The 72,089-nt window shown below is 46.1% G+C and overlaps 1 protein-coding gene across 2 annotated transcripts; it reads right to left on the bottom strand.

Moving 5' to 3' along the window:
* Window positions 1-10,751: 10,751 nt before the first annotated feature.
* Window positions 10,752-46,633, bottom strand: LOC119453778 (allatostatin-A receptor). Of its 2 annotated transcripts, XM_049668502.1 has the most exons (3): window positions 46,623-46,633; window positions 45,367-45,879; window positions 10,752-14,860 (listed from the first exon to the last, which is right to left on the bottom strand). In XM_049668502.1, exon 3 carries the CDS (start codon window positions 14,792-14,794, stop codon window positions 13,475-13,477), a length of 1,320 nt encoding a protein of 439 aa, XP_049524459.1. In that variant the 5' UTR covers window positions 14,795-14,860; window positions 45,367-45,879; window positions 46,623-46,633; the 3' UTR covers window positions 10,752-13,474. The 2 variants fall into 2 exon arrangements, with proteins under 2 accessions (XP_049524459.1, XP_037571761.1); XM_037715833.2 differs by lacking the exon at window positions 46,623-46,633 and having other exon boundaries at window positions 45,367-46,569.
* Between the last annotated feature and the right edge of the window lie 25,456 nt (window positions 46,634-72,089).

Below are 72,089 nucleotides of genomic sequence, written 5' to 3' on the forward strand. Positions count from 1 at the left end.
CCAGCTTCTTACACGGGCCGTAACGCGCTAGCACAAACGCGTTAGAAACGCTCTAGAAACGCGGCCTTTCGTTAATGTTGGGTATTTATTGCCATCGTGGTGCTTGTGTCTACGTGTGCTTCGTGGCGTAGTGGGCTAACGCCGCGCGCTCGGAAGTGAGGGGGCCCTGGTTCGATTCCGCGCTACGGACACAACTTCGGATTTTTTTTCTCATTTTTCTCAGACTGGTTACACACTACTACTACGACGAGGGACGAACGGGTGCCGCCTTAAGAAGCTTCACCCCTAAAAATCCTACGCTATAGATCAGGTGTCAGTTTTTCCTCTCCCGCGAGAGCCCGCCACTTTACCGGTCTACGTGGTTGCTCGGTGCCACAGTTTGGTGACCCGGACGTGATACTGCCATACGCTCCTGTGGTAGTGACGACCATGAACCAGACAAACGCAACAGAGCCCCCCCCCCCCCCCCCCCCTTTGGTGCCGTTGGTTCCGTTCTGCAGCAATTGATCGACAGTGCGTGGCATCCACTCGCCTTTTTTTCCAAGAAACTGAAGCCTGCGCAGTCCCGCTACAGCGTTTTCGGCCGTGAATTACTCGCCGTTCACCTGGCTATCAGACATTTTCGCCATTTCCTTGAAGGCAGTGCATTTACTGTCTTGACAGACCATAAGCCCCTTCTGCACACTATGAACCGCTCGGCGTCCTATTACTCGGTCCTCGAGAGTCGACACCTTTCCTACATCTCCGACTTTATAACAACGTTCCGCCACATCAAGGGCACCGACAACGTTCCAGCCGACCTTCTGAGTCGCGTTAATGCCGTTTCCACATTGACATCGGAACCTTTCATCATCGACGTCGACTTACTCGCCAGACTACAGCGGGACGAAACCGAATTTCGTACACTCCGGAATTCGTCAACGTCCCTGAAATTGGAGGACGTCGTTGTGACTCCACATGGTACGTCCGTCGTCTGCGACACTTCTACCGACACACCTAGACCATACATTCCGGCATCCCTTCGCAGACGTCTATTCGAAACCGCGCACAACCTGTCGCATCCTGGCATACGCGCGACACAGAAGCTTCTTTCCAGTCGTTTCGTTTGGCCTCGGCTGAACGCGCAAGTTCGCGATTGGGCTCGCTGCTGTTTGTCGTGTCAACGCTCTAAGATCCAGCGTCATACCATTCCGCCGGCCAGGTCTTTTCTTCCACCGGAAGCTCGATTTTACACTGTACACCTGGACATCGTCGGTCCTTTCGCAAGTTCGATAGGTTACTGCTACTTGCTGACATGCATCGACCGCTATACACGGTGGCCAGAAGCTACACCTATATCTTACATCTCAGCGCCCACTGTTGAAGCAGCTTTCGTGTCTACATGGATTGCAAGGTTCGACTACCCATCCACAATAGTCAAAAATCGCGGTTGGCAGTTTGATTCAGCACTCTTCAACGAGCTACTCAAACTACTCGGAAAGACACGTTTTCGCACAACTGCTTACCACCCACAGTCCAATGGGCTTGTTGAACTTTTTCATAGGCATCTCCAGGCATCCCTTATGGCGCATGAATCGCCTAAGTGGGTTCTATATTTGCCTCTCGTGTCACTTGGCATGAGAGCCGCACTAAAGAGCGACCTAGGCTGCTCCTGTGGTGAGCTAGTCTACGGCACTCACCTATGCCTTCCATGCGATGTCTTTGTCGCCACCAGCAAAATACATATGCCATCACCTCCCGACTACGTTGCCGAACTGCAAGATTTTTTCAGTCAGATACGCCCCGTGCCTACACGTTCACAAGAAGCAAGGTCTCCGTACGTTTCTCCCGCACTCACCTCAGCTACCCACGTTTTCGTTCGTAACTGTGCCATGCGGAAGCCTTTGCAGCTACACTACTCCGGGCCATATTGTGTTCTCGAGCGTCGTCCGACGACTTTTGTGGTGAAGTCAACGGCCGATAAGACACAATTGCCCTGGAACGTCTTAAACTCGCCTACATTGAAGCGTCCACGCCATCGGCCCCACCAATGTGCGACGTAACCCTGCTGCATCCATGGACGCCGCCTCCGTCCGTGACACCAAATACCAACGCCAAGACACGCCGCGTCACGTGGAAGTTTCATCGTTCGTCGAACTTTTCTCCTCTTTGGGGGAGGGGGGAGGGGGCATCTGTAGCGGCAGCAGCATCAGCGTCGCATGAGGATTACGTAGAGGCTCGCGTCTACAGGAGGCACGAGCGGCTGGCACGCACCGGCGCAGGCTTGCGTTCCGAAGGAGAATAAAAATGCTACGCAACGAGATCGGGTGTCGGTTTTTCCTCTTCCGCGAGAGCCCGCGACTTAACCGGTCTACGTGGTCGCTCGTCGCCACAAACTTATTGGCAGTCAAGAAAGATGAAGCGCACAGGGCAGCGCGGGCAACAAAATGGGCAACTGAGGAGAAGACGGTGGACAGACTGTCGTAAGGACGGCCCCTTGTCTGCTTTTCACTATGAAAATGGTGCAGTCTTGGAAAACCCTGCTTTAAGTGTACCAGCCCAAAGTGCGTCCACGTGTGTCTACTTCCTTGATGCCAAAATAAAAAAAAAAGATGGCTGACTAATGGAGTAGCACACGAGGAATAAGGATTATAAACAGGGATAAGGTGCCTCAGAAAGGCTGGCCAACGTTTCGATAGCAGGACCTATCTTCGTCAAGGATAACAAGGGGCACTTACCCTGTTCCGTCATTGTCAGCTGGTCTGGAAATCCAAAATAAAAAAAAAAAGATGGCTGACTAATGGAGTAGCACACGAGGAATAAGGATTATAAACAGGGATAAGGTGCCTCAGAAAGGCTGGCCAACGTGGCCTTTGACGAAGATAGGTCCTCCTATCGAAACGTTGGCCAGCCTTTCTGAGGCACCTTATCCCTGTTTATAATCCTTACTTCCTTGATGCGTTCTTTATGCCCTGAGACACCATCCACGTCGTCCAGTGTGCTATCGTACCCAACCCTACCGCAAGGACGGCTTACAGGCTTCCGGGACTACACCAGTGATATTTCTCGGGCCAACTGCATGCTATCACAACAGCTTCACGATGTGAACAGCATCTTCTGTTCCCCTCATCGGCTGTCTCGTTTTTCACCTCACACCAAGACAGCGCTTGGGTCCAACCATCTTTTTCCCCCTTCCTATCTGGGAACGCCGTCCATCCTTCCCTTGTCATGAACAATCTTCTAGGGACTACTGCAACCTCTGAGGCATCAAGGGACGCCGCCCACAGTTTATTTGTGGTATATGCCGTTGTCGTCAGTACCAAGACCACTGCACTGACTGCGCATGCAACCCCTGGTTCCAAGGGCAGCTGGACAGATACGCTGGCGGAAATCACGGACTGCGGCTTCCGGCTTTCACGGAAGTACCTGAGTGTCACGGCTTTTGGGTTGGACCTACGTTTTGGGGGCGAACAGTCAATATATTGGGTGACAGCCATTCCTGGCAATACCATAAAAGAATGATGGATTGCAGCAAAGCGACTTCGAAGTGCCGCGAAGCCATAGGACGACTACGAAGGAGCCGTTCACCGGGAATGGGCAGACTTGAATGCAGCTTTGAAAGCTGCTTTCGGCCGGATTTTCTATGCCAGCGACGAGTTTGACCAGCACTCTACCACGCACAGGGATCGTGAGAGGCTTCACCGTGACGCTCCAACTGTGCCCTGTCGCCCCTCGACTGACAGGTGCACGCGCAGACTATCTCGCCGTAGCGAACAGCCGCACGCTGTTTCTTCTGATGCAAGTCTCAAACTTGGCTTCGGTATCCGATACTTTATCACCACTTTAAGAGGCCGAGACCACTTCTCATCCACAGCTGCAGGCTAAGCGACCGCCAAGCTTTCCATAGCTTGGGCACATTGAGGACCTTGAGGTTCCAGCTCACCGAATGATGCCGTCGGCTCCACCACAGCCAGTGAGAAGTGCAAAATGGACCCACGCCTCGACCTACCACTGTTCAGCCTCCGTTTTCATACTTTCCAAAGCTTTGTTCATACAATGTCTCAGCCATACCAGTCGGTGATGCGGCCTTCACGCTCGTCATTGCTTGTGCGCATGAATACGCCGGCTCCTCTTTTGACGAGCTACTCGTCCACGAACACGACGTGTCCATGGATCCCAAAAACGAGGTGCTTCTGATTTGTCGGAGCCTCTTCCTCGGATTTCAGCAGTCATAGGTCGAATGCGCAGACATTCACTTATCGCTTAGCAACATCTCGCTGAAAAAAGCCGAGGTCATTATTATCAAGAACCTGCCCCCACTACCCAAGTCTTTTTGTCAGTCGCTTAAGAAAACGTAGGTTTTGGAGCAGACGTAGCTTTGCCTTGTTTCAAGTACTAAAAAGCTCACACCTCCGCTTCTCATTCAGTACCTCACAGAACAGTCATGTGCTAGTGGTGGCTCGGCTTCTGAGTAGGATGACTCGGATTAACCTGCAGTACTGTCAAGGTCTGCTGGTTGGAGCATTTAGTCCGACCTAAGTCCGACAGCACCTAAGTCCGACAGCGGCAGCGCTGGAAAACCATAAATATTGTCATACACCAGCGCGGAAGCTCGCCTCCTCGTCGTCGCAGGCAAAACGTAGACGCCCCCGACGCACTGAGACCAACCGCGAAAAGTGGGACCTACCCTGTTCAGTGTGACAGATCGCAGTTCTGTGTTCAGTATGTTAAGGCCGCCTTTTCCCAACTACGGCAGTAAAACCGCGTGCGAGTCCTACGTCTGTCTTGGGATACCCAATGTCGCCCTGCTCAACGATATTCGGCAATTCACCATGCCGAGTTGCTGTGTGGCCGAGCGTAATGAAGACGAATAGGAATACTTGCGCTCAGGCAGTCGCAGGGAGAGAAGACGAGGCAGAGAAAAGACGGCTTTACGAGGAACAGGTGTCGCTTCCTATTGTCTCCTTATTGATATATATATTGCCCGCGCCACAACTCTAGTGGTGGCGCTGGGTAACACTCCCATGGTTAGTTATAGCATATAACCATAAATACCACAGAAAGGAAAACGGCGCCGCGGTAGCTCAGTTGGGACGAGCATCGCATACGTAAGGCGAAGACGTGTATTTGTATTACACCTGCAGCCAGTTGTTTTTAGGCATGAAATACTTTTAGCTCCCATTTTCGGCGACATTCATGTTGAGCAGAAAGCCAGAGTCGTTTTCCGGGCACTCAAACGAGAACACCCGGGAATCGTTGCGAGAACAAAACAAGACCATCCGGGCAACCAGTCAGAAGTTAAGAAAATGCGGTCCTTCGCCCCAAACCCTTTGTACAAGACAGCATTACATAGGCTAGTTACTGCCCAAACAAGTTACAATAAATATTGCTTCCGTGTTCTTCCTAATGCTTGTTCACAATATCACTCAAGCTGTAACTTCTAGTAAGCTGAAGCTTTGTTCGTCATTTGCAATAGCGATGTCCAATTATCAATGGGCAGATACAGGGCACCATACACTTAAATATCATCTTTTGGCTCTGGAACAAGGTTGTCTGTGCTCTTTTGAACGCCAGCGGTCAGTGAGTTCCGCGCATGGGTTTTGCGTCCCCTCAAGAGATGGCGCCACGCTGCGTGGCGCCTCAATCAGGAGCTTTTCTTCTGTTAGCTGGGCAGTGTGCTCTGTCTCCCTGCATTGGTCTCCAGAAGGAAAGCTACAAAAAGGAATCATTGCCTGGGCGGAAGAGGTCGCCGCAGACAAGCGGCCATCAACAACGCGATGAAATTTCTCTTATTAAAGTCGTTTCCTCCTCCTCCCTGGCGTCTTTCGCTGCCTGTCGTAACGCCTTCAGACGGTTTTCTTCTTCTAGCTGGGCAGCATCCATATGAACCACTGCACAGTATCGCGTGCTGCGGTGTGGTGTACTGGGGTATGCCGTTGCGAACATGCACTACACTCATTTTAAGATTTAAGTCCCGCACCTGCCACATCGCCTGAAGACGTTTTCAGTCACGTCATCGACAGTGCCTTAAACCCCAAGCAACGCCATGACCTTCTCCGTCTCCTCGACAAACTTCGCCCTGCTTTTGACAGCCATAGCACTTCCCTGGGTCGAACGACGACTGTATGTCACCGGATTGACACTGGTGCTCACTCACCGCTACGGCAGCGACCATACCGCGTATCGTCAACAGAACGACGCGTCATTGATGAGCAAGTAGGTGAAATGCTACAGCGTGGTGTCATTGAACCGTCCGACAGTCCATGGGCATCGCCAGTTGTTTTGGTTAAAAAGAAGGATGGCTCGATCCGCTTTTGCGTGGATTACCGTCGCCTAAACAAAATAACTCGAAAGGATGTTTATCCATTGCCGCGGATCGATGACGCCTTAGACTGCTTACAAGGCGCAGAGTTCTTTTCCTCCCTCGATCTACGCTCTGGTTATTGGCAAGTGCCTATGGCTGCAGACGATAAGCCTAAAACTGCTTTTATCACACCAGATGGCTTATACGAATTTCGTGTGATGCCATTCGGCCTTTGCAACGCCCCCGCCACTTTTGAGCGGATGATAGATACTATTCTTCGAGGCCTCAAATGGAACACGTGCTTGTGTTATTTGGAAGATGTAGTAGTGTTTGCACCAGATTTTCCTACTCACCTTCATCGCTTGGAGCAGGTTTTACGCTGTCTCAGTGACGCTGGCCTCCAACTCAATCTGAAAAAATGTCACTTTGGGGCACTAAAGCTGACCATTCTCGGACATGTCGTGTCGAAGGATGGCGTTCTCCCCGATGCCACAAAGCTCCGTGCTGTTAAAGAATTCCCAAGGCCGACGACTCTAAAAGACTTGCGTAGTTTCATTGGCCTCTGCTCGTACTTCCGCCGCTTCATTCGAAATTTCGCTTCGATTATGGCACCGCTGACAGAGCTTCATCGGGGAGACCCCAATCTTTCCGCATGGTCACCGCCTTGCGACGAGGCCTTCGCGACGCTACGGCGCCTGCTTACGACACCACCGATACTGCGCCATTTCGATCCCACTGCTCCCACGGAAATCCATACGGATGCTAGCGGCGTTGGTCTTGGCGCTGTGCTCGCCCAGCGAAAGCCCGGCTACCAGGAATATGTTGTTGCTTACGCGAGCCGCACTCTCACCAAAGCTGAGGCGAATTATTCAGTCACTGAAAAAGAATGCCTAGCGATCATCTGGGCCATTACAAAGTTTCGCCCATACCTGTACGGCCGGTCCTTCGATGTCGTTACCAATCACCACGCACTTTGCTGGTTATCGTCCCTCAAGGATCCCTGCGGCCGCCTTGCCCGGTGGGCACTGAGGCTCCAAGAGTACATCCGTGTTGTCTACCGCTCCGGCAAGAAGCACGCCGATGCCGATGCTCTTTCGCGCTCGCCTGTCCACGCCGAAATTGTCAGTGTCTCCGTCCTAGACGACCCAGTTCCCCCATTCGCTTCTGTCGACATGGCTTTGGAGCAGCGCAAGGACTCCTGGATTTCATCTTTGATAGATTACATCTCTGATTCACCTGCACGCCCACCATCCCGAGCGCTCCACCCACAAGCTTCGCACTTCGCCATCCGCGACGGAATCGTCTATCGCCGTAACTACAGTTCCGACGGCCGCCAATGGCTGCTTGTCATACCCCGGCAGCTCCGCACTGATGTATGCGCCGCTTTCCACGCCGACCCTCAGTGTGCACACGCTGGTCTCTTCAAGACCTACACCAGACTACGTCATAGGTTTTATTGGCGCGGTATGTACACATTTGTGCAAAAGTACATTCGCTCTTGCACATAATGTCAACGCCGCAAGTCTGATCCTTGCCGCTCTTGTGGACCAATGCAACCTTTACCGTGCCCTTCGCGATCCTTTGACGGCGTTGGAATAGACCTATACGGGCCTCTGCCATACACAGCTGCTGGCAATCGCTGGGTCATTGTAGCCATAGACCACCTCACGAGGTATGCAGAAACGGCCGCTATACCAGCCGCGACAGTTCGTGACGTTGCCTCCTTCCTGCTTCAACGCTTCCTTCTCCGTCACGGCGCCCCCCGCGAATCCCGAGCGACCGAGGTCGCGTCTTTCTCGCCGATGTCATTCAAGAACTTCCCACTGAATGCCGCATTATTCATCGCTGTACCACCGCATATCACCCGCAAACAAATGAATTGACAGAGCGGTTTAACCGAACTCTTGGCGACATGCTTTTGATGTATGTCGCCTCCAACCACACCAACTGGGACCTCATCCTTCCCTATGTCACGTACGCCTACAATACGGCAACCCAGGCAACGACGGGCTTTTCTCTCTTCTTTCTTCTATACGGCCGAGAACCATCATTTCCGATTGACACTATTCTTCCTTACCGTCCCGACTTATCAGAGGGTACACTGGTTTCCGAAGCCGCCCGGTATGCAGAAGAATGTCGGCAACTAGCTCGCTCTCTAACAACGCAAGAACAAGCGCTACAGAAATTTCGTCATGACGACGGGCGCCCCCACAACCAGTTTTCGCCTGACGCTCTCGTTTGGTTGTGGGTGCCTCCTACTTCGACACCAGGTGTCTCCTCCAAGTTTTTATCCCGATACCATGGACCCTACCGGGTTCCACAGTAAACGTCTCCGGTGAACTACGTCATCGAACCTCTGACGCCCCCTACGGACCTGCGTCGCCGAAGCCGCAAAACTGTCCATGTCGATCGGCTCAAGCTGTATCACGAGCCCTTCGTCCTTACGACGCCTTAGGCCTCCTGTGCGGCTCCGTCTTCAGCGAGAGGGGAAGATGTAAGGAAGAAGAAGTACGCCGTGCAGAGCTCCGCAGCCGGATTGCCAGCTCTACTGAAGTGGGGCTCGGGCTCGACGCTTTTCCTGGTGCGCCTGGCTAAGCCTACGCAGTTGTGTCTTCCTGTCGGCGTCCTTCGTGTCGTCCACAGCCGTGCCAGACTTCTTTGTCATACTAGTATCATCTCCAGCCAATCCCGTTTGTCGGTAGCCATTTCATGTTTCACCAGACGACCATGACAGCACGAAGATGTAGGCGGCTCTTTCATGACCAACATGACACGCATGTCATGACATTCATGTCATGAGTCCTCAAGAGTCCCTTTAGCTACAACTAAGAGACCTTAAGGCGACAGCCTTAGTGATGCTCAAGATGTTGATTTCGACCATGAACCTTTTGCCTTTTCCTTCACTTAGCACCACATCCGAACCCATTCTAGTGTTTTTTTTACTGTTAATTGTTATTTGCGTAGTCATTGTCATTTTTGCTCAGTCATGTTTATCAATATAACTTCTACCACCATCATTTAGTGTTTCCTTCATTTATGCACAAGTCGGAACCCATTCCAGTGGTTTTCGAGCGTTAACCTTTTTTCGCAGAGTCACGGTCATTTTTGATTAGTCATGGTCATGACTATGACTTTTACCATCCTTCTTTAGTGTTTCCTTCACTTAGTACCCACGTCAGAACCAATTTCAGTGGTTTGTGAGTGTTAATCTTTTTCGCCGAGTCATTGTCATTTTTGCTGAGTCATGCTCATGAGAATGTCTTGTACCAGCATACTTTTGTAATTCCTTCACTTAGTACCCACGTACGAAGCCATTCCAGTAGTTTTTGAGTGTTAATATTTTTCGCTGGGTCATTGTCATGACCTACATGACACGCATGCTTATGTAATGACCTACCATTTTTGTTCGTCATACACTCCTGTCATACTATGTCAATTTTGGTACCTACCAAATTAATCAAACGACCATGAGAGCACAAAGACGTAGGCGGCTAGATGGATACTGCCAAAGTAGCAAATGTTCGCCAAGAAATGCTTCCCATTTAAAAGAGCAACAAGTCAAACGCAGGTGCCAAACGCAGGTGCCAAAGGTGCCAAACGCAGACATTGAAAAGACGGGTAAGCTTAGGAAGAAAAGGTCGCCAAAATCACGCGAGCAGGTGGCGTTTGTTTTCCACTTTCTGATTAGACTAGAACTTCATTACGTCACCTAAGTGCCACTTTCTTTCTTTGCATGTGCTGCTTAAACTGTTTCAATATTTTCCTAGAACTTAAGCACCGCCATTTCCCGCGCCACGTGCTCTATTTTGACGCCCCAAATGCACAATGTACGAGAAAAAAGCAAAGAAAATAAACGTTCATATATTAACGCCACCAGTAAGCTTTAAGGTCTTATCGTTTTATTTTCAGTATAGTTTGTTTGAAATAGGAGATAGAGAAACAAGGCTGAAATTGTAAATCACAGCCTTCATGAGAAAATGCACAGGATAGCGATATAGTGCATCACTTCGTGTGTGGATGAATGGCCAGTTTAGATGGGTGTAATGGCTATATATTAGGAAACCAAATAATAAATATCAAAGCCGGAAGCAGGTTCACACTTTGAAGGGATAAAATAACAACGGGTGGGACGAAGGTATGTCTTTTTGTTGCCGTCCATTTTGCAGTAATACCGCGATAGATGAGATGTAAAAACAACATATCCAATGCCTACTCACAGGAGTCTGCACAAGTTTAAATGATGAAATTAGGTAAAAAAATTCCGAACTTGTCAATATGCTCTTCAGTTGAACACAAGCTTCACTTAAGATGGACATGCCCACACGTACGTTGTGGCCTAACAAATTTGTAATGCCTTGTTTAGAACTCCGCTTGTGTATTCTCTTGTGTTTGGTATGCAGTAGCCACCGGTTAGGAGAGGTACAATAAGTTATTTGAAGGGAAACCTGGCTTGAAACTGAGGAGACGTCACGTGAACAAACCCTGTGCGTCTCTTGTGGAGGCAGAGGGCGACTTTATTCACACTTTTCAACAGAGTCAATGAGGCAATGAGTTCAATCATTTGGAATACGGCGAAACAATAAACATGCTTTCTTATAGATAACTCCGTGTTAGACAGCAGATAAGACTTCTTTATAGTGTGTGAGTACCTCAAATAGAGTAGCACACAATGCCATTAAACTCTGAACAGTGTGTTAGCAATGACGCAGTTGGGTCAGTGCATGCTGTCATAATACATGAGAAGAGTGGGTCCGTTACTGAGTGCTCATGCATGATTGATTGGACAGATATACACTTGAAGGCATAACATCAATGTGATATATTTACAATACCACCAAACATCTAGCTGAAGGGCAATACATTATGTAGTGAACACTGAACAACACAGCATATCTTAATTGTTGTAGAAGCAATAACCAACCCCTCTACCTGCAAATAACGATTCCCAACGGCATGATGGTTCACGCTTGACAATAAATAAGAAAGACAGTCACACTACAATAGCACATTCGCTTCCATATTATCAGATTAAGATGAGAGAAACACGGCAATCAAGCATCAAACAACACATTTTGTCTTCGATCTCATTATAACATCTCATTATAAACATCATTATTATAAACATCTCATTTGTATACGTCAATAAATTCACACATACATAAAATAAAGGAGCTGTCACCTGCCGTGAAGGGCTTGCCGCGCGAAAGTATACTTTCACAAATTTTTGCTGTCACGTGCTGAATTATTGTTGCACCAAGCGCAATAAACAAATAAAGTGAGACATCTATGGGGTGACAGCACTGTCACTGGAATGAAAATAGTACAGTATATTGGTAAAAAGAAATAACGGAAAGTCATTAGGTCTAACATTTCATAACACTCGCGACCACAACGCATCCTGCAATCAGCTCAGGAACTAGAAATTCCCTATGCGGCACTACAACATGAACACAGCTGCCAACAGTAACTCTCTTACTCAGCCGAAACTTCCGGTGAACGAAAATAATCTATGATACATAGAAGTGCAGGTACCGTTGTGCGCGAAAAACAGTAAGGGTTGGCGTGGTCATATTTCTATGAACTTCGCAGTACGCAAACAATACGTGTCCTGACCACTTCATCGCCTGCCCAATCCGTCATGATACTGGAGACATTGATAGACCAAAAGGAGCATCGCAAAATCTCACGGGCGCGAGAACACATTCTAGTGAGTGATTGAGTCAGGTACCACGCAGGTCGCAGAGTGAGCGACACGTAAGAAGAAAAGAAGTGAAATATAGTGATTGTAATTTTCGACATAAGTAGTAATCATGGTAGCTTTTCGTCGAAAGTCGTCAAGACGAATACATATCGGTAGTGCGACTTCTAATAAACCTCGTCACAAAACATCAATCCTGAACAACAGCACGGTGCCCTGTACGTGACTAGTCGGCTAAACGGGGACAAGCTATGTTTCAGGGGCAGCATATTCAGAAACCCCCAATCAATGGAACAGGGCACAAGATTAAGGTTAAGTAAAAATACACTACGATTTCACTAAATCGTTCACTTGGCTGAAGATATGGTTTAAGTGTTCTTTAAAAAATCGAAAATTCGGAACAGTGTAATATAACGAGACTGCATGAGGTAGGGTGAAGCAAATAAAACCCTTACAGCAACGCCAACCATGTTACGTTACAGTATCAGTTACCCAATCCTGCGATAATGATGAAGGCAACGGTATACGGCGAGCACATAGTTCGTCCACAATTTATGTACACAGGAAATGCCACAATGGTCATAATATTCAGACAGTATAAACTCTGTATTCGCAACCGTGTTTCCAACAACGCACACAGGAGTATTGTTCAGCCTACGGTTTGGACATTTCTACATTAAGCTCCTCCTTCGCGCTTCCTAAACAACGCCCAATTTTCTCGAATGCCACTGTAATAATCATCGGTCTTCATGACAAGCCATCTGCTTAAACGGTTGTACTCACGCGCTTCGTTTTTTAGATTCGCTGAAGCACCTCCTGTCATAACGGAGACTTAGCACAGCACAGACACACTAGCGATGCTGGGTGCCTCAATATCGCAGGCGTACAGGCTGACGCAGCTGAAGTGGTGACGTGTTAGGAGAATGCGCGACCAAAGCACGTTGTACTCTTATTAGAAAGGCGAAATCTATGCCACTCATCGCTTGGCGCAAAACTAAGCATATCAACACGACCTTAGTGAAGTATATTTCTGTACTTACTTTTTGTTCGGGCGCCATTCAATACTGTTACGTTCATGGCGGCTTACAATAGCTGGCAGCGTGACAAGCTTTCGGTGTCCCCGAATTCCCATAGTGGATCCACGGCTGATAGTCCAGCTGATGGTCCCGGTACAAAGGAACAAGCAGAACGTTTATGCACACGTAGTATAAAATTGTCTGGGCTGCACAGAGAAGTCTCCAGGCTTGCCCGTCCGCTCGCCACGACCACCTGTTCCAGCAGCTCCAGAGAGTCGGGCGATGAGACATACACGACCATTCGCTATAGTGCCGCCAACGGCAGGTACGTCTACGTTAGCAAAGTTTGTGCGATGCTGTACCGATATCTTGTAATGATCGTCCATCTCACAGTGGTACAAAGTCTAATGGGAGATTTTATTTCTTACGGCTGTCATGTGCTTTGCTGTCTCGTGGAAATACAATCAGGTGCTGCCACTACAAAATATCATTTGATTGGTTGGACGCCTTCGTGATGCACGTAGCTGTCGTCTCCCGCTCTGTCCGTTCTGTGTCGTCTGGCGTCCGTGTGCGCGCGGTACACGATCCGGTCCCACCGACGCTTCTGCCGGAAGCCTTCCTGTAGCAGAAGATGGCCTTGCGGAAGCTCCGGCGGAAGTTGTCCGACAGGAAAGCGTACAAAAACGGGTTCACGCACGAGTTCGTGTAAGCGAGCACCTGCGACGCAATCTGCACGACAATGCGGGGAGGATTCATCGGTCTGCCGTAGAGGTCCAAACTCTTAAGCACCAGCACGACGTGCACGGGACACCAGCACACAGCAAACACCAGCACAACCACCACGACTAGTCGGGTGACACGCTTCTTGGAGCGAACGCTTTCCGCACTCACCCGTCCACCGGTAGCGACTCCAAGCCATAGACGCTTGAGCATGAGGACGTAGAGTATGAAGATAAGAGCCAATGGAACGACGAAGGAAGACATAAAGAAGGATATCTGGAAGGCGGCTATGTTGTAGCCCTTGTCGACGCGGAAAGTGCACGACGAGTAGGCCTCCTCGATGATCATGCCGTGAGAGTAGAGCGCCGGTATGCAGGCCAGGAGAATCAGGATCCATGTGAATAGAATGGCCAGATACGCATTCCTCTCCGTTCGTATGGTCATGGACGTTATCGGATGAACTACAGCGAGGAACCTGTCCAGGGACATCAGGACAAGCGTGTAAATGCTCGCGTACGCACAGACGATCACGAGGTACTGCACGATCCTACACCAGGTGTCGCCGAACGGCCAGTAGTTGAGCGTGTAATCCCAACCCGTAAATGGCACGCAGAAGACGATGAACAGAAGGTCGGCCATAGCGAGATTGATAATAAGAATGTTGGTGGTTGATCTCATCTGGGGGTTACACAGCACCACAAGGACCACGAGGGCGTTGCCGAAAAATCCTATGACGGCGATCACACCGAAGAGTATCGGCACAGCAATGGCAAGCACCTCTTCCACTACCTTGATCTCACCGTAGTCATCGTAATCGCTCCGATCTTGTTCCAGGAACGACGACCTGGAAGCGTTGGCCGCTTCATGTTCCATACAAAGTTGACTGCTGGTGTTACAGGCTGAACCGGAGCGAACTGCAGTTAGAGTCTTTTGCATTAGTACCGCGACTGTGGTCGTCAAAGCTACACTTGGGTCTGATGTAGGCATTGTGGAAATATTTGTAAGATACTCCGAAGTACTTTTGTTCCCAGAATGTGCTGCAGCTGATGATATTAGACTCACAGCCGTGGGCGTCATCACTTAAGGAGGGATAGACCGTCTTGTTTCTCGTCTCCTAAGTTGAAACACTCTTCACAACACCATCTGCAAACAAATAATCAAGGAATGTATTATCACTGTTAAAAAACAACCCAAGTTTTTGTTCAGTTTAGTATTCTTGCGTAGTATTTCTTTTTGTATTTAAAAATGGCAGCATGTGACGCCAAGGATGTTTTTTTCGCTAAAACTTTCCCATCATTACCCATTGAATATCCTAAAAAGTTTTGGAACATAATTTGTGGTTCTGAACACAATACAATCTCATTAAACAATAATGACAGTGTCCCTATTCCACTTGCTCAATGTTGTTTTATGTTAAACGAAACGTTCGCGATGTCATTTTCCCAAGTGTCACCTGTTTCCCAAGTGTCATCTTCGTATTGTAGAATGGATTACCCACCGATGGATCCTGTGCTCATAGATTCTTTTGGTGTGTTGCACTTAATGAAAAGCTTGAAATTGTCTTTGTCGCGGATCGGACAGTATCAACTAAAAATTTTTGAAGAACACTGCAATGTACACCTCTACTATATTAACAGGACTTTTCTCACAGTACATCGCTTCTGCCCAGTTACCTAGTGATTAGAAGGTGGGCGAGGTGGTACCACTTTTGAAGTCTGGTGACGTCAATTCACCATTTAATTACAGACATATCATTAGATAGCATTCCTTGCAAACAATCAGAGCCTATTATTTACTCTTCTTTAATTAATTTCCTCGAGTGTAATGCATTCTTTGCGACGAAACAGTATGCGTGTCGTAAATAATTTTCGTGTGAGACGCAAGTAACTTGCTTGACCAGTGAAATGTTCGCTGCTCTTGAAAATATGTGTTTTGTAGACTGTATATTCTTGGTTTTTCAGAACGCGTTTGACCTTGTCTCTCACCGTCTACTTCGTTTAAAGTTAAGCAAATTAAACAATGATTTTACATTTTAGCATGGACTGAAAATTTTCTTTCTAATAGAACGCAATTTGTGACAGCTAACAATTTTGATTCTTCGTTCTGTTCAGTTACTTCTGGTATGCCGCAGGGTTTTGTCTATTGGCCCACTTCTATATTTAGTCTACATTAACAACCTGGCAAATGTATTTCAATCAGCCATCAGTTTATATGCTGATGACTCCGCAATTTATCGCATAATATCATCTCACACTGTTCTTGCGGCACTTCAATTTGACCTACCTGGTGCAACGCATGGCAAATGCATTTCAACGTAAAAAGTGTAAAGTAACAAGAATCTCCCGAAAACGTTCTACTTTAAAACCTCCTCTTTATCACACTGATGGCTTGGTACGTGATACGTGATAACCTGTACTAGACGAGGTAACCACGTATAAGTATTTAGGTGTTCACCGGACTGCTAACCTTTCTTGGCAAACCCATGTCAACTACGTCGTGAACAATGATAATCCCACGTTACGTTTCTTACGCCGCCACTTTTCAAAGACACCATCTTCTCTTAAATTAACATTATACAAAACACTTGTAAGGTCTAAGCTTCAATATGCATGCGCTTTGTGGGATCCCAGTAAAGAATTTCTTAATAGCCAATTCGGGTCAGCGCAACGCCGTAGTGCGCGTTTCATTCTGTCAAATCATTCCCCGCTTTTTAACTGCATCGTCCATAAAACATATTTTGAAACTGGCTAACCTTTCTCTGCACAGAAAATTGTTTTGTTTATCCTTATTTCATGACATTTTTTCATAATCCCCATATGAAAAATGAACTTCTTAACAAGCCATCTTATTTGTCTTGTACTAATCGCCGTCATAAAGTTGGAATCACTTTTTGCCATACTAACTTATTTTCTGATTCATTTTTGCCAAATACATTGAAGGAATGGAACCACCTGCCCACCTCCATTGTCACCATTCCAAGCATTTCTGCATTTAAATCCGCTCTCGACAATTAATATCGTATATACTAGCCGCTAACCTCACAAAAATTATGTTTTTTCCCACTACCTTCCGTAACGCCTCTGGGCATTGAATGTAAATAAATAAATAAATAAATAAATAAATAAATAAATAAATAAATAAATAAATAAATAAATAAATTAATTAATTAATAAAGCGTATTTTCGTCTATTCGAGGCTTGAATATATAGTTCCATAAGAATTACTTTTCATGTGATTGGTAAAAAAGCTATGTAATATGGCACAGAATGCAGTATCAAGAAAGCAATAATCACTCCACAGTCCAGCATGTGACTGACGCTTTTTGAATGTTAGAGACTCATTATAGAAGCCTGTCAGTGTCCAGTGTCTCATTCAGGACAATTCAGCTGCATGCATATTTCGGCACGCGAATTCTTTTGGTCAGTCGGTAAAAGGCTGAAAAAAAGAAGATGCTGTGACATTGTTGCGTGGAACCTTGCATATATAATGTGGCTACATTTCAGTTCAACCTGTTGAGTATTTCTACGCGTGGACATTTTCGTGAACGCATTAAAATGTTTGAAAGGATGTTCGATGTCCTGCACCTTGTTCGCGAGAATGAAAAAAATTATTTTCTGTTTTCGTAGTGCTTCCAGCCAATGAGTCGGTTGTTGATTTCTTTTAGGCGGCAGACCGTCTCTCTATAACAAAAATATGAGGCATGTGTGATAGTACAATAAATTTATATTTATGTTCGTTGTGACTATGCGTACTAAATAAAAATGTATAAAACATCATCCTACTGTGTTCATTGGAGTCTACAACACCTTGAGTTAAATTTGTATAACCTTAACAAACTTGTTGGCTGTTCACTATCATTCATGATTGAACCAGTCAGATGTGTGGAAAATAATGGGGCACGTTTTTAAGATGGAGCCGTTCATCAATGATTGGAAGCAATGTAATGGGACGTGTCAGTTGCCAACATCCGAAAAAATATTCTGCAATTGAATAGATAAGGTCAACAGCCTACGGCGTCATTTATCCGTTTATGGGCAAAATTATGTTTCATAAAACAATGCACCATCCCCCTTGGGCAGCCTGAATTATTCTGGACCGTTTTCCAGTAAACTGGATCGTCCCAGAGATCAAATTTATATATTTTTTTATTGCTTCGTAAATCACAGGCTCACACAGCTAGCAACGTTTCTTTTTTTTTTTTGGCAACAAGTCAATTTTTCTCCCTTCACTCGAGTTCAAATGTGCTGGTCCCGCTTTGTTCTGCAGCCCTGCGTTTAGGCAGAAAGCGCGATAAAACTATTCTGCGGCTCATTCTTCAACGCTTCTTTTTTCCTTCATTTTTTCGAGGCCTGTAAGTAATTTTTTCGTTACACAGAACCAAATCCGATTACAATCACGGCGGTTAGGCGTAAAACTCAAAGGGTGGTAATTGAAACATCTGATCGCCCGCAGAGCGAGCCTGAAAGCAATGTTTCTTCGGGCCTGCAATAGAACTCTTGCTGTGGATCGCCACAAATCCCAGGGTGACGATTCGTTGACCTGGCGCCAACCCTAATTGGAAGTTGCCAGGGATAATTGGCTTCGCGATCTGGTCCCAGCCACTGATCTTGCTACATGGGACTTATCAATCCGGGCAAATCGCATATACGATGCCGAGCGAGACCTTTGTGTCCAGTAATGAAGTGTAACCGACATAAGGCGTTTCCCCCATTTTTTCTCCTGCTTGCTCATCATTTTTGTTAGATTGGGAGCGTAGCTCGCAACGCTGGCTTATGTTAGGGTGTATATAAGCGCCAAAGCTAGACATCTCTGACGCAGACACTGAGAAGCTTTCTATTACTCCTGTGTAGCAGCCTCTGTGAGATACGGTAATGAAAACGTTGAGACGAAAAAGAACTCAGAAGACTAAAGCTTACAATGAGTGATCTGCTCCTGGTTTGGCGTCGAAAGATTTCAAAAGTGCTTTATTACACTGCTCCTTTAAGAATAATGCTCGTTAAACAATACATTGTCTGTAAAATAAACAACTTGTCAAGAAACTGAGGAACAGTTAAGCGCATAGATGACGAGGACGTGAAAGAAGAAACACACGAGCGCTACTAGCGCTTGTGTGTGTCTTGTTTGATGTTCACATCATATAATGCGCTTAACCTGTTTTAAGTATGTAATACCTGCAAAGCCGAATATCCATGCTAGTCAACAAAGTTCATTTAGTATCCATGTTTGCAAAGGTGGCTGAATCAGTGGAACGTCGCACTGGTTCTTAAATATTCCTGCATGGATCTATATTTCGCGCACTTCTTATCCTGACATATCTCTGGATATATTCAAACACTGCTGTATGCAGTGCGCTAGTAACCTTTCTCCAAATGCACAGCCTTGCACAGTTTTCTAAAGTTATTAAAATTCCATATGCCTCCTTCGTTCAAAATGCTTCATTCTGCTATGTCGAAAAATTACTAGCTCTTCTTTTATAGAACAACGCTCTGCAATTCTCGACAAGTCGTACGTTTAATTTCTGGCACCATGGTACAAGCACATTAGGAAAAATAAAACGCTATCCACGCTCAGCCAAAAACAAAGAAAGAGCTTATGAAAAAGCATGATAGCTTTGCTTCGCCAGCCGAGTGCACACTGTTATACGAGATATTTCTTGCAATATTATATGAAGTACAATAAATTTGCTATTGTAAGCATCATTGACAGCCTCTATAAGCACAAGCATCACGAATACACGTCTGCTTGATGAGCGCAAACAGAAATACACAAGCGTTCCATCTAATCTTAGAGTAATAGTGCAAATCTCTTTCTCTGAAACACAGAACGCATACCCTTCAACGCAAGAGGGGCGCACGCATTCGTTGCCAGTTTTTAATTGGAACCTCGACGATGAATCCATCCGAGCTCTCACAGACTACATGAATAAGTGCTGGGAGCAAGGTGGCATTCCAAGTCAATCGAAAGCAGCCCAAATTATCTTTATACCGAAGCGTGGAAAGAAACCAAAACTTAAAGCCGATATCGCTGACTTCCTGCATCGGTAAACTCATGGAACACTTGCTTCTGACACGTCTTACGAGATAGATGGATGATGGAGGACTTTACCCACATAGCATGGCTGTATTTCGACCAAAGTTATCGACGCTGGATATTGTGCTCAAACTGAAACATCACATTATAGATGCGGGTGCGAAAACTCTAGATACCAAGGCGATACTAGGGCTCGATCTAACAAAGGCCTTTGACACTATCACGCACAAGGCAGTACTACAAAATCTCCAAGAGCTGGATTTAGGACGTAAGACATACGCGCACATCAAAGACTTCTGACGGATCGTACGGCAATGATTACAATTGGAGGAAGCAAATCGGAGGAGATCAAAATAGGTAATAGGGGTACTCTGCTTTGATCGGTACTATCCCCCTTTCTAATCTAACTTGGCAATCATCACTCTCCCTGCAAGACTCGAAAATATAGGACTCGGACACAGCCTATATGCGGACGACATCACCCTCTGGGTGGCGGCTGGAAGCGATGGGCATATGCAAGAGATCCTCCAAACAGCAGTCAACATGGTCGAAGACTGCATCAGAGACAAGAGACTGCGATGTTACTCTCAAAAATCACAACTTCTGCTCAACACACCCATATGCAGGGGTCGAAAAAGTATTAAGGAAAGGCCGGGACGTTGTGGTCACAGTAGAAGGTACCAGGATACCGGTAGCGGAGAGCCTAAGAATATTGGGACTCCGCATATACGAAAATGGTCGTATTGCAGAAACCATTAGACTACTGGATAATAGTGTGTGTTCACCAAACAATCAGCCTAATAAAGGAGATATCGAACAGGAAATATGGCATGAAAGAGCTGAATCTTATTCAATTATTCCAAACATCCGTAATCAGTCGTATCGTATATGTGGTGCCATACCTTAAGCTCTACGCTGCGGAGAAAGCCCAGATAGAATGCACCATAAGAAGCGCGTATAAGCAAGCCTTGGGACTTCCAGCAAATACGTTAAACGAGAGGTTCCCAGCGCTCGGCTGCACAACACTTTAGACGAAGTTATTGGGGCCATTTGAGTGGCGCAGTATGAAAGACTAACGCAGAGGTTGACGGGTAGACACATCTTAGACGACATCGGAATAACCTACGAAACACAGCACGGACTGCGGGGAGACATCCCAAGGAAAATAAGGGAACATCTCTCAGTACCCCCATTCCCCAGAAACATGCACCCGGAGTTTCGCGAAGATAGACGAATCGCAAGAGCGAGAGCTCTCCACAAAAGATTCAGTAGTGCCAAGGACGTAGTCTGTGTGGGCGCGGCGGAGTACACAAATAGACAGAGTATGTCGATAGTTGCTACGAGTCTCGAGGGTGACTCCAAACTTATTGAGACTGTAGCAACAGGGAAGGCGGAGGTGGCGGAGGAGGTTGCCTTTGCACTGGCCATAGCCTCCACGGAGGCCAACATCTTGGAGTCAGTGACACCAAGACCACCTTCTCGCCGGAAGAATCTCGCCGGAAATGCTAATAATTTTAGCCAACGTTCGTGAACTTCGAGATGTTTACATTATAAGGGTACCCACACACTCCTCTCTTCCGGGGAACGAAATAGCGCACAACCTGGCTCGAGAACTGACGGACCGAGCAGGTGACACGCAAATAATGGGAACGGAGATAGACTGGATGATCAGCTTTACCGAAATAACCAAACACTATAAATTGGGCAGGGCCCGTTTCCCCCCGGCACACTCCTCGCTAAGTAAACGGCAAACGACGGCATGGCGCTTGTTACAAACAGATACATATCCGAACCCTGTGGCCTACCACCGTTTTTATCCAGAACATTACACCAATAGATGCAGATTGTGTCAAGAAAGGGCTTATTTGCAACATATGGTTTGGGTTTGTCCTGGGACGACCACACAAAATAAAACACACAAAACGAGAGAGCAGTGGGAGACCGCGCTGCTCAGCTCTGCACCGGAAGACCAACTTAAGGCAATCCAGCAGGCCGAAGATGCCGCAAGAGCCCAAGGGCTTGAGGCCGTCATCTAGGTAGAGAGGCCTAGGTCTCACAAATCTGCTGCAAAAAATAAAGTATATTCCTCCTCCTTCTCCTTCGTAACAAAGTTTTTGTTAACCTTGCATCGGGATGTCCAAAGAGATCTGCTTCGGCTTGAGCAGGTTTATGCGAAAATAAACTAATTTTCGGGTTTTAGTTTACAACCCAATTAAGATTATGCGGCCGGCCGTATTAGGATCTGCGTAATAAATTTGACGATCTGGGGATCTATAACGTGCAAAACATGCACTCCACACACATTTCTGGCCTTCCATCTCAGTAAAAAGGCAGCCGCCGTGTCCGGGACTGAACCCGCGACTTTCCCGCTAATCAGCGAATGCCTTAGAAAATGAGCTTCTTGACTGGTCAGGATTCTTCTATTGTACCTAATTTAGGTAAACAAAACACCGTCATTCATAGACCCCACTGCACGAATCCCGATGGGTAATTTTAGTGCCATTAGCGAAGAAATAAATGAAGCACGAGTTCGCAAGACCTAACTGTGTTTTGTTACAAGATTGTGTCCTTATGTTTTCAGTTGCATAAACATATGGTAATTGCACGCGCAATCACACGATTGTTCCGTAAATATTGACCTCGTTTTTCTTTTTATGCAAATGAAGCCTGCTTCAAGAGTTTTCCATCGTACTGACTGCTGCCGTTCCCTTGTGTCAGAGTACAGTTATATATTTTGTAAATATAACCTATCAGTATAACAGATGTTGCATAAACAGCTATATCGACAGAAAGCTGAGCGTGTTGGGAAATGTTCATGTTAAAAATTTTGCCTTTGAAAACACGGATGAAGAGGAATTAACGTTTGTGTGGTCGTGTGTTCGGTGTTCTCTACGACCAAGGTTTGAAACCATTTCGCGACCCTTTATAAAAAACAAAATGAAATATATTTTTTTTTTCATTGCAATAAACACCTGAAATAGGACTCCGAGGAACTTTGCCCCCTCCGAGATAAGCCCACAAGGGCGTGGCCCTAAGAGGCATGGACGACACCCTGGGGTTTCTGATACGCAAAGAAAACGCTACTCTAATTGTGGAAGATGGCTTGCGTAAAGGGCGCGACAAAGAGGATCACAATATGGCCACACTACGCCACCCACACCCAAATAACCCCACTTTCTAATTAGACCACAGACCAGTCCTCTTTGAAGATAAAAACCTGATTCATTCATTTCGTTCGTTTGTTTCGCAACAATTAAAAAAAAGAGTTCGCATGTCTCAATTACCGTCTTTTTTTTCATTCACTTATTGCATATATTTCTTTGCTGATGAAAACATGAATAATTGAGTTTTATTTTCATTTGGGATGTATTAGAATACACAGATATTTCAGAAGTGTAAAGAAAAAACATAGCCACAATTGTGGGAATCCTCGGGTCCCATAACAGCCGCACGGGCAGCGAACGTCGCGTCAAGCGCATGCGTGCCAGGGAGAGGGGAAACTTTCCTTCCGCGGGCGGCGCGCGGGAAACGCAAGCGCTATCAGCGCCACCGGGTGGGTCACGTGAGATCCCGCTGATATCGCCCGGGTCTTTTGGTCTCCAGCAAGCGGCGACAGCGGAAGTCTCCGCCGTCGCTCCCGTATTCCCGCACGTGGTTATTCAACCGCGTTCTGGCCGCGGCGAACGCCGCCCCCCCCCCCCCCCCCCCCCCTCGTGTTCCCCAGCTGGTAAGTCGGAAGCCCTTCTTTACCTAGTGTATTATTCTCTTCGAGGGAACCCTCAGCGATGTCAACTATAGCTAGCTGGCCTGGTCGAAGTGTTAGTTGCAGTCGTAATAAATGCTTTCCGAGTGTACACGTGGTTGTCGTCTACTGTTTCCTCGAGCTTGTACCGGACCGCGGTTGATGCGCAGGCATGCGCCAACCGCGGGGCTCGGTGTGTCGAGACAGAGGGCCGTTGGCATCACCCCCATATCGCGACATTTTGGCGCCCAATGTGGGGCAAGCTCTTGGAAAACGGGACGACGATCGGTTCGGATGCGAGGAAGCCTGAAGGCTTTGTCCGGACCAGCGTTAGGCCTCAACCGAAGGCGTGATTTCTAGCTAGATTGGGCATGTGCTTTCTTGAGTGCGAGTTAACGCTGCACTAGTGTCACCGAACTCGTGTAGACGCTGAGATTTGCAGCAAGTTTTCTCCTAAGAGTACGTCCGAGGCGAGTGAGTGCAGCAGCCGACGCAGTGGTCGATTTTCCCTGTACATATGTAAATAGCCTCCTTGCTGTATCGTTGGCTCTGGGAGCTGGGCGCCGGAAACGCTGGCTAGGACGTCAGCGGGGCGCAGTCCCAGGAGTCTGCTCGGAAGCTGCGTGTTGAGCAGCGAGCGGGGACCACTTAGCTAGGCCTGCATCTCCTCGCGGCGACTCATTGGAACCCTTTATGGGTCTTTTGTGGAATTGGTATCCGTCATGGACGCGATTAGGCCTAAGGCTCTGCGGAGCTGCCGGTCGCATGTTCGAAGATGATCATGCCGTGACATTTAGCGGGTTCAACCGGATTCGCTAGTTCTACTATACTCGCCGAGCGGAGAAACCTCGTTCGAAATAGAAAGCTTATTTTGTTCAGATGAACTCAATATTTTGCGGGCGGAATAACCGAAATTTCGGGGGACCGGAGAGCGCTTTGTTCATACGAGCATCGCCCACTTTCGCGCTGTATCAGACCGGAAACATTCGGTCGAAGCGAATAACTTCATTCAAACGATCTGGGTTGTTTTTTTTTTCTCGTTGCCGCATAAAGCTATGCGGTAGACGGGTGGTTCAGCATCGTGTCAGACGGCCGACGCTGCGGCGGCCTCTACTGTCTTAATTCTAAGTGTTTGTGGAGTGCATTTGAGCGACTTTGCAGAACGAGTGAAGCCGCCTCGACTTGCTATTGGTGCCATGGTCCACGTCCCTGCCTGCTGTCTCGGCCCCTCCCTGTTCGCGGCCCGATGCAGCAGCACATGGCCGCCACAATGAGGTAGGCCCACCATCATACACTCCCACGAGGGTGCGTCGGTGCGAGGTTCATCGAGCCGGCACGCGCGCCGCTTCGAGAAAGTCCTGACCCGCTGTTCCCGGGTGGACTATGCGGCGCGCATCTTGAGAGCAAGCCATCTTCAGCCCCCGTCATCGTCAACCACTGACGGCTGCCACATGTGGGCGGCCGCAACACAGGACTGTGCTGCCTATCAACGTGGATTGCCGTGGATTGCCGGAGTTTACCATCGCATCTGCCCGGATACTTTGCCAATGCCGTCGTTCCAGCGATTTCTCCGCCGTAGGGCAATATTTAAGGGTGGAGGGATGTGGGAATCCTCGGGTCCCATAACAGCCGCACGGGCAGCGAACATCGCGTCAAGCGCATGCGTGCCAGGGAGAGGGGAAACTTTCCTTCCGCGGGCGGAGCGCGGGAATCGCAAGCACTATCAGCGCCACCGGGTGGGTCACGTGAGATCCCGCTGATATCGCCCGGGTCTCTTTGGTCTCCAGCAAGCGGCGATGGCGGAAGTCTCCGCCGCCGCTCCCGTATTCCCGCACGTGGTTAGTCAACCGCGTTCTTGCCGCGGCAAACGCCGCGGCCCCCCTGTATTCCCCAGTTGGTAAGTCGGAAGCCCTTCTTTACCTAGTGTATTATTCTCTTCGAGGGAACCCTCAGCAATATCAACTATAGCTAGCTGGCCTGCTCGAAGTGTTAGTTGCAGTCGTAATAAATGCTGTCCGAGTGTACACGTGGTTGTCGTCTATTGTTTCCTCGAGCTTGTACCGGACCGCGGTTGATGCGCAGGCTGCGCCAACCGCGGGGCTCGGTGTGTTGAGGCAGAGGGCCAGTGGGCATCGCCCCATATCCCGACACAATAAGTTTCGCATATTTTCAATTGCTTGGGCGTCCTACAACTTTCACTATGCTTGTAACTGACAAACTGGTTAACGGAGAGTTGCTACTGCATATAAATATGCAATGTTTTAGGGTAGCTGACATAATATAATTCCTCGAAGCATTTATGAAGAACTCACCCACCTATTTATGGAGACTGCATTCGGGATGTCGTGTTGGTGTGCTTGTTTGTGGCACTAGGTCGTGATACGTGTTATGGAAGGCGCTCCCTTTACCAGCGTGGCATACCCGTACCCAAGAGCCAACCGGGGTATTTCGAGCGCCACTTCCTCAAGGATCAGTTTAGAACCCGATGCACCGTGATCGCTTGACTGCAAACGGTTTGCCGCTGTGACCAGAGGCGCAGCGTCTTAATGACATTGTCTGCGTCTTCGACTGTGGGCACCAAGTCTCAACGACCGCTTATAGAAGCACTAACTGTCGAAAGGGAAGAATGGTAGAACGCTCCCCTTACCGCTGGTGCAACTGGTGCTACCGCATGGCGGCGGTACTATCGCTACCAGTACCACCTGTACCACTGGTAGCATCGCACTGGTACCGTACTACTGTGAGGTTTTTTTACCGCTGTGTTCGACTGCACTATCTCCAGGATCGTCTTATGACATTGGTTATACAGTCACAAAATTTTATGATTAATTCCTAAAGAAAGCTAAACCCCTGAATACTTCTTTAGTTTAAATTCAATCGGCAGGAAATCTATCGAGTATATTGAAGAGGTTAAATGAATCTCATAGGCATATGTCTATCTCAATACATTTCGCTCATCTCTACTGTGAACTGCAAGAAAAATAGTGAGATCTTCTAGTGGAAAGATCTAGAGGAACGCCTGAGAGAATGCCTCTAACATATGCTACATGATGACGGAAAGGGAAAAAATGACTGAAAGAAGGTACGAACCATGATGGAAGGAACAAGTTTTTCACTACACTATACTATACGTCAAATAACCGAAAATTCATTTTGCTCTGCAGTCGGTATTCCTTCTAAAAAGACAAAAAAAACACAGAGAGAGATTTCTCTGCATCGTGCATTGTTGTTTACCACAAAATGGTGCTAACAAAATTACAACACACGGACAGATGCTTCAGAGTCCCTTTGATGTCAAGCACACTTTGATAAAACTTAGGAAAATATTAGCTGCTAGAAAGAATAAACAATGCGTTACCACCAGAAAATGTTCCACCGCCAAAGCGGTTAACCTTGAAAGGCTGATCATGACGGTTGTGTTGCGCCTTTTTTATAATGAACTTATCCTTGCTCCCGATACCACATTACAACGTTGTGACGGCATTGCAGTGACTGCGTTCCGCAGTATTTTCTGAGTCTCGAAGCAGCTCATTCGTTATTCTTAATTGTGCTTGGAGGCTTCTTAGCGCAGCAGCTGTGCGAAATATACTAGCACAACGCAAAGCTTACTTTTTACTGCGCATATGCTTCTTTGAGCCATGTATCGGTACTTTTAGAAATTTAGCACAGCTCACCTGAGATGATTTTTTAATGAAAGCTACGGGGACCTCACTCAGGTTAATGTGATCGTATCTGGGCGCCGGAGCCACCAACCATTCATCTGCGCTATTGTGACATATTCGGCAACAACAGCGTTTACAAAAATACAGTCATAATGCAAGCTGGCGGTTGTTTATAGACTGTGTGGCTTTCGGCGGTCGGCTGCAGCTTTTTGTTTAGCATTCACCAAATGCTCCTAGCACGTTTTTGCTGCTTTCCTGCAAATTATGAAAAGTGTATTGCGATTTAAGGATTTCTTTGAATATGTAGACGAGAAAATGTGACTGTTGGAGTTTGCTTATAACAAAGGCGCAAGCGATGCAGGATCCACTCGCTGCATCTTCAACCCTATGATATTCGCACAAGGGGCTCCTAGCAACGTGGGCCAAGCTAATAAAAAACAAAAAAAAAACCATCGTACATTGGTAATACCATTGAAAACAAAAGTGATATTATTTGCGTTTTCCAAGGAATGAAACAGTGCATTTTGTTAAGAAAAGTAAGCATGTATTTTTTTTTTGTTTTCTGTGAGCCTGTGCTTCAGAACATGTGCATGCACTCTCACTAATGCTGGTTGTGCACTTTTGTTGCATTCGGTCATTTTTATATTAAATCCTCTATTTGTGTGGAAAATAGAAAGTAACAAAAAGCAAAGCAACCGGGCAGGAAAGAAGGATTCCGTACATGGCCTTGCGTCTTTTATATTTTAATGATCAACCAACTAGCCAAGCAACAACTAGTAATACTGCGTCTATCGTTTGTTTGGCGATGGTATGAAGTGTAAATGTGTTTGGTTATTTTTTATAGCTGTACAAATCTGTGTATCCAGAGCTTCTTTGTTGACTCAGCTTGTCTGAAGTTTGCATCCTTATACAGACAGTACGCTATCCACTGTTTGTTTCTCTTCCAATATGCTGAGTCTTCTTCTGTTAAAATCCATCAGGCACATTTAGGCAGTTTGTAACCGCTTTTCCGCATTATAGACTCCTGATAAACTGTTGGAAATAAGTTTGTAAAGGTATTCTAAAACGATCATTAGCATATCGGGAAAATGAGTGCAATAGAGAGTCGAGATGTGCCTATTTCGATGCCTTCGCTCCAATCTTTGAACACTTTCTTTAGGTGCAAGCGTTGCCAAATGCGCGCGCCCAATACCACATATGTGTAGATCTAGGATCTAGCAAGTTTCTTGCCGAATAGCAATTGTTCAACGCTATGTGTTTCGTGAGGTGAGGTCATTGAGTGGATCGAAAAGTAGGGTAGCCAGAGGCTTTAGTAAATGGACCTTGACTAAAGGCATAGCAAAAAAAAAAACATAAAAACATCGTGTAGTGTTTGCAATGACGCACATATAAATGTGGTTAGGTATGAGCTTAGGTAAATGAGTTTACTGCAAAGAAAGCTTAAGCTATTTTTCCGGCCGGTAAAACAGCATCCAAGAAGCGGCAGACGACTTTAGAAACTCCGAATGCCAGAATAGTCGCAAAAGAGTTTTCATCTTTATCGGCGGACACGTAAAGAGAATATACACATTTACATGAACTCTCAGAACCTAACGGCATCACGAATATATGTGGTAGTTATTATATTATTAGTGTTTATTATTATATGCGGATAGACACCCGCGCCAATATGTTCATGTGCTTAGGTTAACGGGCCCGATCAAGAATGCATGTACGTCATTCGGATTCCCGCCCTATACTGCCCGCCGCTGCTCCATATCATATGGTGTTTTCGACACGTAAAACTCGAGAATTTATGAATTCTTTATTTAAGATTCGTGACTCAAAAAGAGTGATGCCGTACGTCGTATACAATATTTGAGGGTCGTGAGACACGGAATTACCATTCTTATTTTCAACAAGATTCCACGTACGCAATTTTGTTTACGCTTCACTCTAATGACATCTTCCAAAATATCCTGCGCGGTCGCCTGGGACAGGAGATAGCATGCGCATATGCTGATTACCTTGCAGCCTCCACAGAAGTGGATATATTTGCGAACTACGCGTAGCGCACGCCATGGTCGAAGCAGATACCGTCTAGAAATGATGCTGTTGCACTAGCGTTGCCGAAACGCCGGGACCGCTTCGAGATGGCTCGCATTACATTTGTATCTGAGACCGACGCCTCGTTTGCTGGTTCCAATGAAGCAACAGAAAAAAAAAACAACTTCGCAAGGAAACTGTTAAAAAATTGACGAAGAATATGGTGGCTCTAGCTATTTCTTCCTTCACGCACCATTAACGAGAGTCGTTTCTGTGGTTGCCTGCAGACGTGGGTCATCTTTTTTTTGTGCGTGTCTGATTACGCAAATAAGCGTGGAGGGAGGGGGTATGCAAGGATTGCTGCCCCATGTGGCTATAACTAATAAAAACACTCGTTTTTCTATATTGTGGCTCGGAGTGAAGAAACAAATTAACCCCAAAGAACGTTCTGCTTTCTGGCCAGTCCGTTGTCTTTCTGTGCTGTCGCGCGTATCGGTCAAGGCGAAGTAGGCGAAACCAAAAGCGCTTGATAAAACTGCGTGGCCGCCAAATTGTGCGGAATGTCGCTCTCGGTGTAGGGTAACGAAACGTTTTTTTTTTCTAATATTTGTGTGGGCACGCGTGAACAGACTAACGCACCCGCTTCATTATACGCAGTCGTTATTTTGATGTCTTCTTGTGATAACGCTCCCGCCTACGCTCATAATGAAGGTCATTAGCGGCTTGTTTGCTGACTGGGCAGTTATCGCACTTTGCCGGGTTCCTGCTTTCATGCGGCCCGAAAGCGAAATATCATTATTATGCAACGCGGGTCCATCACGTTCCCCCCGAAACACGCAATGTAGTGCTCGGTGGTTTCATCCCAGAAAGTTTGACGAACTTTTCGATGCCGCTGCGAGAGAGATAGAATCAAAATGTTCAAGAAACCGTCGTTAAATATAGCGAAATATTGTTATGTGAACTTATGGAGCTAACGCACAGAGGAGCCTGATAAATTAGAGAATGCCAGCGCTTTTGCAATGTAACGACTGCAGTGCAATAACCGCTGTGTAAAGGTTACAGCGTAGTGTGAAGGCACTCATCACAGTGGTTGATATCACAACCAATGTGGACTGCCAAGGCAGAAAATTAAAAGCAAATGCAGACGGTATACATTAAAAGACAAGGGTATACACTTAAAGGCAGACTTAAAGCAAAGTTACACATTCTGGCTGAATTAACTGTACAGAAATTCGCGTGCATCATTTAAAGATTCCTTGCCTCACAAAAGTCATATTGAAGTCACGTTCACACGCGGCTATAATAATTCGAGTGCTGGTGCGTGATGGCACAAACTCCATGTGGCGCGCACGAAGTTTTCAAAACAACCGACGCCTGGACTCTTCGCTCCGCCTTTGCATCACGCCAGGACTTCGCCGATGGGATGCTACCCTACTTCATCGGCTTTGACAGGAATACAGCCTTTACAAATCCTATTGCCTTCAGTATTGAAATGGCTGACAACGCAGCCAGTGATGACATCAGTCTCGAGGAGATGCATAAACACTTTTTGTGTGACCGTCCTCGATACAGTGTTTAGAGGGAAATGCTTGTTACTGCGCTAGCTCCCACTCACGATTCACTGGTGTCAGAGCAAATAATGTTATAACGCCTACCTCACGAGCCGTCGCAGCAGAGGGCTACGATTGCATTGTTGCAATCACGTACAGGCAAGAAGCCTGCACGAGCGACTCCAGCACTGAAAAAATGTTAGATGCTAGTGTGTGCTTTCAACAGTAATGATTGTTTGCCTGTGCTGTTCCTCCCTCTTACTATTTCTCTCTCTCTCTCTCTCTCTATATATATATATATATATATATATATATATATATGTATATATGTATATATATGTGTCCTTCGAATCTCTCTACAGCTTCCTCCCCCACCCCTCTGTATGGGGTTGTAGCAACCAAAATTTCTTTCGTTCGAATCTCTGCCTATCCCTTCTTTCATCGCTCTTTCTCTCTTTACACATTACCGTTAACATTTAACTGGTACGCTGCAACGCTGATACGCTTAGACTCTTGCGCAATAATTGATAGAAACAAATGCAGAGCAACCTTGTACGGGTGTGTCAGGGAGTTCACAGTCGAATTTTGAGCTACATTAGGCAGACGACGTCATATCGCCATGCTGTTTTAAGAAAGGATGTGGCTAAAGGTACCTTCCACGTCACGACTGAAATTTTTGCACAAGCACGTTAGACGAATTGTACAGTGTTTTTTGTGAAAGTACGTCTCACGTATTTAGTCGAAGTTGCATGTCGTTAAGATACGTCGGGCTTAAGCACGCTGAACAGCCTAATACATGCTTTCCTCGCGTCATCACTTATTGTTTGTGTACTGCGAAGAAGCGTGCCTGAATTTGCGCTGCCCAGGCAGATGGGCGTGCTTATCGCTGCTGCAACTGTCGTATCTGCTTGACTGCGCGATGCGTCCTTTAAAAAAAAGGAAACGCATTTCGTTTACTGCCCCTTGATCAAGAAGCACGGAAGAAAATGATCGATGAAATAGATAAAATCAAATAGATGAATGATGCAATTAGGCTTCGCTACCGATCTATTAAACGCATCGGTGCAAATGCATCCATGTCACGCCATTTCGTAATTACGAACATCTAAGAGTCGGAACTGTCATCCACAAATTAACACATACGTTAAGTGAAGCGGAGAAGCACAGAAATTCTTCGAACACTTCGTTACACTGAGAGCTCTTCAAGTCGCCTTGCGTTTTCTTTCGCAAGCAGGCGCGAGTGACCTTCTTCACAACGTTCGCTTTGTCGCTGAAAACAGTTTGTTTTTCACGCTTCCTTATGGAGACTGCTTTATTCATACCAATTTGCAGAACGCTAACAAAAAAAATGAAAGATTGGTAGCGCGAGTTACGTCGTCTTATCAGATCTCGTAGTTCTGCATACGTTTAAAAAAACTTGCAGCGCTGTGCGTACAGACTACTACATTGATGTTGTTTCGTCTATTTAGAGGAGCGAGTGCTGTATAGATGGGGTTCTGTGCAAACAGGAAGGAGGGTATAGGTTCAGTAGCTCACTTCGACGGTAATCAGTGCTGACGTGGCTGAGGGCTTGCTTTTCTAACGAAACATGCAGTGTGGCTGTTTGTGTCTAATACTTTATAGATAAAAGGTTAGAGTATAACGTAGGTAGCGCACGCAAGAATTGCTTTTTATAAACCCCCAAGTCAACATATATCTAGGAGCAGAAACCTAGACAGTTTGCAGCCAGCGCTTTATATTAGAAATACAGAAACCATCGTAACTCGGCAATTTTGTTGGTGATGTGGTAATACCACCGATATCTGCACTGGATACGTTGGTTGGGTACTAATTCAATCAATTTTCTTTTGGTTCCTTTTTTGCGGCAGTTTACTTGATCCGGCGAGAACCTTTTTCGTTACTTATCTCACAAAGCGAAACGACAGGAAGCAGTGCTTCCTCACTGCTGCCGGACAGCCGCACACATCGGACTGTCGGATCAGGCATTTTAGTTTATTGCGCCTTGCTTAGAAGCACTAGAGGAAATGTAGTAACAGTGGAACAAACGTCGTGCAGAAACAGCGCAACAAACGCACTTACACGCATGACCCGGCAGTACAATAGTCCAGGTTGTCTAGCGAGAGTCAGGACGCGCTGCCTGACGCGATTACTAATATGAGATCGAAGTGGGGAAAAGGTCTTCGCCACGTCAGGGAAACCGACACAACAAAGAGCAAACAAATAGAAGGTGCCACGGAAAATCAGACCCGGACTACAACGTGGCAATTTGCGTTACTACCTTAAAGCCACCGCTGAAGCTTGCGAGAATGATTCTTTTATTGTTATACTGGCCACTGCTTCACAATTGTTTGAGCCAATGCCACATTGTTTTTGTGATTTCGGTATTTCGAAGGCCGCTTCTTTTAAATTGGACGTACATTGAGCTCTAACCTTCTTGTGCTAAAACTGTTTCGTTACTATAGCGGGCCCTCCACCGCGCTAGCACCGACTGCAGTCTAACTATACTACGGCTCGTAGAATATTCCGCTTGGTTGCGCAGGATTCTACATAGCACGTTTCATGACGGAAAGGTATGCGTGTATGATAAGCAGCTCTTTAAGTATTCTAACCACTGTGCTCTGAAGGTTGCGTTAAGATTCGCGAACGCGGTTGGGTAAAGCATTTCTCGTTATGCATCCACCGTATCTTTAAGATGAGCGACTGGATTGTTCACGCGTACATCCTACGTGGTTTAAGACACTTGCTTTAAAGAAAGCCTGGAGAAACTGATACTGTGTAGAAAGGCTTGTTTACCGCTAAGCGTAACCTTCGTAGAGTGGCGCAAACTTCTTATGCATAACTTCCTTACTTTACTATAAACTGTCCTACACAGAAGTTTATTCTCGAAAGAATAATTGTCGAGCCACGTTGGATTCCTTAACATGCACCTTCGGCATGGTACATGATTGCTTCTGTGTTTTTAGCCAACACAGCGGTCGATGTTGTACATGCGACATCCAGCTCAGCACCCTAACGCCATAGCCATATTGCTGCAGCGGCAGGTCCAGATTATATTTCCGGCAGTTAAGCTATAGCACACTGAAACACGGAGGCATTCATCCAGACTTCACTGAAAGCTTAGCGCAGGTAACAGATGCAACATCGCCTGCAATTTATCGTTAATGCGCAATATTGTCCAGTAGTCTTCGTTAAGAACGGCATCAGCATGCTCCTTTTCCTTGGGAAAGGGGGGAGGAAGAGAAGGGTTCCATAAGTGTCGACCTCGTGGACCGTCCATTTCGGTTGCCGATGATTGGTTGGAACTGAGCCAGTGAAGAGGAGACTAGCTGGGGACGCCTGTTTCGATCTGACTGGTACCCCAGCCCAACCAATCAGCACTTCTGCAGCAGCTGAAATGGATATGTTCACTAGATGGACACTTACCGCATATCCCCCCCCCCTCCCCTGGAGATCTCTTTTGCCAAACGGACTTTGATAATTGCCGCACATGTTTATAAGATGAAAAAAAGCGGCGAACTGGCTACTGCATGGCGGGCTCTTTTTTACATGTCTTCTTCAACTTCATCGCATGATATAATATACAACAGTCCATCTTTTAACGTGCCCCTAAATCAACGCAAACGTGCGTCTTTGCATTTTTCGGCCATCAAAATGGCACCGCCTCGACCGAGATGGAAAACGACGACCCGCCATCTCCGGAGAAACTGTAATGGCGCTGAACGGGCATAGACGAGATTGCGGCCGAGCCTCGAATGACAACTATTGCACAAGTGTAATCGCACTTGCCTCTAAGTCTTCCTTGTCGGCGGGTTGAGATTGGCAGAAATATACTTTTGTTATGAACCATAATATTTCACTTTCGCTTCGTCAGAATTTGAAACTCACATTTTCCAGGCACAGGCACTGATGCCAACACTGACCTCATTTTTAACGCGAAGTGTGCATGTTCACTTGACCTAAGCTATAGTTCTTTTGATTTGCAGCAATATATAAAGTTGAGGCAAGTGAGATAATAGAAGCAAACAAACTTTTATACAAGGACAGAGCAAAAAAATGTAATGTTCTTTCCGAGGAAATCAACTGTAGCCACAATTTCGCCAAATGTATGCAAAGTTATAGACAATCATGAACAGTCGTCTGCAGAAATTTTATCTCATGAAAAAATATAGGGGCGCATCTTGTTTGTTCCTGTCGGCAGTTTTCCAGGAATTTTTTTTATTTCTGCCATAAAACTTCTTAGTGAAGTGGTACATGCATTAAACACCATCAACGAAGAACTGCTCCAGCAGTGACAGAATATATTTTGGTACAGCTAATTCTCCACCCTCAGAATTTCGGATAATAGTGGACGTTGGCGCTTAGGTTATTACTGTTGCGTCACTAAAGATTAAGGATTAGCCTCACCTGTATATCGACCACGAGTAACGAGATCCAATGTAGCCACTACGTGGCCCTACGAGGCCTTCACTTTGACTCTGCATTTGAACCTACGCACTATAATGTCTCGTAAAAAATACTTAGCTACATACCCTTAAATAAGAAGGAACGTTAACATTAAACAACAATTATTAAAAATATAAATCCCACAAGAAATATATCTCGAAATTAATGTTTTCTAACTCATAAAGTTCTGTACAAACTCCGACTCATGCGCGTTTGCCAAGCAATCTATTAATTTGCACATAATGGCAACTTGCATAAAGTTAATGAGGTGCTGCTTTTACTGGCGAGGAAATCATGCAATCTAAACCACTTCAGTAGTACCTGAGAAATGCATTGAAAATTTTAATTCACACTACAGAAGCTTCACTTCCTGTGCAAATAGCAAAGCACGAGGTCCAATAAGTGCTTATTAGATATTTATTTCTAAAAATGTACTTTCTCGAACGCTGTTACGAACTGACCACGACAGCCGAAATTCTGCCTCGGCCTGTTCTAAAATGCCAGCAGCTGTCCAGATGAGCGTTATTAGCTTGTTTACAACGCCCTTATTGACACAGTTCTAATCAGTCACAGCCGGAAGTCAGTCCAGATTTTTTTTTTGCTTCAACATTACTTATGCTGGAGATGTCTTTGTCTTCTGTAATCGCAGTGCTTCAGTAAAGATAAGGTGAGCACGGGCAGTCCACATATTTGTGGACACTTGCGTGGCATGTTTCTGTCCAATTTCTGCTGAAATAAATGCGTTTCACTTTATTTTTAAGCTGGTATTTTCGTCACTACCAAATTATATAAGATGGCAGGGTTCTCCAATTTTGTTGAATCCTTCCTGCATAACACGACACGTGAGCATAGTGCTTCAGAAGCGTCCCCACTAAGAGAAGTTGCGGTTTATAAGAAGGAAATATTGCTTCAGACGAGTAGAATAATTTAGACGGTAGCTGCCTCACAATATGGCTGGTAGCGAACTCGTAGGTCATGTGCTAGAGTTTGCTTTCCAACGTCAATGCCTATGGGAATACAGCGCGTGCAGACTTCACTGATGTAACCGCCCTTGTGATATCAGAAAAAAACTCATGTTTCCACAGCATCAACATCACTACCATCCCTGGAATTTGGGTGGACAATGTTATGGAAAAGGAGCATCTGTCCTTACTATCAGTCCAACTGCTGAAGAGTTAAATCAAACAGATGCATTGTGTTTGAGCATATGAAATATTCGTCGGATGCTACAGGCCAAGTGTTGCAGGGCCTAATTCAAAAGCCTTTCACAAAACAAGTTGGCCAAGCATCGAACAGCCACATAATTCATCGAATAAATTGTCCAATGACTCCACGGCCCACCAAAGCACTGAAAAAGCCTAAAAAACCCTACATGTAGGGTAATTATTTTCTGGCTGGCTACAGCGTCGGCCTCTCTCATGCAACGTTGAACACGGCCGGCACCACTCCGCTACGACACCGCGACAGTGAGATATTTCCCAAACACGTGTGCTTAAGAGATATCTCGGCGAGCAGGCAGCGCACCTGTAAGCATGAAATTACTGCGGCTGCAATTTAAAAGAACTCTTCTTTGCGCAAATATATTCATTTCCATTGCCTTGAGAATTACTTCCTATGAGCGGTCGTGCCGTGTAACGTAGCCACGACGTATTGTAGGAAAACCATGAAGCACAACAGAATGGACAATGAAAACACCCATTACCCTATAGACATGGAAGGAAGCCCCTGCTGCCACTGGAGAGAATATTTAAATTTTCACAGTTCCATTTAAAGAGATGCATACGTGCGTTGTTTTCGAAGCATCGCTATTCAATTTCGTCCGTTTCTGCAATACCAATCTCAAATTATTGAAATTACAGGAGCAATTTCAATGCTACATAAAACACGTCCTATTTTTGCAAACCGTGAATGAGTCACACACAATTTACAACACAAATGTTTACGACAATCAGACAAATAATGCTTGTCAAAAACAGGCAATGTTTTATTCCGTAATCATGAATTCTCGTGAAACAAGGAAATCACTAATACAAAAAATTACAGTGTCTTGCGCTCCAATGTCCTTGTCTGAATATCTGAGATAACATATAGTAGGGGAGATGTGCAGTAATTTCTACTTACTTGTGTTTTAACGTGTGTACCTAAGTACGGTGCGCGAATATAAAGCATTGCTCAAAAATATTCAGACTTGGATTGCGCCTGTACACTGAAAATTATTTTTTGTACATTTCCTGAGCATCCATACCTGCTAAGACTTTGCAGTGTGCGGATTTTCTTCCTAAGCGCCCTGTTAGCGGCACGTGAGGTAGGTTTTCAAAGTGAGTACGATGCAGACTATGTCTGGTTTGTGTTTCTATTGTTCAGTCGACTGCGCTGTTCATCTGCTTGGACGAAAGCCATTTATCGCAGCTGTAGGCTCTCAGACACGGCGTGCTTGTTTATGTGCGGTTTTACCATAGTCTGGCTTCCTTGAAAGCTGGTGTGGTTCTTGTATAAATACCTCTCTCGCTCGGTGTGTTTTGTACCGAGGAAAAGGAGGTACTAAATTATAAACCTTGAAATTAGTCTTCGCAATGCAAGTGTTTAAAGTTTGCTCTAGTAATGCTGACTAGTAATGTAGGGATTTGTTTGATGCTCAGAATGTATAATTCGCGTACGTTCAAACGCTGGACTCGCTCCACAGCTTACAAATGATATGCTCTAAGGTGGTTGCCCCACATTTCATCTGCATACTCGAGAGTAAGTCTGCCCATAGATTTATGCGCATTTAAATTTACCTAGCGCGCGCTCTCTTCAGTGAAAGTAAATTACCAGAAATATTGTGCAGAAAAACGAAAAAAAAAAGAACAAACATCAATCCACACCAAGCCACGTCCGCAGGAGCCCAACAAATGATCGATGTCTTCCCATTGGTTTCTTTTATCGCTAATTGTGATTTTCATGCATATTGTTGGAGTGTTAGACGTTCTCGTAGTTCTTCAAACGACTGTACTGGCTTACATGAATATCTTAAGGACATGAAACACGCTAGTATGAACGACAAATTTATGAGTGCACAATGCCGAGCCTCAATTCTCTGCAGAAAAAGAATGCCATGTTTTTCTTATTTGTTAATAATTCTGAAGTATTGTGTACCATACTTATCAGAACTTTTAGCTGGCTGCTTCAAGATTTCCACTAAAATATGACTAGCTTTTTTAAGAGCGGCGGTCCATACGGTAAATTTTAGAGACCACGCACGAGTAAATGCGCGCCTCTCGGTCTTGGAAATGTATACCATAGAAGCTTGCGAGCTAGCGGTCATCGTTAATCGAAGGCTTTCCCACAAAGAACCTCACTCGCGCAATTTCTCACCGCAGACTGTATATGTGAATTTTATTTCTCACGAGCTCGGAATAATGGAAAAAGTGACAGTGTGTGTTCTTTTTGCATCTCTTTGTAATAAATGTTTCACTGAGGAAGTGATCTACACTAATGGATTGCAGGCAGCAATGTTGGTAAAGCTTACACAAAATAGAGACAGGAATTTCAGAAAAAAAAGCCTGCCTAAAATCTTAAGCAAGTGTACATTCTATGGATTTTACGTTAAGACTGATATATTCATTAGCACGGTCTTCTTTAGAACCCACGAACACCGCGAGCCTGTGACGTTATGTAGTCTTTCTTGCGCACGATGAAAACTTGTTTTACTTACGAAACGCGAGTTATTTATTACAGCGTGGTAAACCGCGCAGGCTTATGCTGCCAGTAAGAAAAGGCAAAGGTACACTCTTGCTATGTTAAGTGTCGCCCTCTTGGGCGGTGCGCAGGACGCGGATTAATGCGACCCATTTCGGCACAACCGCCTTCCCTACTTTGGGTTTAAGAGCGCCTTGAATTATACATACACAAGGCCATGTAAACCTGCATCACGTTAACGCAGCTCGAGAGTTTAAGCGAGGGTCGTTGCATTTTTTTGTAGTTGAATTTGTCACAGGTGCTTAATAAATTAAATAAATTATTCAGTGCCGTTGCTTGTCATTATCGTTTCTGGAATGAGTCTGTCGTTTTGTTTGACTCTTTTTCAGTGTTATATTTGTTTTTGTTTCTTATCCTGTATAACTGATTCCACAAGAGAAGGGGCCAATACAGATGGCTCAAATGTGCTTCATTAACATTTAAAAAATTAGGTTAAGTTCTTGAGCTTGTCTAAAGTGCCTGCAAAGCATTTTCTCCTGCAGCCAGCCCCTGCTATATAGGCTGCCAAAAGGAACGATGAATTTGCAATGCTGTTACACGGAAACAATCCTAGCTTCCCACAGAGCTTGAACCTGTAGATTAAAGGTGCGAGAAAAAGCGACATGGTGACACAACGCAACTTCAGCAACGTCGGTTTTTTTAGCAGGATAAAACACGGTATTCTATCGCCTGGAAACAGAGAGACAGACAATGAACTTTTATTGAGGTCCTGAGGGACTAGCCGGCGGAGACCCGCTGGGGCCCCCGGCTCCCCGCTGGCTGCTCCCATTGTTCTTTTTTTTTTTTCTGTCAGGGCATCTTCACCGCCGCGCAAGAGCGTTCGCCCCACTTATGCTAGAGTTCATAAAAACGCTAACTGTGCCTAAATAAGCCGATACACACAAGCCGCTCGCTTTGCAGGGTGTCATTTGATGGCACAGAATTCTTGGCCAGCCAAATACGAAGGTAGAACGATGGGTCGAAATAATATTACAAATCCCGGGCGCTCTACACAGCACCGAGAGACTTAAACTCTTTCGCACATAAATAGATTATTTACAGAAATCGTCACTTGCGTGTTCTTTCAAGTTATCTCGCGCACGCCACAACACATTTATCCTACGTGTGCTAACCTCTCTACATGTATTGCCAGTGGTTAGGCACGCTCAATGCTGGTCGCGAGTATTAGGCAGAATGCGAAGCAATAAATTTAGGCGATAGTAGGCTGCGGTCCTTCATTTTACTTTCGTGAACATTGCACAGGTTTAATCCGTCTGTTTTTCAAGCGCATGAACAACAGTGCGCCTGTAGCATTTTTTTCCCGCATGTGTATTGAAGTTGAAACTTAGGGCTATGCGAACTCACCCCTCCCTCAAGGGCCAATATTGCCCGTTCACTTGGAAACAGCTTGTGCTACGCTCCTACCTCGGTATGTGCGCCTTCGGCGCCATTGTTTTGCGTGGACTAAGGGGAGTATTTGTTTTCTATAACATCTTCCTGCTCCAGCCAGGCCGATTTCGCAAAGCGTCTTGTTCTTAAGTGCGTTTGGGCCTCCGTCGGCAACCTTCGTTAAGCTGTGTCCAGTATCCGCACTGGCTGAAATTTCCTCTTACGAATAATTTCTACCGTAAGATGTTTTTGTGAATACGGACCAGAGTTCTTAGCAGCGCTACCTCTCACTCATCCCGCATTACGTTCCTTATTGCGTGTTAATTGCGATATTCGTACATTGCAATTCGTAAATTGCAATATGTGTCGTAGATAACTGGCAAGTTATTTAGTGATTTTTTTGATAATTAGTTGAATATGTGTTTCGATTTCTCGTGCAACTAATGTGTACCTCATCGAATAACCCAGCTCAATGATAAGAATTATGCTACCTGCCACAGGCAGTTTTTAAAAATTTCGTAAACTATATTTTGACACCCGGAATACTACATCACAATCATCCACGTTTATTTCTCAAGTTGAATATTTGTTATTGCGGTAACATCATAATACTTTCTTCACGGTGCTCGTGGTACTTAGATTTTCCCGTATAAATATACTCAGAAACAAGGCAATAGAAAAGGCAAGAAATCCGGGGGCGGGAACTGCCCCTAAAGTTAAAATAATTCTATGGTTACGATACTGGCTGCTTTAGCCCATTTGGCTTGTGGTTGCGCACCGGAAAGACAAAACAGAAAACCGGAAGAAATGATGTCCGTGCATTAGGTGGTCCTCCGCTAATGGTAGGCCCGCCTTCCATTTTATCAGAGCCGGCAGAGCCGCCGAACGCATTCGCTCCTCAGTCACGTAAACGAAATGTTATAAAAAAAGACCAGTGCCTCGCGAAAGGATTTAGGACCCGCTGTACAACTGCGCAACATACAAACCGAAGAGGAGTTCCTTCTTGGTTGTTTCAGATCTCAGTTGCGACAGCTTGGAACTGGGTAATGCGATCTGGCTCTTAGCGTCTCATACTCAGATTAAGAGACAGTGCTCTCTTACCCGTATTTAAACAGTCGGGGAGAATCTAAGAAAGTACATGGAGTTAATTTTTATATCTGGCATTACCCCATCACAAAGAACGTTGCAGCATTTTTTAACTGTCTTTTTTTCTGCTTGATTATGTTATGTGTTGTTCTCGCACGATTTTTCAATGCTGTGAACTGGCTTACGCTAATTTACTAATTAACTTTACTGCGAAACATTGCAAGCGTAAGTAATCTTGCACACTTCAGTGTATTTCTGTTGCAAAGTAAGTTAGCTGAATAACCGTAGTGCCAAATGTAAGAAATAATGAACCTTTTATCAGGTAATGAAACTACGATAATATCTTAGCTTTGAAAAGACCATTAAAAGTCAGAACTGCGGAGTTCCAACAAATAGAAGCGCCACATTTCATGCTCATGATGGCTTAGCCACCGTATTGGCGGCGTATGCCACTATTCGAAGGCAGCTACGCTGATCTGATGTTCCTTGTATGAATGTGATTGTCTCACTACCCTGAAGCATGCATAAATTTGAGAAATTATCTTTTGACTAAGGAAATGATTTGTTTACAATCACTTTATGATTGTAAATAAAGGTAACGGAAGTTTGGTTGCTTCTTTTTATTTTCCTTCCGAGTTGCGTGCACAGTAACTTAGCAGCCCTCGGACGCACCAATCGGTAAGGCGCCTTTGCATCAGGGCCTATTATTTTATATATCAAATTACCTACATATCGAACATTTTTGTGATCCGCTTCTGATTCCGTATATCCGCAATTGACTGTAATATGCTCTGAAGAAAATGGTGCCTTGCCCATTGGTGCGTCCGAAGGCCGATAAATTACTGCACGTCACTCGGCAAAAAAGCAAGCACACTTTATTTACCTGCAAAATTTGCTGGATCACTTGCAGCTTCATTTCAAAGTCGAAGTTGATTCTTTTCTGTGCAATAGCAGCGGTCATCGCTTGCGGTAAATGAACTCACGAATAGGCACTCAACCCACATGACGACGCCACGAAAATCGGAATGTTGACGCTCGAGGTAGCACGAGGGCTAGCCGAACATCTCGACGGGGCTCAACTGACTGCACGTGCACGCACGACCCACACGGCTCAACTGACTGCACGTTCTCTTCTCCATCTCCAGGTGCCAGAAGACCTCAAAGTGCACAAAGTACACTTTGAAGTCTTCGGCGTGGCGCCGCGTTCGATATATGGAATGTGCTGGTGAAAGGGCGTTCTATAGGTGTATGCGTGCACCAGCCTTATACGTTTGCATGAGATTTTCTAGGGTATTTTACAGCTGTTCGGTATACACAATAATTCGTTATATGTGGGTTCTATATACGGGTTCGACCGTATTTTATATATCGAATTACCTATATATCGAAAATGATTTGTGATCCCCTTCGGATTCGACAGAACCGGGTTCAGCTCCAGCATCCTCTATATTAATAAACAGATGTTGGGGGCCACTGTTATAAAAATAAGCAGTGTTGCATCTTATTTTTATGTTAGGGCGTCGGTTTTAAACAATCCAGAGCCTTCAAATTTTACAGCGCAGCACTTAGGCACCCGTTCCTGCGGCGTTGTCCCCGCGTACCCGAGCGAACGAACACAGCGAAGGAGGAAAGTGAGCGTGGAGCGCAGCGGGAGATGAAAGATGGCGCTAGAGAAGAGAGCGCGAGGAGGAAAGCGGAGCAGGATGTTATACGGCGAAAGCGTGAAAACAAAAGCGTAGTGCCTCGCAAGATGGTCTTTGCGGCGACGATGGCTACGATATGGCGCCTGAGCATCGCGCCTCGTCTGTATGGAAACAAAGCGCTGCATTAGCGGAGGTCTGTCTGCCGCGGCTGTTGTGAATCGCGCCCATGTGTCACCCACGCGCCGCCTCTCGCCTTTATTGACTTTATTATGCCTTTATTATCGCATTGGAGCCTTTTCATCAACACGAGAAGCTGGTAAAATTTCAGTGCCAAATGCGCAGTGCTGCCAGATCCAGCAACACAAAATCAACTAATTAAGGAGTATATTCATCCACGTGTGTCTCCTAATGAGTGCGCCATGTCATTCGTGGAATAATGACTCTTGTGTGTCCTATCAAACTATAAAAAGAACTTTAAAATTCGTGGATGTCTTGGCGGAGTTCACGTTTTTGGCTGAAGACTCTCGAAGCCAATCAGGACGCACCAGATAAACGTGCAGCCTTGGACCGAATAAACTAAGCAGTAAACAAAAGCTGTTTCCCTGACACGGTCTCGGACGCCTTTAACTAAGTCATGTTTCGCGTACCTTTAGTGGCACGAAGAACAAAAAAAAGATGCTGCTCATTTTTCCCTTACTTAGCACGAAACGTATCGCTCAAGGCAGAAACGAAAACATGGAATCCAAGGAAAGGAGCATTTTAATCAGGATTCGCCTTTAAGCGGATTCTCGTGGAAGCACTACCCGTTTCAGCGTTGGCAATGGAACTTAAGCTTATGAAACGGGATTATTTCTCTAATCCAAAGCGGGGGCGACCTCTCGTCGTGGACTCTTCGGTATTTATAGAATAGATAATGTCTTATCTCGGGGAAGTAGGCGTCGCATACCCGCGCGTGCCATTGCAGAATCATTATTTTCCCCCGGCGCGCCGAAGAAAGTGAACCGCCCGATGTTTGGATTATACGATCGGGAGCTTACTTCCATTGTGCACAAACGGGCTTGCCTCTATATGTGTGCTTCCTTACCGCCTAATTTCTGACGACCTTTCTGTATCGCAAGGAACGCTTTTTAGACCACTGAAATGCCACTCTGCAATTCGGTACTTCTCTGCAGAGCTTTTCCAAGCTTAACCAACGTTTGTGCAAATGATCTCAGTATTGGCGCCAGAAGTTGAATAGGTACGTTCCTTCATTTGCGTGGACCATGCGATTCTCATGGTCCGCGCCATTAAAAGCCATTAAAAAACCAAGATCCTGCATGAAATAAACGTCTAAACAAGCCTTCAATCATTCGGGGAAGCAACCTAAGTGAATATACCACTTATTGAAATGATAGAATTTCGTAGTAGCTTCGAGATTCGCAAAACAACTCAGTTATTTTGTAATTTAATCATCACGTATGCTTGATATACTAACCGACGAGGTGCCGACACGCGATTTACCGATTTGCTTTTTTTTTTCGTTAGGACCGTCATCACAGTGTAACAACTGCCGTTATTGCTTTTGTCACGGCGCTATGAGAACTTACTAAGAATATAAATGCACCATCACATGCACCAGAAAGTCAGCTAAGGGTGACGCGCAAAGAACAGCGTGCATATTTCTTGTGTAATAGCACAAGGACATGTGCATTTAGCATCCTCCCTTTTTGCGTTCGCACAACCCCGTCTTTCATATTTTGCTTTTGTACGGCATCGTCTTTTCCTATGCGCGTCCCACTAATTTGTTCACTATCGATGTATTAAAGTCTGCGGGAATCCGATAGCCCAGTAATAGGCAACCTGTATACTTGGTCTAGAAGCGTCGCCCTTACTTCGAACTTTTGTGACGCTCGAAAGACGTGAAAGATAATGCTGCTTTGAAACGCCTCACACAAACACAACACAAGCAGCAAAATACGCTTAAGCTGTTGAAGGTGTAGTTATGTGTGTCGAATTTAAATCCGGCCTTCAGGCTCACAAAATTTAGCAGGCAGAAACAAATAGCAAGGGGATTCTCATCCTACCAATAAAAACCACCTAGGTGGGTGCTAAAACACATAGAACGCGCATTGCATAGCCAATTGCTTGTTTGGAAAGAAATCTTTTATTGTATTGCTTTGTCGCAAATACTAAAGGATATAATACACTAGAGGTATTGTAAATTTACATTTCTTTAATTTGCTAATTGTGTCTCAAACAGGTTGGATGCAATTTCTGATGCCAGTAACCCGCGCGAGTGTGTGTGTCTTCTTTCGACACCACAAACCTAAGATAAATGATAAAACTGATATCAAGCAGTGTTATTCTAGCACAGCCCGCTCACCTTTATATTCGAGAAGAGCACCGTTGACAGGTTCACGCGGTCTTCGTAATCCTTCAAATGGTGACTGCCTGGACTGTTTGTGCTGAGCGAACACATTGGTCCTCCCGCGTAGACCGTCTAGCAGCGCTGGTATCCACCACTCAACAAGTCGCTGATCCTTACAACTACCAGAGACGTTGCTCAGGCTACCTTCGGCCCTAAATATGCGTATTTTAACTTATAGAAAGTTGGCGTTTCTTCTTCCAAACTTTCGTTGGGGTAAACAAAGCTTTTCTTTCTCTCATTCACTCGCAGTGCAGTGAAGTTGGCAACTCCAAACCAACAGCAACACGATTCGCTAGATGATGGAGTAAAGTCTCACTGCTGTGCTGCCGTGGACGTCGCGGCGTTGTAAAATTACCTGTTGTAGGAGTAGTGAACTGTGGCATCAAGATATTGTAGATTCTCGCGACCAGTACCTGCTTTCGTACGGCACGGTTAAACTCAGAAAAAGAGTCGGCGGGTCCACAGCGCCTGCCTGTTGCTTCGCGTGTTTCCGAAACCAAGGTATCCCGCATGCATATTCGATCCAACGACGCAAATAATGATCGGGTTATTTCCAGCGACGCAAGAAACAATAAACGTAGACCGCCGATCGAGACGTACAAAAGTAGAAGCGCACGGGTGCGAGAGAAAGTGCAAACTATACCTCATCAGCGCACGCCGACACAAGCGCGCCTGGGACCGCGCGAGGGACGAAACTGGCGGCCCAACCGGCGACGCGCTCCGATGTTTGACGCGGATCGACCAACGCGGCTGGGGTTTTCCCCTTTCGACTCGGGACGCCGCGGCCAGGGGGAGCAAGCTCCTCTGCGCATGCGCGTACCCGTGCCTCCAGTTGAAGAAGGCGAAGAAATAGCCACACGTGGGTGCCTGGAAGCGCGAGACTTTCGTGAGCGCGCTCGGGAAGCTGACGCGGAAGGCTGGTGCTGCCATCTGGCGTGCGGGAGGTGTGCGGCGCCGACGGCGTCTCTCGATTTTGGGGCGCCTCAGTGAGCTCGCTCGGGCGCTGGCGAAGCGTTAGGGAGCTTGCGGCGCCAGTGAACTAGGCTGATCGGCTTTGGCTGCTCGCTGCTGCCTTCGCCAGACGCTTGACTTCACGACAGAGACATATTTAAAGAGAAACTTCTTTTACCTCCACTCCCAAGCTTGTCGTGGTTGCTTCTGCTCCGTCGGTCGGCATCTCGGCGGAAACGAAGCAACAGGACAGAAGAAACGTGCCTGTTGCTTTCTGTCCTTTCGCTTTCTCCTTCCTCTTTTCGACTAAACGCTGCAGAAATATTGTTCATGATGTCACGGTTCCAGCTAGCCCTACTCTCTGTATTAACTGAGCCGATATACAGGTTTAAGTGACGGACATACGTGCGCGGAATGCAAGTATTAGCAAACGGGCTTACGTAATGCCTCTATGCAGAGAGAGAAAGTAGTGCCGGGAAGCAAGCCCCGCTAATGCTTATTAAAGAACCCTTAAATCAATCCTACCTATGTAATGTAAAGCTTATCCATAAATAACTACATACAACTTATGCATAGATCTGTAAAGCACACCAACGTCTTAAAGTGATTGCGCGTTATATTCAATTGATGCTCTGATTTGCTGGATTTTCCTTGATTTATCCATTCTGTATGCGCCACTGGGTGTGTGTCTATTGTTGAACAGTTTTCAAGAGTAGATGTGTGCCTCTGTGACGCAAGGGAATTCATAAATACAGCTACTTGCTTGTTGTGCTTCTGTTGCGTGGTGTACCACAGGTGTCAATTACGGCTCTTCCCTAGACGAGAATCATACTGTGCCTACGTAGCGTCATCGTTGCTTCAGCGTCCCATGATGTATAATCAAGAGCACTCTGGGGACAAGAGGTGCCGCTAATTTTCTCCTTCGTAGCCTAGACCTAGAGGCGGAAATTAAGTGGTACAGCCTCCTTTGACTGTTTAGCCAGCGTCATGCATTAAGACATTTGCACGCTGCACGGCTGTGCTAGAAGAAATGGCGATTATTATGATTTTTTTTGCTTAACCCCTGTTATCTACACCTTTGCTCTCGAAGGTACATGTGCATTAACTGCTGCTTGTCTTTGAGTACAGCTTGTGAACAGTGGAGTGCATAAACACATAAATTACAAGAGAAGTATGTGTGAAAACAGCGGGTGAACCGAGATGCCTATTTTTCATAGCCAGAAAAATATGACTCCAACGTATAATGAAGCCACGGAAAAACAGGCGAAATATGTGTTGCTTTATATGAAATAAAGAAATTATCAGCTATGCGTAATGAAAGTGGACAAACTTGCAACATGCGTATAACGCGTGCGACGCTACACGATTGAGCTATGCCGACAGCTGTTCTTCCACCACGTCTTGGCTGTATAAGTATATGTACCGAGTCTAACTCTGGAAGTGTTAGCCAGCGCCACTTATGGCGTTGGCACAACCTTTGGACTGCTGGCATCACTCAGCACATGGACTTTTAGGAGCTCTGTACTGTCCCATAAACCTTCGTTTGCTACCGGAAGGCATCAAACCTGCCGAATTCGATGCCTTCGGTGTGAAATGAACGATAAGAAAGGGCGAAGCGAGGGGCCCGTTTTTGGTCGGAGATGTTGAAATTCCTACACGAATTGAACTTCTTCGACAATATCGTGTACTACAAGCTTTTGTGGCCGACAATACATACATAATTAAATTACCTCAGACAATGACATATTGGGTGTGCATTTTTATTTTCCTTTCCACCGCATGCTGTACGCACAGTAGAAGACAAGACAAAAGCCCCTCCGGTTGACATCTCCGCCATTCTCCCAATAATATATTTCTTTTACTAAACAGCACTTGTTGCAGTTGGGGAAAATTTCAGCGGTACAGTAATCAGATGACGTCTGTCTATGAGCGATCCTCCAAGAACACCTGTTTCGACTCTCACTGCAAATAATTTGCTACGTAACAGGCAACTCACACTAGTGTTCCAGATAATAGTTTCCTACATGAGCGTCTTTTGTAGTCACAAAAGTGAAACTACATTACATGCTTTCCCAGCCAATTTGCCGGACACCAATGGGACACTTGAGCAAACTAGGGATGTTGCGTAATAATAATATTATAATATATATATATATATATATATAAATCATAACATAAGAAGCCAAGAAACATTAACACCAAGGACAGCAAAGGGGAAATTACTTGGAACTTACTAATTGAATTAAAGAAATGATAAATTAATGCAAGTGAAAATGGATGAAAAAACAACTGTCCGCAGGTGGGGAACGAACCCACGTCTTCGCATTACGCGTGCGATGCTCTCACCATTGAGCTACCGCGGAGCCGTTTTCCCATCCACTTTCTGGGGTATTTATGTTTTACAACTAGAACTAACCCTGGGAGTGTTAGCCAGCGCCACCACTCACAAACCTTGGGGCGGATGTGGAACATCCTTTCTGCCACAGGCGTCACGAGCACGTGATCTTTTTTGGATATATGTATATATATAATTTTTAGTTACCTCTTTCCATAGAATACAGAATGAAAGCGGGCGTAAGGGTATAAGCTGCATGCAGCGGCTTGAGAAAACCCCATTACGCCCCATGTGATAGTAGGGCGAGGGAACAGCTTAGTCATGACAAGCGTAGAGAAATATTGAAAACATTGGATTACATTCTGAATTTGCGAACGTACAAGGACAAAAATACCTAGCGCAGGGGTCAATAAGAAAATATACGTACAAAATTGAGAAAAGCCTTAGTGCATTTATTAATATTGTGTGATTTAACAAACAATAACGCAACATAAAAAAAAACAGAATGAAACACCATCCATTAGTGCAGGAGCGGAAAAACACTAAGTTATTTTTCGATATTTCTTCCAATGAGATGTTATTCCGTTCAAGTGTGTTAAGGTAACAGAGAAGTGTATAGGCGCATGATTGAAATCGGTACACAGTCCGATAAAACGGTGTAGACCAAGCGGTGCAACGGCGTAAATTGTACATGGGCACACGACTTTTTTGAAAATAAAGTGGATGAAATGAAAGCCAAATCGATTTGACTTACCATGCTTGCACCTAAATGAGCATTAGAAACTAACGCACTAAACTATATGCATCGCCTAGTAATCCAGACTGAGAGGAACACTTAAAGGACGGTTTTAAAGGAATGGTATTCGTGTGAAAAAAGTTTATATATATATATATATATATATATATATATATATATATATTCTATGCCCAGTATTTTCCTCCTGGCAAGTAGCGCACTAAACTGCATAATTACTAGGTTCTTCGTTCGAACCTTTTGATTTAGGTATTCGCACAACTTTCTTGAAATGGACTTGTTCTCTACCTATGTAAGTAATCCAAATTGACAGTGCAAGTTAAATGGTAATTTTTCAGGAAGCATTATAAGTGCAAAAGAGAGAGGGCTGCGTAAATTGTTGTCTAAAGTAAAATGCAATCTCTTGCCACGACGGCTTGCAGTGTCGCGGTCATGATGACAACTATTTCAAGAGAATTTGCTTTGCGAACACCAACCTCACAGGTGATAAATCAAATGACTTGCGGTTAAAAAGCCAAAATTTGTAACTGAGGGATACTTACGAAGTGTTTGTTCTAGATTTTGCAGCTACTCTAAATCAACAGGGAGGAAGTCGGCTACATAATAGAATGCAAAATAAACAGTAGAATTGTGTTATATATTCTCGAGTGATTTCTTGTCTTCTGACTGCGTTCGCGTCTGCGCTCATTTTAACGTAGGGTTATACGTCACATGTCGTCTTTTTTGGGCTCCGCACCCATTGCTTCGTTTGGTGGGTGCTACGGGCTGAATGCGTTCTTTATTGTAAATTATTATATACAAATTCTACGGAAAACATGCCAAAGAATTGATTCTTGCCTCCCTCTTATTAACCGTGTTTATGCGTGTAAGAGTCAAAAGCAAAATGTAGCCACGAGTGTTCACCTGCTAGAAGCTATAAAATTTTAATGAGCAAACGTATAAACATAGCATTGGGCGGCCATGCATTTTAGAGCGTTAAGATGAAATTACAACGGGTTCAGTACGAATGAAAAAAAAAATTGTTGGGAATAGAGCGCCCATTAAGAAAATGAACGCAAGTTTTGTTGTTTAAGTACGCGATAACGGAATTTTAAAGGCTTTAAGCGTTGTTTCTCTGATGTGAAACATGGCTTCGGAATTAGTACGTTTAGTTCTTTTCATAATATCAGCAGACAACGCCGAAGAACAGTAAACCTTGCATGAATATTCCCTACGTATGGGTTTATGAATCTCGAGTAAAGTGAAACTTTAATGGAAATCAGTGCTGTTACGCTAGAAAAATCATTGTTCCAATTTTTGTTTTGTTTTATCCCGTTGAAAATGTAGACATGCTCGAGCAGCGGCTCCGTAGTGCATCTTTGTGTTGTAATCGTGAAGTGGTCGGGCATAGGTGCTGGTAAGCCATCGAGTTTAGAACTAGCGCTGCATTTAGCACACGAAGAGGAAGAGAAAGCACAGAAGAATAATGAGCGAACCCCGGATTGATATTGACTCATCGAATTCATTCGCACCAAAGTTACCCCGTTCAATCAGGCTTATCACGTAGGCATCGTTTATTGGTTGCTGCCTCGTTTTTTTATACCTCCAATCAGCGCGTGCTTACAACACGATGACGTTCGTTGAAGGGATCGGTGCCACCTGCATCTGCTCTAATCGGATTATCTCAGCGCGCTCCGCAGGTCTTTTCACCGCGTATGATCTTCCCCACGCCTGCACGTGGGAGATTGCTGTGGTTGTCCTTGGGAGGCAAGTGCAAGTTTGCCAGGCTAAAATTACTTCCGTAATCCATGATGAATGTTACTCGCTGTAACAAAACTCCTATAGCTGGACCCAATTCCTTATCTCCGGACCCTACAACTACGCTAACCTACGTCAGGCTCTTTAAATAGTTCTGAATTATAAAGTACGCTTTATTCTAACTAGAGATAAAGTAAAGCATATCAGTATGCAGCCAGATCTGCATACATCTATGGATGCAAGTGTTATATTAACCTTCTTCGCCCCTGTGCCGATATACCTTGCCTTCTGTAAAGGCTTAGTGCAATAATTTTAGTGAAATAAACAGTTATTACGAGAGCGCACATGTCACTATGACCGTTCGATAGTCGTCGTAGGTTGCCTGCATTGAATCTCGAACCAACGCATTTATATTTGCTCCTTTATTCTGGAATTCTTCACACACCTATATCCACTTAAGCTACATGCCTAACTATATAGCTACATACCTCCACCACAGCTTTGTTGAAATAGTCGAGCCTCCGCGCTGCTGTGGGAAGCGGACGAGTGCTGCTTCTGGGTACCTACCGGTAAACTCGTTAAACAAACATGCTCTCTGCTTTGTGATCGGCAGCTACAGGAGTTGCAGAAGATTGGAAGCACATGAACCTATTGGGAAGTTGGCAGCCTGGGACCGCCAGTGTTTTTTTTAAGAGTCTCGCTGTTTTGTTTGTCTCGGTGCTTGCACAGCATAGTGGTCTGAACCAACCTATCCCAAGCAACCCACCCCTGAAAAACCGGACGCCTGTGCGGTGGGCTGCCTGTGACCGCCCTATAATCCGGTGGGTGTCGGTCTATGAGCATTTAATCACGCACCTCCTGCAGCAGAGCCAAGCGTGCTACCTAAGTGATATTTTATTCTTACATTTCAAGAAATCGTTTGAGCGGGTATTGCACATAAAGATGTGATCAAACTTAAACCTATCCTCAAAAATGTTTCCCTTCGTCCTTGGATTCAAGCATACCTTTCTTCAAGAAAACAAAATTTAAACATAGGTGGAGCACATTCGCGCTCAAAACCAGTGCTATCTGGAATTCAACAGAGATCAGTGATATGACCCTATATTTTTAAATTTTTATAATTGTATTGTGCAGGAAGTGCCCCTTAAAATAAAACTATTTGCTGATGATTACTTCGTTAATCAAGGAATTGTAGTCCTGCAGACGAGCCACATTTAGGTTTTTCTCTATCTACAGTACAATCATGGTGCGGCACATGGCATATGTGCCGCACCGTCATTGTAATGAACTTTTGCAAAATGTCCTTAAAGAACCGTAAAAAAATTTTCAAATAGTTGGTTTGTAACAAGAGAAGTGTAGAAGAGTCTGTGGATAACACGGAGACTAGACTAGCCACAATCGAAAAAAAAAACGAAGCGGCTGAAAAATTCTGAAGAGAAAGTGACCCAGTGTGAAAAAAAAAAGATCACGTGAATGCCGAAGACCAAATTCAGGAAACTAGCCATGAAGCTGGATGACTTTTAAAAATAGGAGTCGACGGAACAACTTACTCACCAACGGCTTGGCGGAGCAGCCGGGAAGGAATCGGAAATCCCTTCAATACTAAGTGCAACATCATATCTTTAAGGATACTGGGCCTTGAACTGAAATCCCTCAAAAGAATCCACACGATAAGCACCCAAAACGGCGGCCGAAAGCGCCGGGTCATTATCCGACTCTTAGACTTCACTGAAAAAAAAATATATCTTGCTGCTTCAAACTTAGAGACACGTCTATTTATATTTATGAGGATTTTTCGGAAAGAGTGAGACAACTGAGAGCTCCTCTATGGTGTTCTTCCGCAAATGACATAGCAAAAGGTGCAAAAGTAAAGCTGGTATTCGACAAACCACAAAATGTGACGCGATAAAAAATGCTAGGACGGAATTAAAGCGAAGCGTCAGTTATTCGCGAGCTGAACAAACAACTTCTTCCATGCGCAAAGGCAAAAAATTACACAAATTCACAGCCCACGACGAAGACAATCACAGTTCTTTCTCTGAACGCACGGAGCGTAGTAAAAAAGTTTTGTCGACTAGAAAATTTAATCTTGACGTACTAATCTCATGCATTAGTACTAACAGAAACATGGTTGCATGCTAGAGTTCTGTATTCTGAAATAGTCGCTTCATCATATAGGCTGTTTTGTAGAGACAGAGGCTGAAGAGGAGGAGGGGTAGCAATGGCAACCAAAACTAACTTGAAATGTTCAGCGTTAGATGATATTCCGGACCACGAAAGCGTGTGGTGCAAGAGCACATACCATGGGGGGTGTATACAGACCCCTGAAGGATCCGCCTAAATATCTTGATATGGTGCACGACTATCTTTCAAAGCAGACAAACAAAAGGTAGAAATTTATTGTCATGGGGGACTTCAATGTTCCAGGATCAATTTGGACTAATCTTTCACATGATGGCCGGGAAGTACAAAGTTAAGAATTAGTACTGTGCACCGCGTTAAGTTTTTCATTGGATAAACTACTTACTGAAATACTCGGATAAATTAATCTTCACCGTTCCTGCTTGATCTAATATTTGAAAGCTGATCACTTTACGGATGCACTGTGTGCATCGAAAACGGCATTGGAAATCACAAAGAACATGTCTTATCCCGTCCCGTATAAACAACTCGACAATGCAATAAACCACTGCACACCTACATAAAAATTACGCTGTGCGCAGACTATTCCGCCATCTTCAGCATCTCATAGTCGAAGCTTCTAGCGTTTAATGAAACGAAAGACGTGTCCGAACTGTGGTCACGCTTTAAACACATTGTTATCTTTTGAGAAGAAGATTTCGTTCCGCAAAGAAAAAAGCGTGTCAACTCTGAATCATCATCATCAGCCTATATTTACGTCGACTGCAGGAGGAAGGCCTCTCCCTGCGATCTCCAATTACCCCTGTCTTGTGTTAGCTGAGCCCAACTTGCACCTGCACATTTCTTAACATCATCACCCCACCAACCGAGAGGCACCCCACAGGGGGCAGTCATATCTCCTCTACTCTTCAATATTGCCATGAAAGGCCTCTCGGAGCGACTCGCCATGGTGCGCGGGACTAACCATGCTCTCTACGCGGACGATATCACCGCGTGGTGCACGGGAGGGTCCGACGCCGGGGTAGAGCTGGCGCTTCAACAGGCACTAGACATCACGGAGAATTTTCTAGTCGGTTCGCGCCTGAGCCTGTCACCGGCTAAGTCCGAGTTATTACTGTACAGACCCACCCTACGAGGGATGAAGAACTTCACTCCTTTAGAGCAGATTCCCATAGCTATATACACACGGGATGGGCTGATGATCCCCAGGGTAGACTCCATCAGGATCCTCGGACTCCTACTGGAGTCCAAGGGGGGCAACTCACAGACTATAGCCCGCATCACCTTCAAGACGGAGAACATGCTTAGGTTCATACTCAGGGTCTCGAACCGCAGGGGAGGGCTGAGCGAGAGCAATCTCCTATGGCTGTACCATGCGTTTCTCATGAGCCACAATAATTACGTCGCTTCGGCGCTGCACTGGTCCAAAAGGGAAGAGGCAAAAATCGATGCACTAATGCGCAAAAGTATACAGCGAGTTCTAGGCTTGCCTATAACCACCAGCACCGAGAAACTCATACAATTAGGCATGCATAACTCACTCGCGGAGGTGATCGAGGCCCAGCAGATGGCTCAGGTCGTGCGTCTATCGTCCTCGCGGGCTGGTAGGCGCATCCTGGAATCCATAGACTGCGGTCTTACGGAGACTAACGAGCGTAAAGTGACTCTACCGTCCTCAATCAGAGGTACGTTTAGGGTAGCTCCACTACCAAGAAATGTCCACCCGCAATACAATGTAGGGCGCCGCATAGCTCGGGTCGTTCTTTATTAAAATCGGTTGCAGATAGTCGGGATCTCGCAGCCTATGCAGCCCAGTACGAGCGTTCCGATTGCTTCGCAGTGGTTTCTGTCGACCATACTGGCAAACTCTTATGTTCTTCCTCGGTTAGAAATGTTTCTGCAACGGTGGCTGAGCAAATGACCATCGCTATAGCAATGAAGGACCCGTCGCGTCCAAATATATTCACGGACTCGCGGTCCGCCGCTAGGGCTTTCGCTTCGGGCTCGATCTCGCGGTAAGCAGCTGCCATCCTCGGCAGCGAGGGGGCTGCCGGGTTTCACACTTTAAAATGGTTCCCGGCCCACATGGGGGCCAACGTACATCCCGATGTTCCCAACGCCAATGAATTTGCCCATGACCGTGCGCGAGGTTTCGCTCACCGCGGCGGTGCCGGCGGATTCGAAGGCGGGGACGCCGGGAGGTACAGGGACTCGCTCCTCACTTTCCACGAGATCTTGACTCATTATCATCTTTCGCGGAGGGCTTTTCGACTTCCACACCCTAGACTCACTCGATCGCAATCGACGGCCTTTAGGATGCTCCAAACGGGGTTTTTTCCTTCGAGGGGCAGATTTAGTCACTTCTCGCCCAACATCGAACCGCAATGTCCGGACTGCGGAGAGGCGTACTGCTCATTAGCTCACATGCTCTGGCAATGTCCTGCGTTACGCGACACAGAGTTCAACAACGAAGAGGTCTAGCAGGAAGCCCTTAAAATCGGCGACCTCTCGGTTCAACTTCGGGCTGTCCAGAGGGCCTGCGAGAGGGCGAAGGGCCACGGTCTTCCGGTCCCTGCGTGGGAGCGGCCCGCGACTGCTACCGACTACCCCTGAAAGGGGGCGTCCAAACGCAGTTCCTCAGGGCCTGAATAAAAGTTCTTTTTCTGTCTGTCCGTCTGTCCTCTCCCTGCGATCTCCAATTACCCCTGTCTTGTGTTAGCTGAGTCCAACTTGCACCTGCACATTTCTTAACATCATCACGCCACCAACCGAGAATACTCGTGGGTAACTCGATAAATAATCCAGATAAATAAAAATAAAAAAACGGCGGCAAAAAGGAAGAAACCGCGACACCGATAACCTTATTGTTAGTTAGCAGCAGAAAATCGCCAAACCAAATCGAGTTTCCACAACAGAGCTTTGCCTTTGTTCCTGCCGCACAACCCTGATAAATACTGCCGATTCTTGTTTTATGAACGGAAAGCCATTTCATAATTAAAAATTTTAAATCGAGTTGTCAATGAACCGGAGAGTACTGCTATGAAGTTTAACTCACTTTTCCAATCTGCCTTCATAAAATCCGCATCTAACGCCGAGCTTTGTTTGTACGTCTTCAGAGTGCCCATGCCACAATTGATCATAAAGGAAGAGGGAATGTTTTCTCTTCTGGAAAAAACTATATTTGAAACAACCACCTGGCCTCGACAATATTACTCAGACATTTATAAACAGATATGCCGTATGGGTATCTAAATACTTGCACAAAATATCCACCACCTCTTCTGAAAAAGCATCTTACCAGATGATTTGCGTTTTGCGAAGCTAATTCTAATCCACAAATTAGATTCGAAACTAGCTTACATCAGCAAGTGCTTGTTGTGAGCTACTGGAGCACATAATCTTTAAGGCCATGAACTGACATTTAGACATTTTCTAATTGATTTACAGTCGGCAACACAGATTTAGATCCGCCTTCTCAACTACAACTCAACTGGCTGAAATAACTAATGACATCGTCAATGTAAATAATGATGGAGGTCACCACAGACGCAATATTCTTCAATTTTTCCAAGACGATTGACCTTGTCTCACATCAAGAGTTACTTACAGGGTGATCAGCATTCAGTATTGACAGTAAAATAATCTCGTGGATCTCCAGCCTTCTAACAAATGGAAGGCAAAGTGTGGCCGTTAATAAATGTGTTTCGAAAGAACTCGAAGTTTACTCCAGAGTTCCGCAAGGGTGGGTTCTTGCTCCTATCTTATTTCGTATGTATATCGCTGATATCCAGGTGAATGTTCAAGGACACGCTCAAATGCTGTTCTTTGCCGACGACGACTGTGTAGTATGCATAGAAGCACGCAATTGAGGGAAATGAAACGCGACATAATAATTCTATACAATCAATCTACTCGTGGTGTGATTCCCTGGGCATGAGACTAAAGGCGTTCAAAACCCAATGGGTCACACCTAATAATAAGAATAAGCCACTCAATTTCACGTATACGCTTGGAAACACTGCAACCGACAAATGCTAATCAGGTAAAATTCTCGGGCCTTAACTTCACTTCCAAACTTATTTGGGAACATGACATCTCCTCCATATGCCAGAGCGCCGAAGGCAAGCTATCTTTTTTAAGAAGGATGTTGTGTAAAGCTCCGCCACGTGTAAAATGAAATGCCTACAGCACACTTGTTATACCGTCATTAAAATATGCTGATTTATTCTGGAGTCCCTATCAAAAGCACATAATTAAAAGTAGAGCGCATACAAAAATGAGCGGTCAGATTCTATCATCTGATTATTCAAGGCAGCCCAGTTTCTTAAATATAATAATGAAGGTAAATTTTGAACTACTTTCACAGCGAAGAGCAATTTCAAAGCTAAAATTCATTTACGTTCTGTAGCATGGCCAATTCAAAATTCCACAGTCTCGTTATTTACTTGACCTTTGCCTGCACTCAGCGCTTCTGCAAGGGTCGTTTGGGCCTGCAGTATGTTCAAATAAAATAAATTAAAATCATAGCGTCAAACACTTGTAATGACGGTAACGCGGAAACGGCATCTTTTTTGGTATCACGATTCAGCCAGTGGGCAAATTTTAGTTTAAGTAAGAAGCTACAAACACTTGGCCGTAGTTATCAGCTCGGACTTAATATGAAACGAGCACGTGTAGTATGTAGTAGAGCCCTGCACGGGCCGATTTTTGCGGCCTGGGCCCGGCCCGGGCCCGTTTTTACATTGGGCGGCCCGCCCGAGCCCGATCAAAACTTTTATGGCGAGACCCGGGCCCCGCCCGGGCCCGGAAATAATCTACGTTACCCGCCCGGCCCGGCCCGCCACCCCTTTACCTTAAGCCCGAGCCCGGCCCGAGCCCGGCTCGAAACCGGCCCGAACCCCGCCCGAGACCGAAAAATACATGTTTTTCAGAGTTGAGAAGCCCGAGAATAACTCGCACAAAGCCCGAGCCCGGCCCGGGCCCGCGTCAAAAAACCCGAGCCCGGCCCGGGCCCGGGTCAAAAAGCACACGCCGTGCCCGAGCCCGGCCCGAGCCCGTGAAAAAACTGCTCTACCCGGCCCGGCCCGGCCCACGGGCCGGGCCGGGCCCGGGCTTTCGGGTAAGCCCGAGCCCGTGCAGTGCTCTAGTATGTAGGAGGCAAAGTCATGTCAGGTTACTTGCCTAGTTAGGTAACTTGAGGCGATGCTTGCCGAATTTACCACGTGAAATTAAGCTGCTAGCTTACAAATCTTTTCCTCCCGACTTTTGAGTACAGGTTGGTTGTGTGTAGCAGTCTTAGTGATATGTTAGCATAAAGAGTGTAAAGAAAATAGAGGGAAAGGTTAAAGGATTCGTATTTATTTCCTTTAGTTAGTACACATCACTGAGTGCGATGCTGGAAATAGCAGAATTGGATACCCTACAGGAAAGGCGATATAAAGAGTGAATAAAGTACACGTATCTGCTTTATCACGATAAAATAAGCATAAATAACAACACGTTCACGGAGCCTCTCACTCTTTGATCCATCTTGTTCAGCCATGCTAAACATCTTAGAGTACCACTGTAAAACTCAAGCGTTTCGGCAGTCATACCTTCCGCGAGCTATTGGCGAATAGAATGTACGGCCTGCCGTGGTGATTGCCTCTGGTACTGTAGATTCATTTTTAAAAGTACTTAAAGAAAAACCAGAGGATGCCTAAGCACTTCTTATGAGTTGAGCGTATGCGAAAGCATTTGTGTTCATTTGGACACCGCTTAGCGGTCCTTCGAGTTTTGCGATGCAAGTAGTGTTTGCGTTATTGATCATTCCGCCCGCCCTGTATTGGGAGAGTTGACGACGATGGCGGATTTCGCTGCCTGCCTCTTGGCTCATTTTTCTGCGTTCTTCCGTTCCCTTACTTCGTCTGCGGTGTACTCTTGTGGGCGGCCACGTTTCGCTACTGCCGAAATTGCGGCCGCCGACGCTGTACGTAGATGCGTCAGACTCCCTAGCGGTACGTGCTGCCCGAGCCAGCAAGAGCAAGGCAGCGTCACACCCAATGGGAAGTTAGGTGCCGTTTTTTCGCTGCTACAGGTGCCGCCAGCTTTTTTCGTTCAATAGCCCATTTGACGCTTTCGCTTCAGTAACATAAATGTGCGGGGTACGTTATCTGCAATAATTGCTCCTTCTATCGCTTTTCAATCTACCTTTCCACGTGATCACACGCATGGATTTTTTAATGTCTTTGCCACTGTTTGGTGCCTTTACAAACACCAATTTCACTGTTTCACTGCATGTTTTATGCATGTATCCCTGGTTATGAATAGACTTTTTTGCATTTTTCGCGACCGGAGTGCCACGAGTAGTTTACTGATAGCTCCATATGCTGTGTTGTTCGCAAATGTCCTGCTGTCATGTCATGTTTTAGTCCTTAGTTGAAGTTCTTTTTATTTCAAACATCGTGCCACGTTTCAATATACTGCTATTATGTAATTTTCAGCACGTGTCTTGTAACCACTACTGCCTAAGGCCGGCTACCAGAGGCTGGTAGGAAGCAGGTAATAAACCATATATAAATATCGCGTTCATATATAGTGATATTTCGTATTAGAAAACACGGCTTGATTTTGTTGTTTGGAACTATTTGGCGTGAACAATCATACTCTTTCTTTACCTACCTTTTTCCTTTCCTTGCGGTCAAAGGCAGGCAATGTTTTATGGTTTATTTTGCATTTTAACTTCTTATTGCATTTTTGTTTGCCACTTTTTCATTGGTATTACCTGCCTTAGATAATTGGGCTGCATCAGAGGTACCGTGGTTCGTCCTCTTTTGTGCGCCCAGTGTTCAAAAATATTCAAATGAAATCCTGGAGAATTACGCGGCAAAAATATTGCAATGCACGACGTAGTCGGTGGCTACAGAATAATTTTGATTACCTGGGCTTCTTTAACGTGTACCTAAATCGAAATGCACGAGTGTTCATTTTTTGTGCATTTTGCCCTTTAAATATGCAGCCGCTGCTGCAAGTTACCGTGCCCGCTAAGTTGAATTCAGCAGCTTATAGTCATAAATACTCAGCTACATAGGCGTGCGTCCACGCTATGCTCTGACTCTCTCTCTCTCTCTCTCTCTCTCTCTATATATATATATATATATATATATATATATATATATGTATAGATAAACCACAAACCTCTCTGTATATAATATATATATATATTCTACGGGTATTTATTGGACGGCACTTAAAGCAGCGCAAGTGCGACAGTCCAAAAAGCGCAGCACGGACTCTCCGCACGAGCGGCGCTCGAGAGCCGAAGAAAACGACCCACTAGAAGGCGCTGGAGTGGACGACCCACTTAATTACCCCGGGTGTGAAAAGGGAGCCGCCAGGCGACTTAACAGGTTGTCACGATGAGTGGGTCATGGTACATCTTGAGGCGCTCCACATTGACGATGTCGCACCCTCGACGGCGCATGTCCGAAGATGGTTCAACGGGTTCGATAAGGTAGTTTACTGGGGACGTGCGTTCGACGACACGGTAGGGGCCTTCGTATTTGGGCAGTAGTTTTGAAGAGAGTCCAGTTGCGGTGGTAGGGACTGAGAGCCAGACGAGTGCCCTAGGGAAAAACGTGGGCGCAGAAGTGGTGTTGTCACCGCGGATGCTCTTCTGCCGCTCTTGTTGAATTGTAGTAAAGGTCCGGGCAAGGTCGCGACACTCTTCAGCATGTCTGGTTGCGGCAGATATAGGCATATACTAGTCTCAGACGTGTCTGGCCTGTATAGAAGGATCGTGTCGATCGTGTGCGACGGGTGGCGGCCGTACAATAAGAAGAACGGTGAGAAGCCAGTAGTACTCTGAGGGGCGGTATTCTAGGCGTAGGTGACGAAGCGCAGAATGGCATCCCAATTTGTGTGGTCGGCGGCGATGTACATTGAGAGCATGTCGCCGAGCGTGCGATTAAATCGCTCTGTGAGACCGTTTGTCCGTGGGTGGTAAGCAGTAGTTTTGCGGTGAACGACGGTGAACTCTTTGAGAATGACTACGACGAATTCCGACAAGAAGACACGGCCTCGATCGCTGAGTAGATCCTGGGGTGGACCGTGACGAAGTATGAATCGGTGGAGCAGGAAGGAGGCAACATCGCGTGCTGTAGCCGCTGGAAGGGCGGCAGTTTCGGCGTATCACGTGAGCTGGTCAACAGCGACGATGGCCCAGTGGTTACCAGCCGACGTCAGAGGAAGAGGTCCGTATAAATCGAAGCCAACGCGCCCAAACGGCCGGTTGGGACAAGGTAAAGGTTGTAGACCTGCTGGCGAGAGGTGCGGCGAAGATTTCCGGCGCTGACAATCGAGGCAGGAGCGAACAAATGTCTGCACGTACCGATGCATTCCCCGCCAAAAGTACCGTTGTCGAATTCGGTGGTAAGTATTGTATACCCCAGAGTGTGCACACTGCGGATCAGAGTGGAACGATTCGCATATTTTAGAGCGGAGACGGCGGGGTACTACCCGTAACCACTGGCGGCCGCTGGCGTTGTAATTGCGTCGGTGAAGTAGCTCGTCGCGAATGGCGAAATGGTGGGCTTGACGACGAAATGCGCGAGTGGGTGGTGTTGCCAACGGATCAGTGAGCAAGTGTATCAGCGAGACAATCCATTGGTCCTTGCGCTGTTCTGTAGCGATGGTGTGAAGGTCGATGGAAGAAACGGCCAGTTGAGTTCCTGAGCAGCGGGCGTTGTCATCGGGTAAGGGGGAGCGCGAGAGGGCGTCGGCGTCGGCATGTTGGCGTCCGTTGCGGTAGAGCACGCGGATGTCGTAGTCCTGCAGACGAAGTGCCCAACGGGCGAGACGGCCTGAGAGATCCTTCAATGACGACAGCCAGCATAGTGCATGGTGGTCAGTAACTACATCGAACGGGCGGCCATACCAATAAGGGCGAAACTTCGTAAGGGCCCAGATGATCGCCAGGCATTCTTTTTCGGAGACGATGTAGTTGGCCTCAGCTTTAGTAAGCGTACGACTTGCATACGCCACGACATATTCAGGGAACCCTGGCTTGCGCTGCGCAAGGACAGCGCCAAGGCCAACACCTCTGGCGTCCGTGTGTACCTCTGTAGGGGCTGTAGGGACGTAGTGGCGTGGTATGGGCGGAGACGTCAACAAACGATGGAGCTTTGCGAACGCGTCCTCGCACAATGACCACCCCGAGTCGAGGGGCCCGTTACTGCCAAGGAGCTTTGTCAGTGGCGATATAATAGTGGCGAAGTTTCGAATGAAACGCCGAAATTAGGAACACAGACCTACGAAACTGCGCAGTTCTTTGACGGACGTAGATCTGGGGAGCTCGGCTACGGCCCGAAGCTTGGCTAGATCTGGGAGAATGTCATCCTTGGACACGACGTAGGCCAGTATTGTCAGCTGCCGTGCTGCAAATGGGCATTCTTTAGGTTCAACTGTAGGCCGGCGTTGCTCAAACGCGTCAAAACATGCCGGAGGCGTTGAAGATGCGTGGAGAAGTCCGGAGCGAAAACGACGACTTCGTCGACGTAGCACAAGCACGTGTGCCATTTCAGGTTCCGCAAGACGATATCCATCATGCGTTCGAAGGTCGCGGGCGCATTACACAGTCCGAACGGCATGACGTTGAATTCGTACAAGCCGTCGCTCGTGACGAAGGCTGTCTTCGGTCAAGCGTCCTCAGCGATAGGGACTTGCCAGTACCCTGAGCGCAAATCGAGCTATGAAAAGAATTCATCTCCTGGGAGGCTGTCAATCTATTCGTGGCAGCCGATAGACGTCCTTGCGGGTTATCTTGTGTAGCCGTCAGTAGTCCACACAGAACCGTACGGAACCGTCCTTCTTCGTAACAAGAACGACCGGAGACGCCTAGGGACTGTTTGATGGTCGAATAACATCCCGTCGAAGCATGTCGTCGACTTGCTCGTTAATTACACGATGCTCTGCAGGAGATACACGATATGGACGCTGCCGCAGTGGCGATTGGGAGCCAGTGTCGATGCCATGCGTGACAGTGGACGTGTGGCACAGGGAAGTCTGCGCGACATCGAAAGATGGGCGAAATTCTTCCAACAGGCACAGAAGCTGTGAACGCTGGACCGGCGTAAGGTTTTCATCGATGGATGAGCCAAATACATCTTCGGGCGATGAATCCGACTTCGAAACAGCACTGAGCGTACAGGAGCTGGGCCAGTGCGTGTCATCGGGTGCGTTGACAACTTGTGCGTCTTCGAGGGGTTCCACTCTGCCGATACATTCCCCTCGCAGCAATGTGACAGTATATGGTATATTGCTACGTGACAGTATATTGCTAACGAAAATAGCGCTGTCACCGTGAGTGATTTACATGGTCGCAAAGGGCACCAACAATCCTTTCTTAGTGCGAACGCGGTCAGATGGCGAAAGGAGTGCAATTGTGTCGCAGAGACCGTCGCAGTACACTGACACAGCCGCTGACGCGTTCGGAGGCACTTGGGTATCGTCTGTGACGAGGATCTTGTTCGAAAGCGATGGTTTGTCTGCCGGCGTCATCGCTGAGAACGGCGAGAGTTCTATTTCGGCAGGTGTGCAATAAATGACGGCGTTGTGGTGGGAGAGAAAATCCCATCCCAGGATGATGTCGTGCGAGTAAGCAGGAATGATGATGAATTCGACGGCATACATGGCATCCCGAATGACGACGCGAGCTGTGCATACTGCTGTTGGGTGAATACTTTGGGCGCTAGCCGTACGAACTGATAGCCCCGAAAGTTGCGTCGTCACTTTTCGTAGGAAACGGCTAAGTTTGGCGTTCATAACGGATACGGCGGCTCCAGTGTCTATAAGGGCAGATGCGCGAACACCGTCTACAAGCACGTCTATTATGTTCGATGGTCTCTGCTGAGGGCTTTCACAGTTCGATAGCGTCGCAGCCCTTGCCTCGTGGACTGCGACAACTAGTTTTCCCGATCTCGTGTGACCTGACGTGGCCGCATCGGCGACAATGAGCGACGTCGTGGAGACGGCGAACGGCGGGTTGAAGGATCTGGGCGTAACGTCGGTGACACAGGTGGCGGTGGTTCATAATTAGGGCAGCTGGATTGGCTCATGACGGGTGATGCGACTCGAGGCGACTGCACGCGATTTCAAAAACGTGCAACATGGCTGGCGTAACCACACGCAAAGCATATGGGACGGTTGTCGGAAGTGCGCCAACGGTTTGCCGGAGAGGGTCCCACCCATGGCTCAGGACGCGATGGACGTAGCGGCTGCTGATATGGCTGCATGGTGGGCTACAGACGGAGCCTAGTGACATCGGCGTAAGTAGGCGGCACAACCGCTTCGAACGACTGAGGTCCTGCGACGGCTTCGGCGTAACTAAACGGAGCAGCCGCAGAGATTGGTTGGGCTGGCCTGGCGACAACTTGAGCGTAGCTAAGTGGCGCCGGTGCCGGAGGGCGCTGGTGATATTCGGGCATGACTTCGGCGATTTCCTGTTCAATCACACGGTGGAGGGGACGCGGGAGTGTGGTTGATCACTGTTCCACATGCTGCGGGTGAGCAAAGGGCTGCAGAGAGAGCTGGCGTGCAATTTCTTCGCGCACAAATGTCTTCATTTCTGCCAGCAATGTGGTGTGGTCAGAAGCGGTTGACAAGCCAGCGAGATCTGCGTCCCGTGCTGGTGGCCGACTGGTCAATGACCACTGCCGGCGTAGCTCCTCATAACTCTGGCACAGAGTTATTAGCTCTGCAACCGTGCGAGGATTTCTGGCGAGGAGCATGGTGAAGGCGTCGTCGTCGATGCCTTTCATGACATTTTTAACACGAAAGTGTTTTATGCCGGGGTCCACCAAGACTTCACTGACGTATTTCCGTCACGGAAATACGTCATACGGAAATACGGAATGACGTTCTTACAATGTACACGAACATAATACAAAGAAAGAAACCAGAAGAAAAAGTTCCACAAACATGCAAAATTTGGAAATCAAACCCACGACCTCTCGGTCCGCGACGATAGATCGCCGAGCGTTTAACCCATTGCGCCACAAACGCATTTGCAGAGAGCTACACAGACGCGCCTTATATATCTAACACTCCTCCGTGTACCCGCGCTCTTGCTCGGGGCGGTGCCGCCGCCTACGAGCAGAAAAGAGAAGTACTGCATTATGACACTAACGCGCACCGACAGTGAACGCTTCGGTGGTCTCAGCACTACGACGCCTCGATGCCAGCATTCGAGGGGACGCTGGCATCAAGAAGCACTACCAACGCCACCTAGGTGGCGTTCACCGTACTCAGCACAGCGGAGCGTGGCCTCCGCAATTAGCTCTGAAAATGTTTCTGAAGTTGATCGCGGAGGCTGCAATTACGACGCGCTGTACGCGCTGATTTGACTCGGTGACGATTCAGTTACGTGCTTTGTCTTGCGCGTTGTATTAGTGTGTCAGTTACGTGCTTCGTCTTTCGCGTTGTGCTAGCGTGTGCAGCGTAGTGCAGCTTCCATATGCACGACGGTTGCTCATGGTCATCGACGTTGGTAGTCGTGATGGAGGAGACGTGCCACCAGGCGTCAGCGTGGGTGCATCAACGCCTAAGGGCGCTTTAGCCACAAAACACCAATAGACATTATATATCAATGTGCAATAAACATTACACTACTTCTGTGAAGACACGTTTCACTTTCGTGTTCTATACCGATTCCTATATAAGAGGGATCAACCACATTTTTTTATCTTATCCAACTCGGACATGGTCAGGTTTGTTTTCTTGCACAAGTCCAGAATGTCCTCTATGTAACTAGTGAAAGATTCCCCGGCCTGCTGAGCTCGTTCGCGCAAACGCGGTTCTGCTTGCAGCTTCCGAACAGCAGGGCGGCCAAACACGTCGATAATGGCCGTCTTGAAAGCAGACCAGGTCGGGAAATCGGATTCGTGGTTGTTGTACCAGAGACTTGCTACTCCCGCCAGGTAAACGACCAAGTTGCTCAATTTGGCTACCTCGTCCCATTTGTTCGGTACACTCACGCGCTCGTAGATAGCGAGCCAGTCCTCCACGTCGGTGCCATCCGCTCCAGTGAAGATAGGTGGGTCGCGGTGACGAGGGACACCGGGACAGGCGGGTGGTGCGGGAGGAGGTGTTTGCTGGGAGGCGTCTTGCGGCATGCCAGATGGTAGTGCACGGGATCGAATCTCTATGGGCATCGAAGGGATTTCGGAGCGGTTTTTAGGGTACAGCACTCTCCACCAATTTATAAGGGTGTTTATTGGACGGCACTTAAAGCAGCGCAAGGGCGACAGTCCAAAAAGCGCAGCACGGACTCTCAGCAAGAGCGGCGCTAGAGAGCCGAAGAAAACGACCCACTAGAAGGCGCTGGAGCGGACGACCCACTTCAGAGTTCCAACGCTTCGCTACAATATATATATATATATATATATATATATATATATATATGCGCTGTCTCTAACCGCGCAGTACGGTAGCCAATTAGATGCCCGTTCATTTCTTTTTTTAGGTATATCTCCTTCAGGTCTCCTTTATTTATCCTTTTTGTCGCTTGAGCTCCTATGTCATCGCTATATTTGTTCTTTGTCAAAAGGAAGCTTTCGCTGTCTAGCTGGACAAGCGTAAAATTATTTATGCATGCAAATTTTTGCGATTGCCCAACTAAAGCAATAGTTACTCGAATGGCGGCTCTTCAGCGGTATGGGGTTTGTAGATTCTGCCTTCGAAAACGCGTTTTCAGAATGTCCTTGAGTACATAATCGCGACCACTGTTGCCTTTTCTTACCTTAAAATATTTCTCGCATCATTGTTACTAATTCGAAAAAAGAAGTAGCCCAAACTACTATAGCGTGACTAAATTTATTTGCTTGGTTTTGATTTCAATATTAAAAAAAAACAGTCCCGGTCATGCGTAGTAAGTCACCTGAAAGTCAGCATATGGATGACGAAAGTTACAGATGTAATGTTGTCAATTAGCCTTGCGTTACTTCTTTGCCAATTGAAATAATTTGCATCGATTGCTGTGTCAACGTATTCCATAAACACGGCGCCTCGAAAAAAAATCATTCAGCGGGAAGTCACTTGTCCTATTTATTTCCTTGACAAGCTTTGATTTATGACATCACCCCCCAATAAGTTCATCAACTAGCCCAATCATCCACTCTACTGATACATCGAGTACTTTGAATGCGGGACCGTTCCACAAAACCGTTTCTGCCACCTTTCTGTTTCAGCCCTTTCTCTCCTTCGACAGCAGTCACTCGAACAGAGTGCCAATGTCACGAAAAGCGGGCCCCAAACCGACATCGATCTATATGCGCTGGTGAAAGGATGGCTGCTAAAGGCGTTTCCCGGTCGTCTTTTCACGCTCGCGACGACGCGAGGGCGGAGACGACACACGTCTAGGAACTATCATGACAGGTGAATCCCGGATCTGGCCACTTTCGCGAGACAGGCCGTCTCATCAGAGTGAAAGCAGGAAAAGTCAACACCGCAGTGAAGGACGCTGAAAGCCTCATGGCTTGAACACGCTATTGTTTCCCCCAGTGTTGCCTCTTCTGGTTTCCCCGCCTACTTTAGGGTGCGCACTGCTTGCTCGATGCCCTACTTTTGTTAAAGGCTTGTATCAGCGTGGTTGGTTGATTTTCCTGTTTGTCGCGTTGTCGATACAAACAGGGGTTTGAAATTGGTCAATACGTAGAATTTTTCGCCGCATGACGTACCCCACCCCTTATGTAACGCCCCTGAAAAGGGGCCTTTAAGGAAATAAACTGAACAGAACTGAACTGAAATAGCAGTTTATGACCTAGGTTGCATTGTTCTGCTTACCGGAACACGTAAAAACGGTTGGGTGACTGAGAACACAAAAATACCGCTAAATGTTACTGGGGTAACATTGGTAAGATCTGCGCACGCACACAAAATAACTCAAGTTTTGCCTTCTGTCAGTGGCTGCAGACACATTGTAATTCATACTTAAAATGGAATACAGAAATTAAAATTGAGTTTCATGTATATATATATATATATATATATATATATATAGTGCATTCCAATAGCGTAAAACATAAGAGAAAGAATCAGCTCATTCATATAGTTTCATTGTGAATGGATCGCATTTAGTTCGGAGCTTGGGATCAAAATTGTGTGGGGCAGTAATCTGTTAAAAAATACAGAGAAATTTGATTTCAGTTTTGATATATAATATCAGATGAAATCTTGGATAATCATTCCAATAACTTGCATAGTATGTGCTTTGTGGGCAATACATGTTTCACATTTCTAACTATTACGGAAAAAAGAAAAAATGAACACAGAACTGAGGCTTCCCGCTTGACTTGCTGAGATTCTCTAACGCTTCCGGCACGCAAAATAACTTCAAAGACAAGTTTTCTGCACATACTTGCCCAATGTTTGACGTGGCTTGATTCTCTCACCGACTGAGCTGGGCCAGTCTCAGAAATGATGTAATGAAATGTTGGCATATCCTGGAAATGGCACAATGAAAATAGGCGGAATTTAGCGGACAACATACCGTACCGGTGGACCATTAGAGTTACAGAATGGATCCCAAGAAAACGGAAGCGCAGTCGAGGACGGCAGAAAACTAGGTGGAGTGATGAAGTTAGGAAATTCGCAGGCGCAAGTTGGAATCAGCTAGCGCAAGACGGGGGTAATTGAAGATCGCCGGGAGAGGCCTTCGTCCTGCCGTGAACATAAATATAGGCTGATGATGATGATACCAGAAAACGGGGTCGACCTAGGAGATGCTGTAACCAAAACAGGCCTACACCGGAGAATGTGTACTAGCAAATTAAGCCGGTTCGGGGGATGGTGCAATCAAATCTCGGCGGATCCCGTAGATTGCCTAATCTAGAGTGGTGACCTTGTGGACTACTCCTGACACCATTCCACAGAATATGTTCTCGCAGGGATAATAAATGTTTGCAATGTGAGGCAATCCTGCAGGCGGCGCAGTCAAGCGAACGAATAGAACGAATCTGATAGTGTTGTTGCACTCCAGTTGTTCAGATTAATCATGTGGACCTAGCCTCTCACTGAGCAGGCGTAGCGTTAGCTCTCCCACACTGCTATGTTGAAGATAGGGAAAACATGAAAACTAGCTGTGACGCTGGTGTGGAGGAGCATGAATAGGAAGCGCTTGTATATAGGCACTGGTATAGGTATGTCTGTCACAAATGGTGTGCGTATAGGTAATATGACTCAAAATTATTTACCAGCGTTTGAATTTGGAGCCACAACTGATCCCGTGTAGCGGCGCTAAGTGTCAAGCGTAAAATTTTGCATTTATCAGTGTATGCGTAGACTCATACTTGCAATTCTATCGTATACGTGACCAACAGGATCTGTGCATTGAGGTTGTAATGGAAACCGTATCAGCTACACATATGCTTGAATTTGAAGCACTGATGATCAGTCACTTTGATTCATTCTTACTGCGCTATGTATGGTGAACATTAACAAGGACATGATGGACACTGACTCGGCACCTAGACACAAACTCACGCGAAGAAATCAGTGCTGATCTTGTCCCCGTTAATATGTGTCGTACATGACGTGGTAACAATGAACGTAGCACCACAATTCATCGCTTTGGAAATCAATCGCTTTGTTCGGAGAACCAAGAAGTAATTATGCACCCTGCTAAAACCCAGCATCGGAGTTGCAGCATCAATAAATAAATAATTAAAGTTATAAATAAATTAAGTATGGCTAACTACTTAAGAACCCACTAGCCCAGCATTCTATCTTGATCAAAAAACAGGGCATCTTTGGGGACTCTTGTGCATTGCTTCAGCGCAAGCAATTTTTATCAGAGGAAGGACATCAACATTGCCATCTTGATAAAGCAAGCACTGCATCTATACAAGGTTTCCTAATGTGTACATTGAGCTAACATTCTATCGCGTCAAAAGATTTAGTTTTAACACAAGCATGTATACACATCAGAAACTTCGCGTCCGCCAGTTCCCACAGTGCGTGAGATAGACATATCTTTTTATATAAATGTAGCACTTACCCTTCAGAAGCAAGCGCGGCTTTCAATAATACCGATGTGAACAAAGTTATAGGGTAAAAAGCTACTATGAATGATTTCGCGTAACTGCAGTATGACAGAAGAATGTGGTCAGCAGCAAGACACGAAATACGTCGCGAAACACGAATGTTTGTGATTGGCTAGCAGCATTCTTCCTTTTCATGAGGTTTCTCCAATAACCTGCATTGTGACAAGTTGCGCGTTTCACACTTTCTAGGGTCAATCGCCTTTCGTCGTTTTGTTCCTTTACAATACACCACCAAGAAGGACATGACGCAAAAATGCCCCCATAGGACACAAAAGAAAAACCTGACACTTTTTTTTTCAGCCCCGCTTCACATCCAGATAAACGGGCTTATAGAAGACCGTGATTCCAATATAAACTAGGTGCATTTGAAATGCATTGAATTCAAACTACGGCTGAGAGAATGCTGTCAACACAGAGCAGCTACCGTTTTTGGGATTTATTGGTAAGTCATACATTGAAAGAAACATTCTAAGCTTCTCTTTCAGATGTGGGAGTGGCAATGTGTGTCGCTGAAATTTCTTTTAAGTTATTCAACCACTTTCACTCCTTGTACTGGTGGTACGTATTTGTATATCATCCTACTAAACGCAGCATTCAAAATGGAAAGGCTACAAATTGTTAGCATATACGTAAACCGTTGGCGCAAATGATAGGATATACTGAGCCGGAATATTGTAACGATGCTATTCCAATCTTCTTTCTTTTTTTACATAATCTACCTCGGCAGGCGTCCGAATGGTGTTCCTCCACCCTAATCAGCACAATCGGATGGTCATGAACAACTAATAATAAACGGCACTCGTTCCGCAAAACAGTGCTTTCAATTCATGTACGTCAACTCTTATATTTTTTGTGGTATTTATGCTAAAAATAAGGCACAAGAATTCAACAACACAAATTATCATTTTAACTGCTACTACATTAAAGTAACAGGTTTGCTAACGCTGCTTTCTCAACAGTTTTCTGAAAACACTGATCAGTTTCTTAGAGCTAAATTATCTTGATCCCTGGATTTCTTATTCGCTTGTCAATCGGGCACTGACATATTAGTTTGTTCTACATTTTTGTATACTCCTTGTCATCCTAGTTCTGCAGAATGCCTATTACTAGAAGACGATCTTCCAAAAGTTGTAAGCCACTGGTCAACGGTCTATGAGCATTTCCTACTCTAGAAGAATTTGTTTTACACAGGGGGAGCAATACTTTGCGGGAACACCAGAGCACGTGCCTCGCTTAACGCCGACGTAAGTACTTTCGTATGCATTGCGCGCTTGCACGACTTGACACGAAGGTAAATTGGCTCGTTCTAAACAAAATCTGATTGTCTGCTTAGTGCTCAGTTAACAACCGCTCAATCGCACATCTCAGGTCAATATTCGAAAAAGAAGAACAGACAAGCAGGCGTTTTACTATATATATATATATATATATATATATATATATATTGTCGACACACAACATGTCGCTGCGCAACGATACATGCACCCGGCACCATAGCAGACAACGCGAAGAAAACAGCACTTGCAGTGCGTTCTGCACTAGTGCAACGCTCCTTCAATTGATTTCCGCCCCTTGTGAGCTCTAGGCGACTTGCAACGTCTAACCGAAAACAGGCAAGCACGCTGTTTTCTTACTTAACCCCCTCGTTCGTGCGGCAAGCATTCAAGTATCTTCAGGAAAATAA

Source organism: Dermacentor silvarum, chromosome 5 (assembly GCF_013339745.2).
Source record: "Dermacentor silvarum isolate Dsil-2018 chromosome 5, BIME_Dsil_1.4, whole genome shotgun sequence".
Taxonomy (NCBI): domain Eukaryota; kingdom Metazoa; phylum Arthropoda; class Arachnida; order Ixodida; family Ixodidae; genus Dermacentor; species Dermacentor silvarum.

Excerpts from the sequence above, each read along its gene's own strand:
- LOC119453778 (XM_049668502.1), bottom strand. The coding sequence starts at position 14,794 with ATGACGCCCACGGCTGTGAGTCTAATATCATCAGCTGCAGCACATTCT.